The 72089-nt window shown below is 39.8% G+C and overlaps 3 protein-coding genes across 4 annotated transcripts in view; 1 reads left to right on the top strand and 2 right to left on the bottom strand.

Annotated features, from left to right (window-relative positions):
* LOC307157354 (uncharacterized protein) overlaps nucleotides 1-9001 on the bottom strand; it is a 19836-nt gene extending 10835 nt beyond the window's left edge. The window contains exons 1-2 of the mRNA XM_079869244.1: nucleotides 8952-9001; nucleotides 6781-6932 (exon numbers count right to left, since the gene is read on the bottom strand). Coding sequence (XP_079725370.1) covers nucleotides 6781-6865 — 85 coding nt within the window. The 5' untranslated portion in view covers nucleotides 6866-6932; nucleotides 8952-9001. The remainder of the gene's footprint in view (nucleotides 1-6780; nucleotides 6933-8951) is intronic.
* A 32322-nt stretch (nucleotides 9002-41323) lies between these two features.
* Nucleotides 41324-61186, bottom strand: LOC307157366 (uncharacterized protein). 2 transcript variants are annotated; one of them, XM_079869261.1, is made up of 3 exons: nucleotides 61115-61186; nucleotides 49413-49643; nucleotides 41324-45546 (listed from the first exon to the last, which is right to left on the bottom strand). In XM_079869261.1, the coding sequence occupies exons 2-3, from the start codon at nucleotides 49579-49581 to the stop codon at nucleotides 44444-44446; spliced, it is 1272 nt and encodes a 423-aa protein (XP_079725387.1). In that variant the 5' UTR covers nucleotides 49582-49643; nucleotides 61115-61186; the 3' UTR covers nucleotides 41324-44443. The 2 variants fall into 2 exon arrangements, with proteins under 2 accessions (XP_079725387.1, XP_079725388.1); XM_079869262.1 differs by lacking the exon at nucleotides 61115-61186 and adding an exon at nucleotides 53349-53371.
* Nucleotides 61187-71032: 9846 nt separating this feature from the next.
* The window catches only part of LOC307157332 (uncharacterized protein), a 13040-nt gene continuing 11983 nt past the window's right edge, over nucleotides 71033-72089 (top strand). The window contains exons 1-2 of the mRNA XM_079869213.1: nucleotides 71033-71108; nucleotides 71834-72036. Of these exons, the coding sequence (XP_079725339.1) occupies nucleotides 71853-72036 (184 nt within the window). The 5' untranslated portion in view covers nucleotides 71033-71108; nucleotides 71834-71852. The remainder of the gene's footprint in view (nucleotides 71109-71833; nucleotides 72037-72089) is intronic.

The raw sequence follows: 72089 nt of genomic DNA, 5'->3' as shown, positions 1-72089 counted from the left end.
TGACTTTAAAATACAAAATATTATTTGTTTAAACCGGAAATTAAATAAAGTAAATCTGGTTAGCTTTAAGTGAAGCTGGTAATAAATGTACGGCCATGCATTTCACCTTTTTGTTTGGTTTATTCCAACCAAAATTCAACGACTGCCCAACGTTGGAGCTTGACGTCAAACAAACATTGGATTTAGACATCAACCCGACTTTAATTTTCAACCAAAATCCAACGTCGATGTTATAGTCTATATCCTGTGCCTGCTGGGCATCTATTTGACATCAGGATGCCATGATGTTGATGTCATTTTAATGCTATTTTGATATCATTCAATATCAAGCTCCAATATCAGATTAAATTGACCTTTTATAGTATATGCAATTATAGTGTCTGCTGTCATTTTAAACGTGAACTAAATGTAAATATGCTAGGATTTAAATAAATAAAAACACACATGCAAAATACATAGACCCAGGTCTACAACTTTCAAGATCATTCAGGCTAGGTCTTTTAGATGTTGAAAATGAGTCAAATTGATTTACAATGAGTAATAAATATACTTTTTTCAGACATTTCAGACATTGTTTTGACATAAATTTCACATCAATTTGACGTCTTGTTTCCTGACATCAAATCAACATTGATTTAATGTCGATGATATTGACCTGAGATGTAGGGACCAGAAAAAACATGTCAGATTGATACCTTTGTTAGGCATCTTTACAACCACAAGGAAATAATTACAAAATATAATGAAAATATGCATATTCATGCATGTCATACATGGTGGTCAAAATCTTGACTATTTGTTGATGTCAAATTGACGTCAAGGTGCCCGCTGGGTTAGAAGAGGCCACACCCCTGGAAGAGTTGACTCTGACACCAAAAGAAGTAGCAATTTGCATCAACAATCCAATGTGACAAGCGCTTCTTGGTGACTAAGGAACATTTCCCACGTCCCCTAAAGCAAACCAGCAATTGATGAGATTTATCCCACAAGTCTGAGCGGTCAGTGTAAATCCTAGCATCTCTTGCTCCGGCAAGTCAAACAGCAAAAGTGAGAAGAAGTGAGAAGGCTTGAAGAAGACCGAAAGAACTGTCGAAAAAGGCACCTTTGGGGGCAAAAACTAAGCAGGCATCATGAAGGAAGCAATATATTAGGGGTAGCCTCCCAACAGAGGCTCCATTAATGTGGGCATAGCAAGCAGAAATAGCAACAAGATACACCTTAAACATAACGGGATAATCCTAAAGAAAGGCACGCCTGAACTCAAGCACTGAACCAGTCAGGCAGTACACTGGGTCAGCATGGTGTTGCAAGTACCATGACTCAAAGAGATGCCATTTCAGGGCATAAAGTTCGCTAGAGAAGGGAGCTCTAACACTTAAAATGGTCTCAATAACCTCGGTTGAAAAGATATTAGATCCAGGAACCATGCTGTTGCTAATGGCCCGCCAGAAAAGAGCCACTAGCAACAGGTGAACTCCGTCCTAATAAACTCTGGTGGAGCAGAGCGTTCGGGGGAAGGCATAAAGATGCTGCCTTGGCCACATTTGTACCATACCATCCAGCCCTAACGAAGCTGGAGATGTGAGGGCAATCCAGAGGGGTCAGTGGGTTGACTCCTCTGGGGCAAACAGGTCCACTTCCACTCTGCTGTACCTCTGGAAAATTAACTCCACCACCTCAGGGTGGAGTCTCCATTGAGGTGCTTCGCTCTTCTCCCCAAAGGGGGCAAGCCCTAAACACCCTGAGGTCATAACCAGGGTTGCTTTTTCCTACTGCTTAATCCTAGCAGCGATGACAGTCCTCAGATATGTCCTTGTTCTGGGTGGCTGTGTGAAATGCCCAGGGCCCTAGTCTTGATGAGGGGGGACACGGGCAGCCACACTGGACTTTAGCTCCTCCCTCGTTCCCATAGAGAACCTGGGGCCTGGCCAGGCTGGTTCGAAGAAGCCACCAGCTTCTGGCTCCGGAGAGGGAGAAACTGACGGAACGGCACTGATAGCTGTCCCCACCCGCTTAAGAGAAATGTTCATCTATCTTACTCCTTTTCCCTTCTTTTTTCTTATCTGGCCATTCTAAGCTGAGTTTATTTACCGCATGGGTAACCACCTTGAGCAGTTTGAGAACCATCCAATACCCATCCTAAGCTCTTCAGCCAGCCCCATGAACAGAGACTCCATGCAGATGCCTGAGACTCCTATCAGTTGCAAAAAGAGCCAGGCTTGAGCAGAGCTTCCTTGTCGTGAGTAGCGCAGGGTATCGATACAGATGTCCCTATTCAATTCCGATTCACAAGATCTCGATTTGATTTTCGATTCGATTTTCAATTCGATTCAATGAATTAAATTATTTAATTTTCACTATTCCCAACACAAAAGTAAATGTATAAAATAGTTATTGTTTTTGTCCCATGTATCTTTGTATTGTAATTAATAAAGTTGACATCACAGCTAATACTACTAATATAAATTTCAAAGATTATTAAGGACAAGTAAACTCATAAAAAGTAATTTATAAGTCTTATATATTTATATAAGTCTAATAATTTATATCTATAAGTAATTACACAAATAAACACATTAAATATAACAAAGATACAAATTAAATAATCAGTGCTTTAAAGTCAATGCTTTTGCGTTCTCTTTCAAATGTTTTGCATTCCCGAGAAACTTTGCATTTGCTCGCAAAACCTTTGCATGGTCCCAAGAAACTTTGCGTTCGCTCACAAAAGGGGCTCCGTAGCTTCCTTTGTGCACACACAAAACTTTTCACTCCCTGCGTGCGAGTTGTCTTTTGCGTCTTCTTGCACTTGAATGCTTCAGTTGGCAAGGCTTGAAAATGCATGCAAATGATAAACTTTTGTGACCATGCAGCACTGGCCCGATCAGGACAGTGACAATTCCTTCAACTGTCTGGAACGTCTTTCATGCTGAAAGGCGCACCTGCATCCGCCATGTTAAGCACTGAATGAATGACGGTCCCAGCTGTAACATCATGCAAGGTAAATAAAAGGATTACATCTAGTGCAATAGACTAGTAATGAGATTAACGTAAACCAGATATTATGTTCAATGTTTATGGAAACAAATCCCAAAAAAATATCAATTTGTGGATTTTGAGAATAGACATTAAATCAACCACATTTTATAAATGATTTGTTGGAAAAATCTTTTTTTTTTTTTTTGCCCAGCCCTATAACAGATGTTTATTTTGTGTTGTTGATTTGAACTGTTTGTGTCACTCACAAACATTCTAATTTAAATAATCTATTATCATTAGTTTGATTTAAATAATCTATTATGTTGCTGGTTACAATGGTTGTTACAATGATACTGGTTGTATAAATGAATATTTACTACTATTTAGACTATTTAATTTCAGGTATGTTAATGATAATATTTTGCTTGGGAACTTTAGCCTCGTTCAGTCCAAATCCAAATCAATCCGATCATATCGTGTGAACGGCAAACAATCCCATGAAATGCAATTTGTTTTGATCTACATTCATATGTCGTTTGAAATCCTATTCAAATAGCATTTCTGGAAATAAGTTTTAATATGTAGCTTTGTCACGCCACTTAAAATGTAAACATCTCAGACATTATTATAAGAGACATGCTGTAAGTCGCTGAAGAAACTAGTTTATGTTGTTGCAAAGTGCTGGTCGAGCAGAAAATTACAATAGCCTATAAATAGAGACATGTTTTGAGACCAGCGGAGACGACAGCACGGAAAAGTGTAGAAGACGCAGTAGTCCAGCACGCCGGCTACATATTGTCATGTTGTAAATACCGTATTGTTCCAAATTTAAGATGACCCTGATTATAAGTAGGGCTGCAACTAACGATTATTTTGATAATAGATTAATCAGCCGATTATTTTTTACGATTAATCGGTTTATGTACTTATATTTTAGTTTTGCCCATTTTTTCCCAAGTAAATTAGTAAATTATATAAGGGTCTTTATCATTCAACATAGACTTTTTAGAGATTTTAACCATTTTGCATTGTCATATCCTCATCAAAAACATACCTGGAGTTGTTTTATTATGTGTTAGTAATCCTTTGTCGAACTCTGCAATCAAAACACTGACCCATACGTACTCTAGCAAATTTCACAAGGAGATTTCAAATAATGTTTTCACCATGGCAGTCCTTAGGGCTCCTAAAGTAGTTTAACATCCCGAACAAAGCTTATTAAGGAATCTTTCAGAACATATTTTCACGAAGAATAAAAATAAAACAGAATAAAATTGCAGTAAATTGCATTTTATTATTTTTTTCCTGTAAACACACAGCTTATACCTGGGAAACAGCTTTATAGCTTATGCTGTGAAATTGTAACTGTAAACAATCCTTCGAATAAAGTGCCAATGGCATGCAACCTGAATGGAACTCACATTTTAAAGGAAAATTTAAGGTGCTCGTGCAGAGACGTAGTACTCCCGTGCAGGGGCGTAGCAAGCTTTTTTTGCCAGGCCAGTTCAGTAGTGCAGAGTTTACAGGTTACTCTTCTTTTTTGAAGGCTCAAAGTAAAGTGCTCCCACACTTTTGATGACTTCGTTCGATTAGTTTTATCTTCCGCTTTTTTCTTTTTCTTTCTCGAGCTTACTCCACTGCCGCCTGCCTCCGCCATCTCGCTGAATGTTGCAGAGACACTGTGCGGGAAGCACGTGACATAAAACGAGGCCAGCTATTGGCTATTCGCTACTTCTCCTGCTGTACTGGCTGAGTAAAACCTCCGGTGGCTCATTACTGCCACACTTTGGTCACCGCAGATTTAAAATATGCACGAAATGAGCCGCTTATGGCAAATAAAAGTTATTTAGCAACTAATCGATGACTAAATTAGTTGACAACTATTTTAATAATCGATTTTAATCGATTAAATCGATTAGTTGTTTCAGCTCTAGAACGCAGGCCCTCATCTCTATCGAGCAACAACGCTGACGACTGTGCCAGCATGAGAGCATTCGACGGAAACGTGTCAATGAATGAACATGCAAGTACTGTAAAAGTGCAGGAAGGCAGCATCTATTTCGTGCACACAACATGGATGAACTACAACAGATAAACGTGTCAGCTGTGTGGATGCGAACTAATCGTAAATAATTCTTGTTTTTAATTGAAACAGATATGGATTCTTGTTCTCAATATCTTTTAATCTTTACTATTTTCTGTTACTGCCTGAACTTCACATTATTTGTAGCACAGCCATTCATAATCGCAGTAAGATTTGTCCTTAATTGTCACCTTTAATATGTCCCTTTTAATGTGTTTGTTAATTTTAGCAAACAACCACAAAAATTTCAGCTTTCAAATTCTGTTGATTTTATCACAAAATACAAGCAATAAATGTCGTTTTGGCACTCTTTGTGGCCTGACAGATCGTTCAATCTGCATTTCGAGCTAGAAACATAACTATAGTAAGGGGCCTTTTGCTAAATATATGCATCATATCACATAATCCTTAAATTGTTACTTAACCTGGTGTTTACATGAGAAAGAATGGAAGGAGCTAAAAATGAAATTCAACACCGCCCGTATAATTGCATGTGAAGAGCTGCCTTTCACCAAATTAATCTCTCAGATATTACTAATGAAGAAAAATAGATTGGGTGTGTGCAAGACATATAGGACATGTATAATTTCCGCGATCACGGAATCGCAGACGGAATCGCGGAATTGCCAAATTAACGCGGAATCTAGTGTTAATGTGGAATTTCGCAGAAGTTTACATATTTGCAATAAAATTCTGTTTTTGTGTGGGAGAAAAACGTATGTCTGAGGAAAATGTAGACCAGGGGAAGCAAATCTGGGCGACACAATCCCTCCCGTCATTTCAGCTCCCCCTTCAAAAAAAAGAAAGCATGGCGAAGCGGCTCTCCACAGCTCTGCTTTCGTCAGCGAAAAAGTTAAGAAACTCAACGCTAAGCCCTCAGTACCGAGCCGAGCAGTTCCTATGCGACTTTTATGTGTCAGGCGAACTCTTGTTTTGTAAGTTGTCAACATTCTGTTGACTGGAAGCGCAAAAATACATGCACTGACCACCTGTTATCCAAAAGCCATGTGAAGAACAGGAAGTACAATGATAACGCTATTAAGGCCACCACGTCCCTACATACGTGCATTACTGCTGCTGCATTCAACTTGGCTGTTACATGATGACAAAGTCAACTTTAATTTCATAACTCAGGGAGTAGGCCCTACTTGCTGTATTTTGCCTTGTTTTTGATGCACTTTAATGTACAGTATGGAAAAGATGATTCTTTTCAGAATTTTCGGTGGGAAAAAAACAGCATTTGGGAAAAAATTTAAAACGGAATTTGGGAAAAAATAAAACGGATTTTATAGGGCCCTAGACATATGACAAGGTTAATTGCACAAAAAGTAGCATGGAAGTAGAATCTTCTCACGTTCACTTGAAGTAGGGCTGGACGATATATCACATGACATTGTTAGGCGCATCTCGTCAGTAAAGCCGGTTTCTTGATTAGTAGTAAATCGGCATCACCTGCTTTCAGATGGAGCGGCATTTACAACACAGAACCGTAGTTAACTGCGCGATAATTAATGCGATATGGCTCAGCTTGTCAGTTAACTATGTCTGGTCATGTGATCTTAATATGTCTCTCCACATGAGGTGACACACTCCATGTCAAATAAAACCACTAAATAAGGACACTCAATGAGACACTCTTCAAAAATATAATTCATTTCTGTAGAGCTGGACATTTTAATTAGGATCAAATGACCGAGTTCAGCTTTGAGAATGAAACCAACCTGTTTGTTCCTCAGTATCTTCTTGTTTTACTCTGAATGTTTCTTCAATCTTCATGTCTTCACTCTCCTCTTTAATAAACGCCATCTTTATAATAGTGTGTCACATGGATCTCAGTTGCTTCACCAGGAGTTTTTCTGTGTGTTTGGACAATCTGTCATGTTTAAGATGAGAATAATTAACAGAAATAAAAAGAAATTCAAACTAAATCTCTGGGTGCGTCTCAATCAGCTCTAGTTCAGTAGTTCAGTGCACTGGTAAGAGAGTCAGTCAGAGTGAGAGTTAATGGACTTAAATCACCTGATTAGAACTAAAATCTAGTGCTACAAATTAATAATGAATACAAAATATAAAGAGACTTAATAGTTATGATTTATATTTGGTATTTAATAATGTGTATATTAGCCTATAGATTATACCGTCATGAAAACATTTGCAGTTGGTTTGTAAAAATTGTTATTATACATTTGTGTTTTTGACACCGTGGTTCCACTATAGTAATATTTTGGTAATACTACAGTAAAATTACAGTAACTACAACTGTAGTAACCATGTTTTTTTGGTGCAAACCATGCTTCATGTAGCTCAAACGGTTGTATCACCATAGTTGACCCATGGTTTTAAAGGGCCTTGCCTTGTATTACATTTAAATGGTTTTCAACAAACATCTACAAAATAAAAACAGAATGACAAGTTACTATTCTATGATACAGACTTTATTACAGCAGTTTCATCATCTGAAAGAGAGTACTGACTGTAGCATGTGTAAGAACATTTTCTCATGCTACAAAATTATTCAGAACAATGAACTACAATTTTACAAAACAATATTGAAGTACTGCAAATTATGACTTAATTAGGGATGAACTATCCCTTTAAGTTTGCATGTTGGCAGTTGAGAAAATTATAATGATGAAACATTAATATAGCTGGATACATAATTATCAAAATATTTATTAAATTGACCATGCATGTGCCTCCAAAAAAAAGAGGGGTCGGTATAAACCATCTTATTGCTGAGCTTAATAATCATTTGTTTGATTTCAGACAATAGAAGACATTTTGGTTACACTTTATTTTAGTGGTCCCCTTTAGATATTCTTTTGACTAATTTAATTTGCACCAACATGTAAACTAACTCTCATTAGAATATTAGTTGAGTATTAGTAGACTTTTAGGGGTAAGGTTAGTAGAATAAGGGGTTAGAGTTAGTAGAATACATTGACATGCACCTGTAAAGTTACTTATAGTCAGTAGAAGGACTGCTCAACCTTATTGACAGTCATGATTACGCCTCAAAATACAGAATGTGTTCAAAAATATGAAAAGTGCACTTATGTCAAGAAATTATGTTGATTATGACTTTGAGGTGGAGTTCCAAGAGGTGTTCAATATTTTAAATGAGGACTCATGCCTGGAATACCAACTTCCCAGACATCAGAAGTGTGCATACCATCTCAGAAGACAGTCTACTAATACTCTAATAAGAGTTAGTTGAGATATAGTTACAAAGTTAGAGGAATGTCTAAAGGGAAGTTTTTAACTAGTGCAGTATTTTTTTCAATAAAAAACAATTAAATGTATGTATGTATATATATATATATATATATATATATATATATATATATATATATATATATATATATATATATATAAACTGATGTTGTGTCTTTTATGGTTATACTACAAAACCATTGTTAACCATAGTTAAGTTATGCTGTAGTAAACCATGGTTAATTTTGGAGTTACTGTAGTTTATTGCTAATGCAGTAGTAAAACCATTTCTGTATTGTGAATTTACTACAAAATTCATAGTGAAACCATGGCTACTGTACTAAAACATGGTACATTTTCGTAAGGGAATCATTTTGTGAAGCATTTGATTCAGTTGACTCGCAGTTTCAAAAGGTTCAGTTTCTCTCATCATTACTTGCCAGTGACTGAATTCGTGTTTATGATAAACTAATTCACAATATTGGGAGCGAAATGAGACGCACCTTTTCTATTACTCATGTGTGGATGCGCTTTATTAAAAAAATATAACGTTCATTAATGTTAGATAAAGCAGTAAGATGTTACATTCATTAATAATTAATTCAATTACATCACATAAAACACATAGATTAAACGGTTAATATCGATTAAAACACTTTAAACGCTAAAAACCACAAACCTCTGTTCATCCGAATCAAAACTAATGCAGGAGTGCAGCGCAGAAATATGACGTCATATCGACAGTTCAAAATAAAAGTCCTGAAATTTACATCCAAAAACATCCAAATAAAATGTCATTTGAATTCTTGGTGAAATACAACTGTTGTGAAATGATGTGCTAATATATATATATATATATATATATATATATATATATATATATATATATATATATAGAGAGAGAGAGAGAGAGAGAGAGAGAGAATGTATAACAAAAAAACATATTTGTTTCCTAAGCATGATTAATACCTGTAGATTTGTAAAGATCTGATGAACACTGCTGAAACTTGCTTCTAAACTTTAAATCCCAAACTCATCCATGACATTGTGTACACAAATATTCAGAAATGTCAATATTCTATATAAAAAACCTTAAAACAATACTGCCTTACAAAGCAAAAAGGCAGTAACTACGCAGAGTGCAGAACTGAGAAAAATGACTTTAAAGTTATCCTGTCATCCAGCCTAAGTAGTTGTAGGTAGATTATTGGACATGTGGCTGTTTTGTTACTTTATATTAGCTTATTCTTTGTACATATCAATCCTCATATTTAATTTGATATGTTACCCCTATTTTGCAGTTACTGTATTCTTGCTTTGTAAATTTGCTTTGTATTACTTACCAAAAACGTGGCACCATACCAAGGAAAAAGGCAGTAACTACAGATTCTCCAAAAACTAATACCATTTTTCTCCAAAACGCATTTGAGATAAGATGTTCTGTCACATAACAAAGGATGCCTTGAATGTCATGAAAATGATAATAACTCATTTTTGACCAAAAATGCAGTTACTGCCTTTTTGTTTTGTAGGGCAGAATACTACATAAATATTTTTTTATTTAAAGCAAGTTTTTATATTTTAAGTTAATTAAACAAAGTTTTATAAAGCATATAGCCTAATGTGTTTAGGTACAATAATTTAACAGTTCAGTTATTTTCAGTGTTGGGGAAGCTACTCTGAAACTGCAGTTCCCTTATCGAGTCGGTCCCTCGACATTACGTATGGGGAAATCCATTTTCCTCGAAAGCTGAAGCCTGATTTTAATAACTCTTTTGCTTGCAAATAGCCAATGACGCCCGCGCCCTCACCTGATTGGCTGACAGCCTCCAATATAGGTGACATCGGGCGCCAAAAAACCTCAGAATCTTTCTTCTTCACCTGGAGCCTGGTTTCGCCGTGGATTTACGCTAACAGAGTGGACAAAGTGGATTATCCCCTCTCACGTTCCAGCGGATTTTTTGCTTTGATCGAAGAAAATGTCTCTTTACCGCACGTGTGGTGGTCCTATTGACTTCCCGGACGCACACGGGCAGTGTGTGTTGTGTCTGGGTCGAGCCCACGCGGAGGCAGCACTCGAAGGATCAGGTTGTCGAGCCTGTGAGGAACTCCCCATCAAGATCCTTTATTCAAGGCTGGCTGTTACCCACAACGTCTGAGGCTCCTTCAGAAGCCACCCCGACCTCGCTGGACGTGGAGCTCATGGCTATTCTGACGGAGGCAGTAGTGGACTTGGAGCTGGACTGGGCAGCCCCCAAGGAACAGCCGTCTAGGAAGTGGATGGACGGGTCCTTCCTCGGCGCGGGCCGTCAGGCGGACGCCCCTCAGAGACCCGCACCTTTTTTCCCTGAGCTCCACGAGGAGCTCACCGATCATGGCGCTCCCCTCACTCAGCCCGAGCCCATGCACAGGGTACCCAGCTGCTGACAACAGTGGAAGGGGCGGAGAAATTGGGTTACACACGACCACCTCCCGTCGAGGATGCTGTCAAGGCCCACCTGTGTCTTTCTCACGGATGGAAAACTGCCTCATTGCCTTCCAGGCCATGTAGAGCCACTGCCCACATCGCCGAGAAGGCATATATCTCAGCTGGACATGCAGCATCTGCCCTCCACACGATGGCAATCCTGCAAGTCTTCCAAACTCGACTCTTGGGGTCCCTGGACGAGGAAGGCCCGGACCCCGAGTCTCTCAGGAAGCTGCGCACGGGTATCGGCCGTAATATGGGCAGCCTCGTGGTGTTGCACCGTCACCTGTGGCTGACGTTGACGGAGATGCGCGATACTGAGAAGAAACAGCTCCTGGACACATCGGTAAGCCCGTCGGGTCTTTTCGGCGTTGCAGTTGAGGCTTTTTCCGAGAAGTATGCTGAGACTTTGAAACAGTCAAAGATTATGCCGCATCTCCTACCTAAACGGTCTCAAGCCCCCCCTAGAGCGAGGTCTAGATCGTCCTCGGCTCAGCATCCGGCTGGATACGCTAGGCGTGCATCCCCGAGCGCGAGAGAGCAAGAAAAACACGCCGAAAAGGGCGTGTTCCCGCTCAGAGTTCCCTCAGCAACCTACAGTGAAGCCCGAGAATGTTGTTTTCAATGTTGTGCAACTGCTGTGTTTTGTTTCAATAAACATAAAACATTACATGTCTCAGCAAAAAAGAGCTCTTTTCCTCCCTTGACGATTACCTGCGACATAAGCGAAGACTCCTCTGGGAGACGCTTCGCAGAGCGGAAGCCCGGGGCAACCCGAGGATGTGATTTTGTGTGTCCCCATGCAAAGAGCCACCGGCCAATCATATAGCTGTCAATGCATCGCCGGCGGCTGGCGCGCAGCCCCCGCCGAAGCATGCGTTAATGCCCCCTCTATCGAGCCACCTGAGCGCGTGGTTGACGCTCCCAGCGGCGTCAGATTGGGTAATCAACACTGTAAAACGCGGCTATGCGCTTCAGTTTGATCGCAGACCACCCCGCTTCGGCGGCGCGATTATGTCAGAAGTATCAAAACAGAGTGCCCTGCTGATACGGGCAGAAATCTCCTATCTCCTGGCCAAACAAGCAGTAGAGATAGTGCCCGGGGAACATTTTCTATTTCGCTATTTTCTAGTCCCGAAAAAGGATGGAGGTATGCGCCCCATCTTAGACCTGAGATTACTGAACAAAGCGCTCGCGAAACACGCGTTCAAGATGATTACGGTGAAGCAAATCCTTGCACATATTGAGCCCGAGGATTACTTCATCGCAGTAGATCTGAAGGATGCGTACTTTCACATTCAGATAGCCCCGCATCACAGGCGCTTTCTGCGGTTTGCTTTCGAGGGTGTCGCATACCAATTCAAAGTGTTGCCGTTCGGGCTGGCGTATTTACAATGTGCATGGATGCAGCGCTCGCACCCCTGAAGCTCAGTGGGATGCGCATACTGAACTATCTCGACGACTGGCTAGTCATCGCTCAATCGAGAGGCGCTCTCGAGGAACACAGACGCAGTTTAGCTCTGCAGAGCTTCCTCCCGTTCGTGAGGGACCATCATGTTCTCATCAGAACGGACAACATGGCGGTGGTGGCGTACATCAATCACCAGGGAGGGTTGCACTCGCGGTCCCTGCAGGGCTTAGCGACAAGGCAGCTGCTCTTGTGGACGGATCGGATACTTCTTTCGATCCGAGCAGTACACGTACCGGGCAGTTTGAATTGCGGTGCGGACATGCTGTCCAGGGATGGCATTGTACACGGAGAGTGGAGGCTACACCCGCAAACTATAAATATGATCTGGAATCTCTTTGGCAAAGCGGAGATCGATCTCTTTGCTTCAGAGGAGAACACCCACTGCCCGCTGTACTTCTCGCTGACAACAGCTCCCCTGGGAGGGGACGCGCTGTCGAACCGCTGGCCCAAAGTGCGGAAGTATGATTTTCCCCCGGTCAAATTAATGCCGCTAGTGCTGCAAAAGATCAGGGAAGAGAGATGTGCGTTGATTCTGGTAGCGCCCAAGTGGCCGAACCAGCCGTGGTTCCCGGAATTAGTGAACATGTCGCAGCTCCCCCCATGGCGAGTCCCGCCGAGAAGGGATCTTTTATCCCAGAAGGGCACCATATGGCACACCAGCCCAGAGCTGTGGGACCTACATGTGTGGCAGATCAATGCGGAGTATCACAGTGAGTGCTGCAGACGATAGCAGAAGCTAGAGCCCCTTCGACGAGGCGCTTATATGCTCTGAAATGGAAGGTGTTTGCTAACTGGTGTATTGGCAAGCGGGAAGACCCCAAGGGTTGTGATTTTCCATTATTCTGACCTTCCTGCAGGAACGTCTGGACGCTGACAGCTCCCCGTCTACAGCGAAAGTCTACATAGGGAATCGGCGAACATATTGCCGCTTTTCGTGACGCGCTAGATGGCCATTCGGTAGGGAAGCACCCCCTGATAACGAGCTTTCTCCGGGGAGCGAGGCGACTAAATCCTCCCCGCCTTCGCCAGATGCCAGTTTGGGATCTATCGTTAGTGCTCAGTGCACTCTTCGACCCACCCTTCGAGCCAGCCGAATCTAGCAACCTTAAAGTGCTCTCGGTTAAGACGGCACTACTGCTCGCGCTACCCTGCGGGAAACGAGTGGGAGTCTTGCATGCCCTGTCAGTGAACAGTGAATGTATGCAGTTCGGACCGGATGATTGCATGGTCAGACTCATACCCAGACGCGGCTACACACCGAAGGTGCTCTCAACACCGTTCAGAGCCCAGGTGATTACAATTCAAGCATTTTGTCCCACTGAACTAGACAATGCAGTGTCACAGAAGCGCGCTTTGTGCCCTGTGCACGCTACGTGCTTATGTGAACAGGACTGGTCAGTTTCAAACTTCAGAGCAGCTTTTCGTCTGCTATGCGGGCGCCAAGAAAGGCAGCGCGCTGTCAAAGCAGAGGCTATCACACTGGATTGTGGAAGCTGTGCAACTAGCTTATGCTTCCCGAGGAACAGAGTGTCTGATAGGGGTGCGCGCCCACTCCACTAGGAGTTTAGCACTAGTTGCATCATGGGCTTGGGCAAAAGGCATGTCTATTCAAGACTTTTGTCTCGCAGCGGGCTGGTCATCTCACAACACGTTTGCGAGATTTTATAACCTGGACATTCCCTCCTTGGCACCACGTTCTGTCAGTGCAGGAGGAGAGAGCTGAGCGGCCATTGGGTGACTAAGTCGCCTGAGGACACGGCGCGTGTGTCTACCATGGTTTCAACCAAGACGTATGACATGTGACTGCAGTAATAGATGCGGTTGATAATATTCACATTAACTGTTATGTGGCCCCTTTTATTACGCCCGCGTTCATAAGCCGGCAATGTTCTCAAAGCACCAACATGTTTGCTGCATTTTTCCCCCATATCACACCAGTTCAGTGTTGCTTAACTGGGTTCGGGGAGATACTGATGACGTTGACGCCGAGTTGGCTCTGTGCCAGAATACATTGGGTGTTTCAACCAGGTCCGGTACCCTACCTAGAGCTAGCACGCTATCAGTCTGAGTGCTTAGTGCTTGTGCTCTACAGGGGCTCGATCGAGCTGGGCCAACTTCAACATGGCGGGGGTTTTATATGTTCCCCATACGTAATGTCGAGGGACCGACTCGATAAGGGAACGTCTCTGGTTACTCACGTAACCGTAGTTCCCTGAGAGGAGGGAACGAGACATTACGTAGAGTGCCGTGTGAAAAGCCTTCAGCCTCAATAGCTCTTGTTCAGTCGAAAGATTCTGAGGTTTTTTGACGCCCAATGTCACCTATATTGGAGGCTGTCAGCCAATCAGGTGAGGGTGCGGGCGCCATTGGCTATTTGCAAGCAAAAGAGTTATTCAAATCAGGCTTTAGCTTTCGAGGAAAATGGATTTCCCCATACGTAATGTCTCGTTCCCTCCTCTCAGGGAACTACGGTTACATGAGTAACCAGAGACGTTTTACAAGCTACAAGCTACTCATCTGTTAAAGTATTTAAGATACTGTCAAGCTACCCCTCTGAAAAAGTAGTAGGATTTTTTTATATTTTGGGCATATTCGATTAGTGGATAGCTCATTTGCATAATAGATTAGTGTGTAGCTCATTTGCATATTCAAATTCATTTTCAAAGAAACTTGTAATACAAAAATGTTTACTTTTCATGGGTACTTTCATTGTGTAAAGTTTTATTTTGATAGGAGTAAAGGAAAGAAATAGCCCCATTGGGGTGTATTGTTGTCTGGCCTTACTGGCACACATCTTGGATTGATGAGAATTAAACATATTTCCTCTACTAGGATTTCTTAGGACTTTTAGTATGTTGTTCTGGACACCTTATAGAAATGATCTATGCTGAAAAATTTATTTTACAATTAGTTCTATTTTTGGCTCCAAAATGAGTTACTTTGCTTGGACTATAAAGCTAGGTTTATACTCGACGCATCCGCACGAGCGCGAAGGTGTGTGCGGCAAAAATGACGTCATTGCGGTGTGGGCGGTCGTGCGCGTTGGGTGCGCAAGACCCCATTTCGCTTGGCGGTGTGCATGGCTTTTTTTGTAACAGCGCGCGCGGCTCCGCATCTGAAGATGAACGACTTCGAGCCGAATCTGGCCGAGTTCGAACTTTTCACCACACCGGCACCCAGTTTGCACGTCTAAATTAGTTGCTTACATTTAAAAAAATGAGCATACAATAGCATAAAAAGTATTTTTAATGAACATAAAGGTCCATGTTTAATAAAAATGTTCACGAAACTTAATGAAATGTTTAGTGAAATTATAAAATATGTAAGAGATCGTTAATTTAGTTATGTTGTATATACATTCTCATATCCATATATTTTGTTTTATTGTCACAAGTAATAATCTCAGGGTTTACTGGGTTTTGCACGATTCTTTTTGTAGTGTGGTATTGGTGGTGGTGTACTAAAATAAACATTGTCATGTGTGTATAGCTTTCTTCTTCTCACTGCTGATTCCTGATGGTTTAGAGGACAATTACTCGAGTCGCCCCCTATCGTTTCAAAGAATAGTACAACGGCGAGCGCGTCAAGTATAAACGCCTCGTCCGTTTGGGGAGGTGCGCGCGCAGTCTGCGGAGACTGTTGACACATGTATACGACGCAGGGTGTTAACATGTCGTATGAACTACATGAGAACACAGAAATTCATGTGGTGGAAGTCTTGAAAGTCCATGTCGCCTGAATAGCTGTGAAGTCTGTTTCCTGTAGAGTCCATTTCCCACGTATAGTCGCTCTGATGACTCATCCCTCATGAGGCTTGTTCATGGATATCTGAGGTGATGCTTTATACCAGGTTGCCGCTTGTGAAGGCATCCCGGCATATACAGATACCTGTAACAGAAGAAAACAAAGAAATGGCAGACCAGCAGAATTCATGGATGGACTTCATTCTTCCATACGTCTGTTGAACGTATAGTGGTTTTAAGTCTAACTCTTATCAAAGTAAGCTTCTGGTGATTGTATAGTTTTCACATATAACCGTATTACATTAAAAATTGTGATCGTATAGTGTTTTTCCTTAACCTAGTCTTAATTGAGTTGACACATATGAACCAGTAAGGTGGGAATAAACTAATGAGAGGGGGAAACCTATGAGGATGTCTTCACCACAGGGTTGGCCCCCGAGGCCTGTTGCACGTCGGTTCTTCCCTGGGCTCCTAGCTGGTCTGTGTGTCCTATTTTGTCCCTGTAGGTGATTTGCAAACTTTACTGTGCAACATCTCCATCTTCCAATGAAAACATCAGTCATAGCAGACATCATAACCCATAGAGGATGGATAAGTGAATGGCCTGTGCTGTAGCATAACATTCAAGGGTGTGAGTGTATTTAACCAGTGTCCCCCAAAGGAAGGCTGAGACAGTCACTTTCCTTTTGTTCTTTTTTTTTATTATAAAAAAATAAGTCTTTCATCTTTGTTTTAATTGGGGAAATTAAGCACTCACAGCCCAAATGGTTAACACCTCAACAAGCTGCCCCACGAGTTTAATGACGATGGGAGGGGCTGCTTCATAGAAGCAAGCAGACTGAGTAGAAGCTGAGTAACTTTGTAAACTTCTCTAAAGTTATTTTTGTTTTTCCTACACTTTTTTCTCCAATGTCCATGCTTACCACAGTAATAACAACTGCCCTCTCTCGTAGAAAATTTGCGTTTCTGTTGATTCTCTGTGTTGACCTTTAAGGATGCTGCTGCAATTTTTACTCTTGCCTTGACATCAGAGTCTCTTTCCCAAGTAGCTAACCTGTCCAAGTTGTTCTTGCAGGGTTCTATTGGACCATGTGAAGTCTAAGAAAGGCAATGCCTTTCTATGTTCTAACAAAAGACCATCAAACCATGTGCGAACTAGGGGACAATTATCATCTAGCACCTTCTCTGAAGTGTCAGCTATCCCACTGTATGCTGCAGCTGACTGACAAAATCTTTCAGTGTACACACTCACAGTTTCATCCTTCTTCTGTACACAACTAGTGATCTTTGACCAGTCCATGTTTGGTCCAACAATGTTCTTTAACACTCTCAGAACTCCCTCTTTCAATGCACCTTTTCTGGCATGTTGTAAATCAGAATTGTTTACAGCACTTTCAAAATCCTTGAATTCTGACTCAGTCAAGATCTGTGATATTAGCTGGGTGACTTCAGCTAAAGACATATCATAGAGCCGCATCTTTCTGGAGAACTCTCTCCTAAACTCAGAAAAATGTATATGCACTGATGCCAAACTCTCAGCAAGTCTCTCTAGGGCTTCAGGACCTAAAGTTGTATTGACTGCTTGAAACTGCAGTATGGGGGTTGCAGATGGAACTGTATCAACCCTTTTTCCCCTACTCTGAGCCTTTTGTCTTGCTCCACACTCTTCAGCTGCATTTACATCTTTATTCATCAATCCAGCATTGACATTGTCCTCTATTCTATAGAAAGACTGTAAGTCAGAACAAGTTTCATCTGACTGTCAGTCTTCTGAGTCACATTTGGTTGAGGCCTTGTTATGGCCCACCTTTTTCGTGAGACAGGACACTTGAGTGTGCAATTGTTTGTTCTGTTCTTTTAACTTACCAATACACAGAGCTTTTTCTTGTGCAATGGATAAGCTAAATTCTCTGTGGCAGCAGATACTGCCTTTTATGTTTTTGACATTCTTATATTAACACCTTCTTGCAATCTTCAATAGACCATACTTTTTCTGGGTGAATACCAAATTTATTTGTCAAATCCAATCTGACTGACTTAGTCACTATGGAGTCCATGTGCTCTCCTAACAATGACTTGAACTCACTGTCTGTCCATAAAGGGGTAGCTAGTCCACCTTTCTCAGTTGTTGGAACCAGCCTAGCATTCCTTCTAACCATTTTGTGATGTTTTCCTGACACGGTACTTCCCTGACAAAACAGAGGATAAACCAATAACTTCTCTGACAAGGCAAAGGATAGCTAGTTATGAATATTCATCATAATGTATTCAACCTTCCCTGGCAAGCAGAGGAGAACCAATTTGCTAACACACATTTTTAACAGTTGTTAAACTTTCCTGATTAAACAGAGGATGACCCTTCTTCTCAAGCAAAGTAGAGGATAAGCTACTGTTAACACGTTGTAACTGTTGTTAAACTTCCCTGATTGAACAGAGGATTAATCTTCTATGATTACACATAGGATAAATCACCTTTCCTGGTAAAGCAGAGGATAAATATTCCCTAACTTTACAGAGGATAAACCTTCTCTAGCAACGTAGAGGATAACTATTCCGTTAAACAACCTTCCCTGATTAGACAGAGGATAAACCAACTTCCCTGACTATACAGAGGATGAAACACTTCTCTGGCAAAGCAGAGGCTAAACTACTGTTAACACACTGTAGCTGTTGTTCCATGATCTTCCCTAACTTTACAGAGGATAAACCTTCTCTAGCAACGTAGAGGATAACTAGTCTGTTAACCCAAACCCTGCAGCTGTTTGTTAACACTTCTCTGGCGGTGCAGAGGATAACCACATGTACTAGTCTGTAGCGGTTCTTTGGATAGAGTGAAACTCACCAAATCGTGGTTGAGATGTAAAACTTCAGTCTGGAGCGAAGACCAGGAGACTTGGTTGTATCTTCAGCAGGATGCTTTATTGAGAACACAAGCTGTTGGTAGCTGCAGCCATCAAGTCTGACTAAGGCAGTGTACATGTAGTTTATATACATTTAGAGGGCAGTACTTAGAAATGGAGACAAAGCACCTGGGTGACGACCTTAAACAAAGCATGCAAATGAAGTATACAGCAATAGGAACCCGCCCTAGACTCTAGAGGGTAACCAATCCTAATCCAATAACTATTCAAAGACTGGGACAGGGGCTCCAAGAGCTATTAAAGACAAAGGGTGAGAGTCTCAGTAATATGACTCATTTAACTTACAATAGAGAGAACAGGACTGGCAGGAATCTCTTGCTGGAAACTTTGATTAACAGCTGATATCATCATCATAACCTTAAATGCTAAATTCAATGTGCTCTACCTTAGTTTTTCATGTTATGTTATGTAAGGACATAAGATCAGCAGATCTTATACAGATTCTTAAATTTTTAACTCCACACTACTATAAAATTAAGATATTTTTTAAATGTATAGCACAGCTGTTTAATGAGGCAGCAACATATGATAGATAGAACAGAACAAGAAAGGCTATTAAATGGAGTTAACTAGTTAACTAAGGTTCGGGAGCAGCGCCACGCCTCAACCAGTCACCTGACTTCTCAAAATCTTATTATATCGGGCCGCCCCTTACAGTGCTTTTTGGCTTGTTCTCTCAAACCCTCCCTACCCAACCCTCTCTCATCCATTCAACCATCCATATCATCCCCTCTTCTCTTCCCTTCCAGGTTGTATCGGGGGGCCGTAATTACTTGGCCTACATTTAACTGAGATGATGCCCCCACACTGAGTCTCCTGGCCACCAACACCAGACGCCCAGATCAACCTGACTACCATGCCTTTTCCCCTTCCACTTCATCCTTTCCCTATTTATCCCCAACTCTCTTCAATAACAGATCAACCTGACTACCACCCCATTTCCTTTTCTACTGCATATTTTCCCAATTAATCCCCAGCTCTCTTCAATAAATGATGAAGGATGAGATGAGATGAGAAGAGAGTCAGGACCTCAGTTTAATGTCTCATCTGAAGGACGGATCCTTCGGATGAGACGTTAAACCGAGGTCCTGACTCTCTTTGGTCATTATAAATCCCAGGATGTCCTTCGAAAAAGAGTAGGGGTGTAACCCCGGCATCCTGGCCAAATTTGCCCCTTGGCCTCTGTCCATCATGGCCTCCTAATCATTCCCATATACTGATTGGCTTCATCACTGTCTCCTCTCCACCAGTAAGCTGGTGTGTGTCGTCGCATCATCCAGGTGGATGCTGCACATTGGTGGTGGTGGTTGAGGAGATTCCCCCTTCCATGTAAAGCGCTTTGAATACGCAGAAAAGTGCTATATTAATGTAACAAATTATTATTATTATTAAATAATTTCTGTCATTCATGGTTGTGGTGTGGTCCTTGCTAGTGAATAATCTTTCATTGCGAAAAAGTATTATGATATCATGAAAGACTCCAATACAGTGCGGCATCATGCTTATGCACATCCCGTGCGCAGAATGATGCGCTTGATGCAAGTCACAGCGCGGAGCACGTCGAGTCTGCATTGAAAAGTTCAAAGCACAAAGGAAAGACATATTGATGCGTAGTGTATTATACAGTATCTATCCATGCAATAGTTTTTTAAGCCTTTTCTTTTAACAGTTTTAATTTCAGTTACTGTGCACGTGAAGAACAATTATAGTGCTCTCTACTCCTGTGCTGTGATCTAACAGACATCCGGTAGAAAGTGGTTAAGGTAACTTGTTACAGCAATAAAGTCCACCAACATAAAGTCATTTTATGCAAAACCATAGACCGTTAACTACAGATCAAGTATAATAATAGTAACATTGAATCATCTTGGAGAGAGTTTCATCGTGTTGACTGTCGTAACCGAGCGCGACGCGCTGTTTGAATGCTGAATGGAGAATGACTGACAGCCGCAGCAGAGGGAAGAGTTTATGTAAACTTGAATTTAATGACTTAAATATTCATTTCTATCTCATATTATACTATAGAATGGCTTCAGAACACTTATAATATAGTGCACAAAAACTTTATGGTGCTTTATAATGTTTTTGTGCCTTTTGTGGGGCTTAACAATAACACAGAATAGTATACACACAATATCGGATTTGGATTTGGATTAGACGGCCTCGTCTGACCAATACCGATCCGGCCAAGAATGGCAGTATCGGAGCCCTATTACAAATGTGACCTTGGACCACAAAACCAGTCACAAGTAGCACAGGTATATTTGTGGCAATATGGGTCAAAATGTTTCTTTTATGCCAAAAATCATTAGGATGTTAAGTAAAGATCATGTTCCATGAAGATATTTTGTAAATTTCCTACCGTAAATATATAAATTATTTATTTTTGTGAGTGAATGCAGCACAATCATGAACATAATTGGACAAGTTTGAAAGGCGATTTTCCAAATATTGTCATATCCTAACAAACTATACATCAATGGAAAGCTTATTGATTCAGCTTTCAGATGATGTATAAATCTCAATTTAAAAAAATTGACCCATGTGACCCATGTTTTGTGGTCAAGGGTCACAAATAGTGAAAGTTGTGAGCTAATGGTTAGCGAGTCCAACTGGTAACCCAAAGGTTGCTGGTTCAATTCCGTTCCAGCAGGAAATGACTGAGATGCACATAACCCCTATTCTCTTCCCGGGCGCCACAGCATGGCTGCCTAATGCTCTGGGTGTGTCAATGTGTGTGTTCACTACTCCTAATGTGTGTGCACTAACTTGGAGAAGAAATTCTGAGTATGAGTTACCATACTTGGCTGTCACTTTCAAATAATTGTTAAAGCTACACTGTGTAATTTTTTAAGTTGATTCTTTGCAAAAAACACTTTGTTCTTTCAAAATGATATGTACTCATTAATGTGTAATTACTTATACCAACTAATCAAGTATTCTCGTAAGCGTAGAATCTGCCATTTAGAATACATACGAGCGAGTCACTCGAATGGCGGCAGCCATGTTGCACTTCCATCTTTAAAATACATTAGCCAAAGAGGGACATACCTGGAAATTAAAGCTTCGCCTTTCGCGTTTTGACACTCAGTGGCACCGTGACGAATGAGAGGGGGAGATTACTTGCGACTGCCAGCAGATTTGAAATAATACGGCCATCGTAGGAGTTAAAACGCCCTCGCAATGGGAGGGGCTAGAAAGTAATATTCAGTTGGTAGTCATAAACAATTTCACTGCTAGATGGGAGAAAATCCTACACCAGGGTTCACCAATCTCGGTCCTGGAGGGCCGCTGTCCTGCAGAGTTTAGCTCCAACCCCAATTAAACACACCTGAACCAGCTAATCAAGGTCTCATTAGGCATACTAGAAACTTTCAAACAGGTGTGTTGGAGCTAAACTCTGCAGGACAGCGGCCCTCCAGGACCGAGATTGGTGAACCCTGTCCTACACAGTGTAGCTTTAATGAAGAATGTTATAAGTAAAAGATTTGCGGTTTAATACAACAATGCAGTACAAGTATGATTTTAAAGAGTAGCCTATTGTTTTGATTTGTAAGCTAGCTGTTAGATAATAATTATGGATCTTCCCTTTCGAATTAAAGACACAGAGTGTGACGCTGATATCAGGGACCAAGAATGACGCAGACACAGAAGTGTAGTTCACTCAATAAATCTTTATTGAAAGCCTTCAGCTTATACCATGTATGTACGTACGAGAAAAGGTGTGAATGAATCACAACCTTGAGACAGATGAGGATGTGATGGTGTGATAACTACAATTGTTCAGAAGAGACTCCATATATGCTATATCATGCAATGCACTCGTGCACAGTGGAAAAACACAGAGTACAATATGTGCAAACACTTCTATTCTTTTAGCACTATCCAAAGATACACACAACACTCAAATATAGTCTGTCTCAAACTGACTGTCAACGTGCAAAACTGCTACAAATGTAATATCAATGCAAGAACAAAATGTATGCAAAAATAAATTGGATACACAGGAGTAGTCAAATGCATATTAAACTCACAGCACATGCAGTGATGGAGCTTTCGAATCAATAGCTGCTTGCGTGAACACAGTGCCCTTCGCACTCTGAAAACCCACTGCAACCAATTTAGATTTAGATCACAGCCTTTGTTGTGTGATAAGCGCACTAAGCTAGATCACGATTTTGTTTTCTTTTCAATTGACAGATGCTTTGCCAATACAATTGTGCAAAAAACAACGTTATTGATCTTTTAGGGTCATTATAAAACTGGTGGGACAGATTAAACTATGGCAGGTCATCATTGTAATTAAATTAGAAATAGACATTAGATATAGAGGGCAATTTTGACACTCTCGTTTCTCTGAAACGGAACAAAATTGAACCATGAAACTTTGTCACAAGACAGAACAGATTTCACAAAGCCCATTTCAGGCATTAACTCAATTTTGACTAAATGTGTAGTTACTTCACCTTGCCTTTGGATGGCAGAAAAAAACAGGATAATAAGTCATTTGCTATTAGGCAAGGCAAGGCAAGGCAAGTTTATTTATATAGCACATTTCATACATAATGGCAATTCAAAGTGCTTTACATAGAAGAAATTAAAATAATAAAAAGAAATAAGAATAATTAAAACAGTTTAGAAAAAAAAAAAAAAAAAAATACAGTACAGTACAGTCGGACGAACAGTGGCACAGTGCTCATTCATTAAATGCATAGCTAAACAGATGTGTTTTGAGTCTGGATTTGAAAGTGACTACAGTAGGAGCACGTCTGATCTCTGGAAGCTGGTTCCAGCTGCGGCTGGCATAATAGCTAAAAGCGGACTCGCCATGCTTAGAGTGAACCCTTGGTATTTCTAGCTGATATGATCCTAGTGATCTGAGTGATCTGTTGGGTTTATATTCAGTGAGCATATCTGCAATGTATTGAGGTCCTAGGCCATTGAATGATTTATATACCAGTAATAATACTTTAAAATCAATCCTAAATTTTACTGGGAGCCAGTGTAAAGACCTGAGGACTGGTGTGATATGTTCATATTTTCTGGTTCTGCTCAGAATCCTGGCGGCAGCGTTCTGTATGAGCTGCAACTGTCTTATGGTCTTTTTGGGAAGGCCAGTGAGGAGTCCATTACAATAATCCACCCTGCTGGTGATGAAAGCATGCACAAGTTTCTCTAAGTCTTGTCTGGAAACAAAGCATCTAATTCTTGCAATATTTTTCAGATGATAGTATGCTGATTTAGTTATTGCTTTGACATGACTACTGAAACTAAGGTCTGACTCTAGTGTCACACCAAGATTCCTGACTTGATTTTTAGTTGTTTGACCCCTAGAGTGAAGGTATGCGTTCACCTTGAGAACTTCATCTTTGTTTCCAAACGCAATGACTTCAGTTTTGTCTTTGTTTAACTGAAGAAAGTTTTGACACATCCAACTGTTGACTTTGTCAATGCATTGGCACAGGGAGTCAATGGGGCTGTAATTGTTAGGCGATAGGGCTAAGTAGAGCTGTGTGTCGTCTGCATAGCTGTGGTAAGCAATTTGGTTCTTTCTCATTATTTGGCTCATTGGGAGCATATACAGGTTAGAATTTTATTATTCACCTGTATGTGTTTTAAGTCTTCGACTCAGACAGCATTTTAATCTGTTGTTTGCATAAATTACAGTTGATTCATGTGAAATATCAACCCACTCCTGTACTCCTTAAATAATCATCAGTTGATCTCTTCTCAGTGAAATGTAAAACTGCAAGATGCATAATATAGCAACAGATGGCGGCGATGCACAATTTTAGTTTGTGATCGAATAAGACAGTTGCGATGCTTTAATGCATTACAATCTTGTCAAAAAGCAAAACGGAATGTAGCTTTGGTCGCACTACACCGCTACTTGCTGGAAAAAGTAGTTAGCTACTGGAAAAGCAACACTGTTTTTAAAGCAACTGAGCTTCTGACAAGCTACTAAAAAATTTAGTTAAGGTAGTAGCATCTTTACTTGTAGTTAGCTGCCTACTCCCTAACATTGGCTACGTTTACATGCACAACTTTTGTTTTAGTCGGACTGAATTCATTCCGATTGATGAATCTGAATGTAGAGTTTACACGAACACTAAACATGTGATCGAGTTGATGTTCAACTGTTTCATTGCTTCACGAAGCCTCGATCTGCCCATCACTATAACAAACTACTACAACAAAACACTAAAGACTTGAGAGAAACGATATTGAGACAACGTAGTACTCTGTGGTACAACATTTAACAAACTGGCAAACACAAGAGGGAAAGAGCAAACATATAAAGGGAGCTAAGAACATGAGGAACAGGTGAGCACACTCAGACAAACAAGGACTTAACGAGGAGACAGGTGCTAACACTCAAACAAGGACTCAACTAAACAAGGGGGCGTGGTACCGGGAAACAAGGAGGAAGGGACAGAGGAGCACATGGCAAACACAAACAAAGACACAGCCATGTGTTCAAGCACAACATAAACATAGATACATTAAACAGAGACAACACAGACAACGCTGACAGGGCAGAACCCTGACAGAATATACAGAGTTTCCTGATGTTTGCGCATAATAACCATTCTCCTACATTGGTTCTTTATTTGTTTTAAACAGCAAGCTTAATATTTATCCATTTCTGGTCATAATTTGGAGACAATGAGCATATGAACTGTTGTGCCGTGCTGCTTATGTTTATCACGCAGCAAATTTGCCCCTCATCGCACCCAAAACCAGTTGTCTGTGGATGAGAATCCGAAACTGGTGGGACGTTGTCCTGCTCCACTTCACAGACGCTGAGGGAAATGAGAATTTTAGAATGATGGGACACTCATTTATATGACACTTTATTCAGCAGGAAGAACAGCTCGTTCCGCGCGTCATACGTCATTACGCTATTTCAACGTCATTGCACATGCACAGTCCTTTCAGTTTCGGTTTTCAATCCGATTAAGTGTTTACATGTACTCTCGATCAGATTAGAAATGGAATAAACCACCCCTTTCAACCCAATCGAAATTTTATTCTGATCGAGCTCAATGGAACCGATTAAGTCCTTTACATTAAAGGTAAAGCGGTGGTTTAAAATAAACCAGAACTGCACGCATATTTAAATGTAGTAATTTTTGTATGTAATAGTATAATGTAATGTAAACGTTCTTTTTTAATGTTAGAGTCGATAGCTCCATTTTAATATGTATAATTTAGGTAGGTATTTGAATGTCTATAAGTGACATATTGTGGTAGTTTTATTCTATGAGTAGTAGTTTTGTTTTTTTTGTTTTTATTTTTTATTTTGTTTAGAAAAGCCTTTCTAGGGACCTGAGATGCAAATTAGCTTTTGCTATACTCTCTATGTGCAATACATATTTTCCAGTTTTGACTGGGATCATGTTTTTTTGTACTGTCCCTATACAAATAAACTTATAAATAAAAAATAAAATAAGGTGTTTACATGAAGGCTTTTCAGTCCGATTGAGCCATCAATCCGATTACTATAGGATTATTTGGTTGCATATAAACGTAGCCACTGATTATTTTTATACTCAATACATTTAATAATTTGTGTTCACTTTACATAAAAAAACATTATGATGACAAGATTTGAAGTGTTATTTAGTGATGTTACGCCTTGAAGCTTGTGTCGAGAGTGTCAGGTACGTTCCGTCGGAGCTACGTATGAGGCTTGTATGGTTTTAGTTAAGTGACGTTTGAAGCCTCATTTGAGTGCAGTGCTTTCAATCAAAAATTTATTTCTACAGCACATTTAAAAACAACACGAGTTGACCAAAGTGCTTTACAGATTCCACATTTCAGTAGCGTTAAAACAAGCATCAATAGATACAAATCATTCAGTACCACATATAGCTAAGAACGGTTAAAAGCAACAGAGAATAAATATGTCTTCAACATAGACTTAAAACCTTCAATGGAGTCGCAGGACTTGATGTAAACAGGGAGACCATTCCAAAGCCTCGGTGCCACCACCGAGAAGGCTCGATCTCCCTTTGTTTTCAGGCGAGATTTCGGAACCTTTAACAATAAGCTTTGTGATGATCTTAATGGTCTGGTGGTGCAGTGATGCTGTAATAGCTCAGAGATATACACAGGGGCTTGTCCGTGTAAACCTTTAAAAACCATTAAAAGGACCTTATATTGCACCCTAAACTCCACAGGGAGCCAGTGCAAAGAGACCAGTACTGGAGAGATACTGGAATATTTTCTGGTACCAGTCAGCAATCTGGCCGCTGCATTCTGCACTAGCTGCAGACGTGCCATGGACTTTTTGGACACACCCACATACAAGGAATTGCAATAATCTAATCTGGACGAGATAAAAGCATGGATAACAGTTTCCATATCTTTAGTAGACAGAAAGCCTTTCAATCTGGCAATACCTCTTAGCTGAAAAAAGCTACCCTTCACCACCGCATTAATCTGTTTATCAAATTTTAATTCGGCGTCGAAGATCACTCCGAGATTTCTAACTTGAGTCTTAACATTGGAGGCAAGGGTGCCCAGCTCTTCGGAGAGCTGTTTAGCTAACTTCGGTGGGCCGAACACCACCACTTCATATTTTTACTCATTCAACTGAAGGAAACTGTCTGCCATCCACTGCTTTATCTCATCCAGGCATTTGAACAACGCTGATCCGTTTGACTTGTCCTCAGAGTTCAATGGAAAATACAACTGGGTATCATCAGCATAACAATGGTATGCCACTCCATGTTTCTGACAAATTAATCCCAGGGGGAGCATATATAATGAAAACAGGACAGGGCCGAGGCATGAGCCTTGAGGAACCCCACAAACAATGGGGCGAACAGAAGAGATAGAAGTCCCTATTTCCACCGCAATGGTTCTCCCCTGTAGATAGGAGACGAACCAGGATAACACGGATCCCCCAACACCCACTTACTCAATCGTTCAAGAAGAATCCCATGGTCCACTGTATCAAAGGCAGCACTAAGATCCAGTAACACTAGCGCTGTGCAATTACCTGAATCTACCGATAAAAGCAGATCGTTCGACACCTTAAGAAGGGCAGTTTCTGTACTGTGTTGCGATCTAAAACCTGACTGAAACAAATCAAAAATATTATTTTTATTTAAAAATATAGAGAGTTGATTAAGTACCACCTTCTCCAGCATTTTGGATAGGAAAGGTACCTTAGAAATTGGTCTGTAGTTGTTTAACACAGAGGGGTCTAAACTCGTTTTCTGTAAAAGCGGTAGTACAAGAGCGTGCTTAAAATAAGATGGCACTTTCCCCTCCATAATACTCTGATTTACTAAAACTGTTATAGTGGACCCCACCACGTCCCACACCTGAATTAAACAAACGGGGTGGTAGAATATCCAGCAAACAAAAAGCTGGCTTCAGGTGTTGGACAATATCCAGCAAATCAGATGAAGAAACCGGCTCAAATGTGGTCAACTGACCCCCAGCACACGAATCGAGTGGTGGTTCCAGGCTGCTTTGAACTCTGACAGGATTCAAGATTCCGGCTCTAATAGTTGTGATCTTATCCATAAAAAACTGAGCGAACTTTTCACAAGCTCTCCCAGAATGCTCAAAAACAAAGGGGCTGGCAGGACTCATAACAGAATTAATCACACGAAATAAAATTTTTGGGCTATGCTGGTTTTTAGAGATTAAGTCCGAGAAGTGTTTCGCCTTAGCCGCATTTACAAACTGTTGATAAGACAGCATGCGCTCTCTTAAAATCTCGTAAGAGACCTGCAGTTTGTCCTTCAACCATTTCCTCTCTGCCTGCCTACATAATTGCCTCAACAATCGACTCTCGTCATTCAGCCAGGGCTGAGATACAGTTTTTGCTTTTACCTGTCTCCAGGGAGCAATACAATCCAATATATGGTTGCATCCCGTATTAAAGTCTAAGACACGCTCCTCTACACTCTGGTTTAAAAAATTTAGCTTATTTGCTAGCTTGTGGGTATTGTACTGTTCTGAGAACTTAAAAGCTGTCGCAGCATTTATGGCCCGGGCACGGCGGCCCACTATCCCTGGCCCCGCAGGCCGCCTAGCAATAGTGACATTAAACGAGATAACAAAGTGATCTGACAACCCCAAATTCTCTATAGTCAGATCACCCACCGGGACACCCCAGGACAATACCAAATCCAGAGTGTGCCCCTGTTTATGTGTTGCACCAGCCACCGACTGCGTAAGGTTAAAGGAATCCAGCAGTAGCAGGAAATCTTGATCTTGAAGGGCTTCTCAGGGCAACAAATATGAATATTAAAATTGCCTAATATAACAAGGCTTTGAGAAAGGGTTCAAACAAACTCAGAGTAGGTTTAGAGTTGACAAAACCACACAAATCCAACCTGGTTTAGATGAGGTTCAGCAGGCTCACAAAGCTTGGTAAACTTTCTCTGTCAACTCAGGATTTTATCCATATTATATCAATTCATATAGGGCCCTATTTTAACGATCTGAAACGCAAGTGTCAAAGCACAAAGCGCAAGTAACTTTGTGGGCGGGTCTTGGCGCTGTTGCTATTTTCCCGGCGGGATAAATGACTCTTGCGCCAGGCGCAAATCTAAAATGGGCTGGTCTGAAGAGCTTCATTATTCATAGGTGTGGTTTGGGCGTAACGTGAAATAAACCAATCAGAGCGTCATCTCACATTCCCTTTAAGAGCAGGCGCGCTTGTTCTAAAGCGGATTCCTATTATAACGGCGGATTTGCCAGGCGCGCGCGAGCAGCGGTTCACAGCCGAGGAGACCGACGCTCTCGTCAGGGACGTTGGGGATGGAGAAACCCACCCACATTAACTTCGGTTAAAAAGGCGTATGATAATCTGGGTAAATGTGTAAGCTAGATGTATGCTTTTATAATAAATTGTCTATCTATCTATCTATCTATCTATCGTAATAATGTATGATTTGCAAAAATGAAAACTGCTGCTTCTGTGTAGATGAGAGAATCAAAGTGTATGCGCGTTGTGCACACGCTACATTGATTATGGCCAAGCATGCGCCCTTAAAATAGCATATGAATAACATGCGCAACGCGCCACTGACTTTAAACTATTTTTTCCTGGTTAGTGGCGCAACTGTTTTCTAAACCTGCAAAATAGCATGAAGGAACGTTTGCGCCTGAACACGCCTCCTTTTTTGCGCTGAACCGCCCAGGGAGCGCAAGTTCATTCCCTAGTTTAGCGACGTGTTTCTGTGGAGGGAAAAACGGGCTTTGCGCGGGTGCAAAATAGGAATGATACATGCGTCGGTGTACAAAGTCAATTGCGCTGGGTGCAAGATAGGGCCCATAATTACTATATGAATAGGCTATAGTATACAAATTATAAATAGTTGTAATTCACATAATATTAATAAAAAAAAAAAAAAAAAAAAAAAAATCAGCAAAGGATGGGCAATTTTGTGTCTAAAATTCTCTCTCTATAAACTGCATTATAAACTGAGCCCGAAAACTCAGAGTTTGCTCAAACTAAACGGAAACCTACCTGGGTGAAAACAGAAACCGGCTTCATGCAACAGGCCTTTGGAATGTTCGGTTTGCTATTAATAGTTCGCTAATTACACTACAATAGTAGACATGGAGCCAGCTAGAAAGAGGTTTTTTAACTGTTTGGGAGGTTTTTTTTTTATCTCTCCCAATAAGGTATGTGTTTGTAGGTTGAATACCCTGTCATGTCATTAATCCAATTATTGTGTTATTTCATGGTGTCACTTTTTAAAATCTTTTCCATTTGTTTTCTATACAGATTTTTTGTAATACTGTTTTTTGTAATACTAGATTACCATTAGTTTTACTGGTGTCTTTTTATTCCTGGGTAAAATGCTTGTTATGTGAGAAAGAGCTGGGATATAATTACAACACCTCCTCCATGCTGAGGCATTACCGTGCCCTGCATGAGAAGGAGACTAGACCTGGACCTAGACAAGGTAGGGAATGTAGGGAAGGCATTACATATTAGTTTACATAATTATCAGCTGTTACTCGCTGATTAAACAGCTGATTCTAAGATCTAAGCCTTCTACTTCACTTGATCCTTTACTCACTGTCTTGGTTAAGTCCTGCACTCATTCAATTGGCCCTATTATTACACATTTAGTGAGTTCCTCATTATCTACTCCAACTGTTCCTTCATTATTAAAATTGGCTTTCATCACTCCAATAATTAATAATTCTAATTATCTAAATAATTATCAGCCAATTTCTAATCTTCCTTTAAAAAAAAAAAATACTTGAAAGAACAATGGCAACTCAGCTTGAAGCACATTTGCAAAACAATGATCTCTACGAGCACTTTCAGTCGGGCTTTAGATCCAAACAAAGTTACAAATTATCTTCTCTTTTCCAACTTTATTGGCTTCCTGTTCATTATCATATTCATTACAAAATGGAACAAAGGTATTCATAATTCGGCTCCTCTTTATATTTCAGTTCTTCTTCAATTATATATTCCTTCATGTACTTTAATGTTATCTACCTCATAATGACGTCCAGAAAAATCACTCTGAAAAAGACTAACAATTGAATCAGACAATTCACTATCACTTTCCGTTTCATCCTTATCACTTAACTGCTTTCTTTGCATGTCTACCAATCAAAGCTTCACCAGCCTTCTTCCTTTTTAATGGGACTTTAAAATCTGCCTGCCCTTTTTCCGTTCGAGTGTCATCACATAGATTTCTCACAGAAGATTGCAAGTCATTACTGAAAGCAACATTCAGATGCCTATCTATCTCCATAACGGTTGCCCCCGCCTGAACATTAGACACTTCTACACCGATAACTGTGTTTTCAAAAACTAATTCTTTAGCATCAGTTACCGTGATCACATGTAAATCATCATCATTTTTGTCCTTCACTGCTTGTAACCCTGAAACACCCGGAGCCTCGTCTGACGGTCCTGCTTCATTGGGTTCAGCATTAACTACCACCACACTTCCGACAGCGACTATATCACCATCAGCTGACGGATTCACTCGTTCACCCCCAACAATCACACCGGAAGAGAGAGTGAGAGGAAGAGAGAAAGAGATGTAATTAGCAGTTAGTAATTATTTACTTTTTTTTGAGTAACTTACCCAGCACCTTAGAGCACTAATTTACAGAGTGGGAGAAGTTATTACATTTCTTACTAGGTCAGTTACAAAAAGAATACACTGACAATCAAGCCTGTATCATTTTATTAACTCTCTATCATTATATAACTCCAATAGATTATATCTTCGTTAGAAAGTGTGTAGTCTCCTCCTCTCTGTTGCCATCTTGTTACTCATAACTAGATTAGGACACCTCTCCAGCACCTTTAAATAATTTAGTAGCTGATGCCTAGTCTTAACACTTAAGAATAAGTGTGATCCATAAAGGTTCCTAAGTCTAGAAATAAGAATAAAATTACACCATTCATAGAAGACTATCTTCAAACAAACCTTTTACTCCGAGCAGCTTTAAATACAAGTGGACCACATTTTATGAATAAATGCAGATAACGTGTTCAAAAACTTGTTCTTGCCTATTTAGAAAGATAGATAGACAGATAGACAGTTAGACAGTGTTTAGCTAATACACAACCCACAGCTGGAACCAGTTTCCAGATGTCAGCCCAAACATTTACATTAACATTTAGCACATGCTTTTATCCAAAGCGACTTACAAATGAGGAGAGTAATAGTGTAACGCAGCTGACGTCAAGCAGACGAAGACAATGATGTAGCAAACCCAAGTGCAGTTTATTTACAGTGAAAATTTGTGATGGTTTCACATCACTAATTGTGGTGTGAAACAAATGGACTCATACTGAATATAGATTGTGAAATTGACAGCATTTTAATGATTATTAATCTAAAAAAATAAAAGGGAGGACACAACAATATTTTGCACTTGCCAGTTGTTATTTTGCCAGTTTTTCACACAAACATCTTATGCAAAAGATGGGAGCCATAGGATACATTAATTACATAGTTGATGTAATCTCTACGTAATTTTTACATAGACCTTTATCAGAATGCCAATCAGAAGTAGCCTACACAAGTGATATACCATAACAACAATACTTTGCAACAAAAAAAAAAAGTAAACAAAATAAATTCAAATAGATATGCCTAGGCTATAAAACAAACAAACCGATGTAGTGAGGAATCTTTGTCTCCTTTTCCTTTCAGCATGTCAATCTGAGTATCAGGCAGTAAAAGTTAGAGATCTTGAGGCAGGCGCGACGCTAAGTTGTGGCTGGTGCGACGCTTAGGTGGCATGATGCACGCTCTATTATAAACAAAAAGAGCGAAAAAATATAAGATGGCATATAAGAGCAGTATTTTACCGCCTGTTTGCACGTGCATCAAATTGAGTGTCTGGCAGATGTAGGAAACTCAGAATCGAAGACCAGGAGATGTTGGGATCACGTTCAAACAGAAGTTATTCTTTATTGAGCGTGGCTGCAGTTCGTCCTACAATCTAACTAATGTAACGGTAACACTTTACGGTAAGGGTACATGAATTATCATGAATTCATGTATAAATTCATGCATGAAATATGCATTAATTCATGCATTAATATCTCATGAATCATCAGGAACTAACACGAGTTCAACGTTTTTCATTCATGACTTCATGGATGAACAACACCTTAATTAAAACATTAACTAAGATGAGTACATCATCATGAATTATGATTTATTACGCATGATCATGATGTTTTCTTTGTTCACACAAAAAATTGGTCTTTACCACCCACTGTGGATAAAGCTATGGTTATGGTACATGAATCATCATGAATTCATGCATAAAAAAGTATTAATTCATGCATGCAAGACTACTCTTCGAATTATTAAAGGAATGTACAAAAATCCACATTATCTAATGCATGCATACAGGCTAGAACAGTATATCAATTAATGTGAGAACTTTTTTTCTGAATTATGATCTTAGTTATCCAGCATGTTCATGTCTTCTTCATAGCCTGCAGGTAAATGGACAGACCCCAAAATTGGCCAATCACAGCACATAACATACGAATTCTGTTGGCATTCAAATACAGTAGTCATCATTAACTAAGCATTATTTATCAGTGATTTCAACATGTGTGTGGCCCCTCAACTAAAGTGGTGACTTGGTGCTTTGAAACACTGATGAACAATGTGTTTTCATTATGATCTGAGTTATCCAGCATGTTCATGTCTTCTTCATAGCCTGCAGGTAAATGGACAGACCCCCAAATTGGCCAATCACAGCACATAACATACGAATTCTGTTGGCATTCAAATACAGTAGTCATCATTAACTAAGCATTATTTATCAATGACTTCATCATGTGTGTGGCCCCTCAACTAAAGTGGTGACTTTGTGCTTTGAAACACTGATGAACAATGTGGCATAACTGTGAAATGACATGAATATGAGCATGAAAGTTCAAGCCTTTGCAAACAATGTACTGTGGACACAAATGGACTTTGATCTTAACTTGCAACGTGATCTCATGAGAATACATGTGTATTTTTACGTAAAGTGTAGTTCTACCATACGTACATTTATTTATGTTTTATACACACAGAAACGTATAATACTGACAGTGGACAGCACAAAAACGTAATTTATTTACTTATAAACAACTTATACAAACAACGACGTACAAATTTAGGCGTATTCCTATTTAACTTATGCATATTAAAATCGTGGCATTAATATTTTGACACATAATACACTAAAACACAACATAAATTCACAAAAGAAATCAATTTTATTAGCTTAATGTGATCCAAATCTTTAGAATCCATACGTTGTTTGCAAGAAACAGATCCAAATGCAGCCCTTTATCCAGTGATCTTCATCTCCATTTCTCGGCAGAGACCGTCAACGTCATATCCCGGCATCCCGCGCTCGTGGTGAATTCAAATTCAAAAATTGCGCCCGAAGCGTTACGACATGTTTTACGGCAGTGATATCAAACGCTCATTGGCTCTCGCATGCTTCGTCACAGATTGCGACATGCCGTGTTTGTTGTGTACTACATTTGAAATGGAGAAGCGCGCGCGCGCCTTCACAGAGCGAACAGCGAACCGAAACCGGATTAACATTTTCATGGATTAATAACTTAAATTCTGCTCTGTAACGTTACCTCATACATAACTATTATATACTGCCAGAGAGGACTGCGACACATCGTCATGTGAACGACTTTTGGTACCGGTTTTGACATTTTCTCAATAAATAAATGATTGTGATTGCCTGTCTGTTGTTTTAATTTATAATTGTAAGAAATGGTTAGGTTTAGGGGTAGGGGTAGGATTAGTGGCTCAAACTATCTTTTAATGCTACATTGTTAATAAAGCTGCCATTTCCCTACACATCTGTCCATTACGTTTTATCCTTTTAATATTATCTATAAAATGGGTATGTTTAGGTGTGGAGTTAGGGTTAAGGGATCGTACATTTATAATCTATTAAATGGTAAAAGGGAAATTATACAGATATCTTTATGATATGAAATATTCGTAAATAGTTTAACGTACGTTTTTTAGCTGTAAAATCGTAATAATGTTATGTAACTTTACTGCTTTATTCTGAGACCAAACGGTATAAACCAGTTAAATCAACAGCTGGAAAGAGCTGAGAAGGAATTCAGTATACACCATGAACTTTATTTTAAGTGCCTGTATATCTGAAAACTCTTTACAAAACATAAACCATGTTACAATTTCATGATATGGAGGAGTCACATCAGTTGCTTTAAGGTGACTCTTTACCCAAATAGAGATCAAGCTGTTTGTGAAACTTTTTTTTAAACAGCTTTATGGTTTTTAACTGGTTTATACCGTTTAAGAATAAAGCAGTACAGTTAAGATCAAAGTCCATTTGTCCACAGTACATTGTTTGCAAAGACTTGAACTTTCATGTTCATATTCATGTCATTTCACAGTTATGCCACATTGTTCATCAGTGTTTCAAAGCACCAAGTCACCACTTTAGTTGAGGGGCCACACACATGATGAAGTCATTGATAAATAATGCTTAGTTAATGATGACTACTGTATTTGAATGCCAACAGAATTCGTATGTTATGTGCTGTGATTGGCCAATTTGGGGGTCTGTCCATTTACCTGCAGGCTATGAAGAAAACATGAACATGCTGGATAACTCAGATCATAATGAAAACACATTGTTCATCAGTGTTTCAAAGCACCAAGTCACCACTTTAGTTGAGGGGCCACACACATGATGAAATCACTGATAAATAATGCTTAGTTAATGATGACTACTGTATTTGAATGCCAACAGAATTCGTATGTTATGTGCTGTGATTGGCCAATTTTGGGGTCTGTCCATTTACCTGCAGGCTATAAAGAAGACATGAACATGCTGGATAACTCAGATCATAATTTAGAAAAAAAGTTCTCACATTAATTGATATACTGTTCTAGCCTGTATGCATGCATTAGATAATGTGGATTTTTGTACATTCCTTTAATAATTCGAAGAGTAGTCTTGCATGCATGAATTAATACTTTTTTATGCATGAATTCATGATGATTCATGTACCATAACCATAGCTTTATCCACAATGGGTGGTAAAGACCAATTTTTTGTGTGAACAAAGAAAACATCATGATCATGCGTAATAAATCATAATTCATGATGATGTACTCATCTTAGTTAATGTTTTAATTAAGGTGTTGTTCATCCATGAAGTCATGAATGAAAAACGTTGAACTCGTGTTAGTTCCTGATGATTCATGAGATATTAATGCATGAATTAATGCATATTTCATGCATGAATTTATACATGAATTCATGATAATTCATGTACCCTTACCGTAAAGTGTTACCAATGTAACTGTACATGGTATCTTATAGGCATTTCAGTGGGCTGTCCTTAAAGGTGCTGACCTTACACACAGCCTTAGGGATGACCACTAGATATAATCATATAAAGACAATAGAGGCAATTACCCCCAACTGGAGATAATGGTACCCCCCAAATTGTATAAACAACACATGGTCACGAGAACTAACATTCACGCATAGTTCAACTCTCAGTAGGAAGATCAAAGACTAACAAAACCCCTTCAATGGAAACTATATTGAATCTAATCAGTAAATGGATACCATCATGTTCACCTTGAATGCCCAATACAGTGTAGTTCACCTTAGTTTTTCATGTGATGTTATGTAAGGAAGTAGGATCAGCAGATCTTAAACATATTCTTAAATTTGTAATCCTACATAGATTTAAACAGTGAGAGATCTTGAAGCAGGCGTGACGCTAAGTTGTGGCTGGCACGACACTTAGTAGGTGTCAAGACTTGCTTAAAACAGCGGAATTAACTCCAAATTAAAACAGTGGAAAAAATATAAATTAAGGTGACAAATGGGCAGGCTAAATAAGAGTAGAACTGGGATGCATGTCTAACTGTCTATTTGGTCATATGCATCAGTCGGAGTGCCTGGTAGTAGCTGTAAGGCAGATGAAAAGCGTTTCGTTAATGGTGAATATTGACTTATTGTGCATACAGTTCTTGCACCACTAGCTACAGGGGATACGCGCTGCATTTTGTTTAAAAAACACCTTTGTAACAATATTAGCTCAAAGGGGAAATATTAATGATAATCCATAATTACTAATTATGATTAATTATTAATATTTGGGTCAGTTTATTAGATTAACTTTGAGGTAAGCCAATTAATATTATAATCAATTAATCAGTTCCAAAGAACTTGTTGTAGAAATTTTTATATTCTACTCTTTCTTAGACTTTGTGGGAATCTTTTTCTTTTTATTTAACTTGTGTTTCTCTCTCAATGTGAATGTATGTCACCTGGAATGCAACCAAGAAATCAGACAGTAAAACAAGTCTTTAGTGTGAGTAATCTAATCAAGAAAAACAGAGGGGTTAGCAGTAAATAAAGACCTTTGACCTCACGGATGTGAAGACAGTAAAGTCCAAGGGGGTTAGAAGGGCCATATTCTTAAACCAGCTTGATTTGATCATACTGAAGTAGGGGTATAAGAAGACTGTCTGTTTTCTGTGTGATTAGGTTCTTGCTCCTACCACGAGGTAGCTGTCGTGGTATTTTTTTGTGACCAAGCCTCTTAAAGAGAATAAAACTCCTTCTCTTTAATACAATTTGACTTTGAATGTTTCTTATGCCTGATGCTGTTTTGTTAGTTATTGTTTTTACCACAACAAACTCTTCGATTATTCATTTATTCTAAGAAAAGTGTATCTTTCAGGGTCACTGAAAAATAATTATTCCTTATCATGTACAGCAATTAGAGCATGTGACAAGACCATGATCGTAAAAGGGACTTTGTATGCAAACAGAGGATCAGAAATCAAATTCATAATTGTGCACAAGTTTTATTAACTAAATCACAAACATAACTAACACTAAACAAACATACATACATACATTCATACATACATACATACATGCAGGTAAAGGGGTGAGTGATGTGGAACCGGAAACAGGAAATAGAACTATGGAAAAGATCTATTTAACATTGAAAAGAACCATAAGCTTATCTTCAGAACGACCGCCCACACCGCAATGACGTCATTTTTGCCGCACACCTTCACGCTCGTGCGGATGCGGCGAGTATAAACCCAACTTTAGCCGTGACACGTGTCAAAATAATTAAAAGATTTTCAGTTAAGCGTTGTATTGATGCTTGATTCGTCCTATTAAAATCACGTGACTAATGACATTCAAAGCTTCGTTTCACACACACCCACGACTGCTTCGTAATCTGATTCAAAATTTTTATTTTGCCTGAAGAAGACCCATCAGCGTCGAAACGTTGCATTTTTTATTAAATATGGGAGCAAAAAGCAGTGTTGCGGACATCACATTTTTTTCATTTTATTAGTTCCTTTTGTCCTGCACCTGCTAGAAGGTGGGATGTGTACACAATTACTTTTTTGAGTATAAAATATTCCAATTCCACTGTGTCTCCATTTTTTAAAGCAGTGTCACTGTCATTTACATACATATTCCCACTGTTTCAAAGCACTGCACTGGTCCCAGTTCGAAACACTTGTAGTGTTAGGCTACAGATTTACTATAATCGTGTGAAAGTGCGTGCATATGTATGTATGTATGTATGTCTTTTTTGGAAAGTTTTCTTTCATCGAAGTAGAGACCAGGAGACGTTGGGATCACGTTCAAACAAAGTTATTCTTTATTGAGTGCGGCTGCGGTTCGTCCAACATAATCTGACTAAGGGAACTTTACATGGTATCTTATAGGCAATTCAGTGGGCTGTCCTTAAAGGTGCTGAACTTACAGCCTTTAGGGATGACTACTGAATCTAATCATCTAAAGACAATAGAGGCAATTACCCCCAACTGAGATAATGGTACCCCCCAAATTGTATAAACAACACATGGTCACAAGAACTAAGACTTTGTAACATTCACACATAGTTCATCTCTTAGTAGGGAGATTAAAGACTAACAAAACCCCTTCAAAGGAAACTGTTAAATCTAATCAGTAAATGGATGCCCTCATGTTCACCTTGAATGCCCAATACAGTGTAGTTCACCTTAGTTTTTTATGTGATGTTATGTAAGGAAGTAGGATCAGCAGATCTAAAACATATTTGAAATAGATTCTTAAAATTTGTTATTCTACATCTTTGTGTGTATGCACCTGCATTTATCTACTTCCTCTATTCATGAGTTTTATTTGTTTACAGAGGTGTAAAGTCCAGGGGGCTGTTCCATAAAAGCCGCTTAGAAAAGCGGGGATTAAACTCCAAAACCGGACTTGAATGAGCCTAAGAAATGAGTTGGGGCTAAAGTGGTTCCATAAAAGGTAATTGAAGCTCACACAATCTCACTAATTTGATCCAGGTTTATCTAGTCTAGATAATTGCGTGTGCACGCGTTTCTTAAGCAGCCCTAGAGGTCGATCGTGGATCAAATCGATCCACCATCAAACAGCGTATATTTTGTGCTGTTTTATGCGTTTGTGACATGTTTTTTCCCCCCCTTAGTTCAAAACTGACATTTTACAGTTATATTCTCCATCTGTAAATGTTCGAAAGCCATGCAAATGTATCCATTTTGCTGCTAATTTTCATATTGAACGAGCGCTGCTGCGCGCATGCGCGCCAAATAGGAGCGCAATAATTCTGACTAAAATATACATTTTGCTTGGAAAATTAATATGCGATATTTTATAACACTAGAAATATCTTCTAATTATAATAATTTATCTTTAGGATGTTGGATAAGTTGCAGTGAACTTCTAGCGAACAGAAGTAGCCTACTTCAGTGAAGTAGCCTATAATTCAGGGAAGATTTATAGCGCAATTTTCCACCGGACAAATTGCGATTTTTAACTCATGATTTCTGTTCTGTGCGTCTGTGCGCACCAATCTTGCACTTCTATCTACTCCTCAACCAGACCACCTAGAGACTTCGGGTTTTCGGCATTATGTTAAGGAAGGTCTAATCTCGGGAACGCACAAAAAAAATCCAGGAAAAGATTTACTATCTCTTAGTGTTGTGATCCCATGAGGTGAGAAAATTGCGCTAAAACACTCACTGAGTTTTTATTACTTGTTTTTAAGAAACTAAATAGCCTATATAAAGATACAAAATATAGTTTTGGGTATAGGACCTATGCTACTTAATAAAGATGATGTATACTTATTTAGAATGCTGAGAATTACAGCTTTTAATGCAATATTTTTTTGGAGAAAGCAAGAATCCCCAGTTTTAAATGAGTAGATTTAGTTTCTAAAGTACATTATGGAGAGGATAACATTAAATTAAGAGCAAATGTATACATTTTGAAAAGATATGTGCAACTCTAAAATCAAAGAATATTCCATAAAATAAAGGAATATATATAGCCTACATTAACTACATTTTTATATAACCCTCCCTCCCTTTTATTTCTAGTTATTTGTTATTTTATTTATTTACTTATTTAATATTGAATATTTGATATTCAAATAATATTACTTGAATAACTATTAGGAATTATGTGTCATTATAAGAGTTTGATATAAATATGTTAATGTTAAATTTTTATTACTATTTATTTATTGTTTTTTGTCTTTTCCCCCTTAAATCATATGTAAAAGTGTAAAAGTGTCTATGTACTTTTTGGTTATTGTTCTAATCATGTGTGTTTTGAGGCTATGTGTTGGTGGGTATTATCACAAAAGAAAAAAAGTAGAAGGAAAAATAAGGAATATTTATTGGGGGAAAATATTATGTCTTTAAAGGAACTATCAATTTGTATAATTGTGTTAAATGTGTTTGAATTGAAAGACATAATAAAGTACATTATATATATATATATATATATATATATATATATATATATACTAAAATATTTGTTATTTGGACATTAGATGTGCCTTATTTAGAATTTTAAACCTGTGTGTATTTTTATGATAGCAATAACTGTAAAGGGGTAATAACTATTGTAATGGGGTAAATCAAATGTAGGCTAATATACTGTCAATTACTAAGCTCAGATTCATCTTACCAGTTAAAATTTATACTCTGCTTTTGTAATTATTTATTTTTAATTTTGTGATTTTAACTTCTGCTTTACAAAGCTTTTTTTAGATTGTGTTCTAATGTTCTTCTAATCATAAACATGTACTACAGCTGCCAAACAAAACCAGAGAGAAATGTATTCATAAATCTTTAAAACAACCTAATTAAATCTTGGGCACAAAACATTCAGCCAGTAAAAAAACCTGTAGTATATATATATTGTATTTAGGCCTATCTATCTATCTATATATATAGGTCTATATTGTCTAATTTATCATTGTAGCCTTATTTAAGTTGATTTTCTGTATACTGTGTATTTATTTTTGGACTAATAGTGGTTAATAAAGTCCAATAATGGTATGAGAGAGTGTCAGTGGTAATATCATTGTGTTCCTATTGGTCAGTGTTAGAGGATCTGTGTAACAACTGAGGCTTAGCCTGACAGTTAGCCTGCCCTGGACCAGGCTAGTTTCCCAGCATAAGTTGCCAGGGTAACTGAGTTTGAACTATTTTAAGTTTGCTTTATGAAACCGAATCTACCAAAAATAAGCCTGACTAACCGAAATAAGCCTGGCTTATACTCTAATCTTGGTTTATGGAACAGCCCCCAGGTTCAGAAAGTAAAATTCCTCCTCAGTATTTTGCTCCAATCACCTGGATTTGCTAATTAGCAGTTTTTCAGCCAGGAGATAGAACTAATTAGTGAAATCAGCTGGCTGAGTTCATGGGTGGAATAAACATATGGCAGGTTTCAAGTAATGAACCTTTTTCCAATACAATTGTTGAAAGCTTCACTTTGCCATCACTAGTGAAAATCCAAGGACCTGAATAAGATTTTGAACAAAATCCAATACATGAAACAAACCATAAACAGGAACAAAAACTTAACTTGGCAATGAACAAAGACCTGGCACATAGAAACATGAGACTGTAACTTATAAAGATACAAACAACAAAGTAACAGGGCAAACATGAGGGCTTAAATACACAAAGACTAATAACAACAATGAACACCTGTGAACAAAAATCAAGACAATTACCCAATGACAACATAGGACACATGACACACAAGGGGAGCACATGGTAAAACCTGGTTATCTGATGTTCTCTGTGAACATCGTTCTAAACTCAGGGGTGCAGAGAGGAAGTGGCACAAATTGAAAGATCCTACTGACCTTGTTCTTTATCAATCTCTCCTCTCTTCCTTCTCTGCTAATATCTCTACTGCTAAAATGACTTATTATCACAACAAAATTAACAATTCTTCTGACTCTCGCATGCTTTTCAAAACCTTCTCATCTCTTCTCAACCCTCCTCCTCCTACTCCATCAACCCGAACAGCTGATGATTTTTCCACACTCTTCATAAATAAAACGACCACCATCAGTGGCCAATTTACCAATCCACAAACTGACACACATTTTACCAGCCAACACACACACACTCTACCCCCTTCTCTCTGCTTTCAGAGGCAGAAGTCTCCAAACTCCTCCTTTCCAATCGCCCTACTACCTGTCCGTTTGATCCTATTCCCACTAATCTACTTCAAGCCATTTCTTCCTCAGTTATACCTGCACTCACGCACATCATCAACACCTCTCTTCACACTGGTACCTTTCCCACAGCATTTTAGCAGGCTCGGGTCACCCCACTGGTTAAAAAACCCACTCTAAATCCAGCACATCTGGAAAATTACAGACTGGTATCCCTTCTTCCATTCATCGTTAAAACACTTGAACGAGTTGTTTTCAACCAGACCTCTTCCTTTCTTACACAGAACAACCTCCTGGACAACAACCAGTCTGGTTTCAAAAGTGGACACTCAACTGAGACTGCCCTGCTCTCTTTAATTGAAGCTCTGAGACTGGCAAGAGCAGCTTCCAAATCCTCAGTTCTCATCCTGCTGGATCGGTCTGCTGCCTTTGACACAGTTAACCACCAGATCCTTCTGTCAATCCTAAAGACGAAGGGCATCTTAGGAACCGCACTCCAATGGTTCAAGTCTTACCTCTCGGGTAGGTTCTTTAGGGTGTCGTGGAGGGGTGTGGTGTCTAAGACCCAACATCTAGCTACTGGGGTGCCTCAGGGCTCAGTGCTTGGACCACTTCTCTTCTCCATCTACATGACATCACTAGGATCTGTGATTGAAACATGGCTTTTCCTATCACTGCTACGCTGATGACACACAACTCTACCTCTCATTGCAGCCTGACGATCCGACGGTAGCTGCTTGCATCTCAGCCTGCCTGACAGACATTTCTGGCTGGATGAAGGACCACCACCTTCAACTAAACCTTGCAAAGACAGAGCTACTCATGGTCCCGGCCAACCCAACACTTCATCACAACTTCACCATTCAGCTAGGTTCGTCATCCATAACTCCATCAAGGTCAGCCAGGAACCTTGGAGTTGTGATTGATGATCAATTGAACTTCACAGACCACATTGCTAGAACTGCCCGGGCCTGCAGATTTGCCTTGTACAACATTAGGAGGATCAGGCCCTTCCTATCAGAGCATGCTACACAACTCCTTGTCTACTTGTTCTATCCAGACTGGACTATTGTAATGCTCTCCTGGCTGGTCTTCCAGCTTGCTCTGTCAAACCTCTGCAACTGATCCAGAATGCTGCAGCTTGAGTGGTCTTTAACGAGCCGAAGAGTGCACACGTCACTCCTCTCCTCACAAAATTGCACTGGTTGACAGTTGCCACTCGCATCAAATTCAAGTCACTGACGTTTGCCTACAGAACAACCACTGGCTCTGCTCTGGTGAGTTTAAATTATACAATATACTGGTGCTATTTTAAATAGCTGAGCAAGTACAAAATCTTTTCACACAAAGAACACAAATAGGGTCTCACATCTGAATGATTTATTAGGTGTGATGGTAAGTGTGATGACAAAAAATATTTTTTTATACTGATCACAATTAAGTAACCTCCCTCCAGAGTAAATGTGCAGGTGATTTTTGAAAATTCTCATTTTTTTAACCTCGTCACACTGAAGAACACTGACATTTCTTACCAGAAGTATGACACTAATGACGTTTCAGGTCTGTGTGAAATGAAGACACTTGTAAGGCCTCCCTCTAGTGTGAACTCTCATGTGAATCTTTAGGTTTGCTTTGTTTGAGCGAGTCTTTCCACAGTGATGACACATGAAAGGCTTCTCTCCAATGTGAGTTATTACATGATTCTTAAGGTGATTGCTGTCTGTGAAACTCAGTCCACACTGATGACATATAAATCTGTTCTCTCTTGAGTGAATCCTCATGTGGCAATCAAGGTTTACTTTACGTCTGAAGCTCTTTCCACACTGACCACATGTGAATGACTTCTCTCCAGCATGAATTCTTGTGTGAGCATTAAGGGATCCTTGATGTGTAAATCTCTTTCCACACTGAGAGCATACATAAGGCTTCTCTCCAGTGTGAATTCTCATGTGGACTTTAATTGTTGCTTTATGTGAAAAACTCATTCCACACTGTTGACAGGTGAAAGGTTTTTCTCCTGTGTGAACTCTCATGTGTTTTTTAAGGTTTCCTTTTTCAGAGAAACCTTTTCCACACTGTTGGCAGGTGTAAGGCTTTTCTCCAGTGTGAATTCTCATGTGGACTTTTAGGTTTCCAGGTTGACTGAAACTCTTTCCACACTGAGGGCATGTGTAATGGCTCTCTCCAGTGTGAACTCTCATGTGGATTTTAATTGTTGCTTTATGTGTAAAACTTTTTCCACACTGTTGGCAGGTGTAAGGGGTTTCTCCCGTGTGAAGTCTCATGTGGACTTTAAGACTTCCTTTACCAGTGAAACTCTTTCCACACTGAGGGCATGTGTAAGGCTTCTCTCCAGTGTGGATTCGCATGTGATTTTTAAGGTTTTCTTTTTTAGTGAAACCTTTTCCACACTGAGGGCATTTGTAAGGCTTCTCTCCATTGTGAATTCTCATGTGGTCTTTAAGGTTTCCATGTTGACTAAAACTCTTTCCGCACTGAAAGCAGGTGAAATAACTTCTAGTTCCAGTATTTTGACATTTTGTTTGTGAGGACGTCTTTTCAGTCTGTGAGCAATATTGTTCCGCAGTTATGAAATCATGATGTTTCTCTTCCTTTACATCATTCAGGTCTTGACTCTCCTCTTTCAGTGGCATCCAATCTAAAGTAAAAAAAAAAGAAGACAAATATATGTTTATCACCAGTTTAATGGCACAAAGCAACAGACATCAATTTCAATTTTGACATGTTATTGTGTGCTCATTCTCACATTGAAAGTGCTCCTCAGGATGAACGTAAAACCGTTCACTTTACCCTGTGATTAATAGTGAGCAACAAACATCCTGCCTGGCTCCTAAACTAGGATTGTCCAGGACTCTCAGTTTATATATAAATTAAAGGCGTGTTGGTTCAGAAAAAGAGTCTTGTTCCTCAAATAATAGTCTGTTGACTAAAATCAATTGAATGACAACTAGGCTAAAGGTCCATATACTCCAAGTGAAACTGAAGAACAAACTATTGTGACGAATTCAAACAAAATCAGTCCCAAACGAAGTTAGTTTGGATTTAGTTTCAGGAGTTTGAAACAGCTTGCAAGCTCTGGCTGATAAACACCATCAAACTACTATTGGTACTACTATTATGGTTCTCTCTATTAGTGTTACTGTACCTTAGCGCTACATTTGACACTATCGACCACAACGTTATCGAAAATTCTCAAATACTCGAAAATTACGTTGGCATTTGTGTAACTGCATTAGCATGGTTCAAATCATACTTATCTGACCATTACTGATTTGTAGATGTAAATGTAGAAGTTTTGATCACAAGTTCAGTATGTCAGTAAGCTCAGTTGCTGTTCACTCTGTATTAGGGTTGGGCGGTATTATGGTAATATCATATACCGCGGGGTTTTAAAATAGCAACGGTATCAGTTTCAATACCGTCATTACCGGCACTTATATATAATATATAAATATAATTTATTTAATGCCTAAAAATGCTTATGTGTGGTTGTCATCAAGTGACAGTGTGGAGGAGAGAGAGAGAGAGAGAGAGAGAGAGAAGGGAGAGGCGGTAACCGCGAGATAGGGCTGGGCGATAAAACGATAACGATAATTTTATTATTATAATTTCTCTCGATAAAACGATATCAAGAGTTCGATAATGTTTATGCGCCAAAAGCGGAACGAAACTCATTTGAACCGCGTGCCACACGGACCATTAATCCGCTCGGCTCAAAGTCCAAACGGCAGCGCGAGCTCACTAGAGCAGATGCGTTTACTCTGATCGCTCTCGTCACGAGATCCAGTGAGAAGCGCTTGAATTCAGCGAACACAATGTCTCAGTGATTTAAACCAGTTTAAAGGCAGATGAAACAGCGCTGACAAACAGGAGAAACACTGTGCGCAGAAGGCTTTTCCGTCTACAAATTCCCATCATTTACCATGGATTTACTGTAACATTAGCCTAGTAATATTAACTGCACCATGAAATGTGGGACATACATATCGAATTGTATTATATTATTAATGTAGACAATGTATTAAAGGACTGATGGAATATGATTACAGTATTTAATAATGTATCTAGGCTACTGTTTTTCATACAAATACCATAGAAACCATAAAGTTACATTTTGCCATGATAGTGAGGTTATCATGATCTAAATGCATGATACTGGATGACCAATGGTTAAGTTTAATAAAACTCAAACAGTCAGAATATTACATTTTACCAAATAAAAATTAGCACATGCAGAAACTAAGAAATTAATTGTCCAATAAAGATATTTATTTTGTTAAGGAAAAATTTGTTTGAATGTTCTACCTCAGATTTGTGAAATGTTCAACAGTTTGGCAAGTGTTTGTCCTGATATGTTCTGACAATAAAGAGTAGTTTAAAACCACAATTAATGCTCTGGTTTCTACAACTTTCACTTAGGAGCAAAAATCTGCCTTTAAACTTGAAAGAAATAAAGATTTTAGTTTTATCGTGATAATTATCGATATCGACTGATATAAAAAAATTATCGTGAAATTTTTTTTTGGCCATATCGCCCAGCCCTACCGCGAGAGATGGAAACACCTCTAACCTAATGTCGCATCTCCGAAACAACCACCCACTCACTGCTGCGAGGATGCATTTTGCCCCGAGTTCATTAAATAAGCGCATTAGTTCATATTTGTTAAAATATTATAATGTTATTTTTTTCATCTATGTTGATAATGAAAAGTGAACAGCACGAGTAAGATGGGATGCATCGGGAGTCAGACATTTTGACCACTTAATTAAGTTTCGTTTTGTAAAAGGCCTTTCTTTAAAGTGAATTTTGTTTTGTATAAATTGTATCTTAATTTAAAAAAAAATTCATCAACCAATTGCCTGGATTTAAGAAATAAGAATCAAATATAGAAGACAATATAATCATGACGTGATCGTGTGCTGGCGTGCCGCGGTCACTTGCATTGAAATCTCATCATAAATTAACCGAAACTCAGTGTATGCCTCACAGACATGACTGATAGGCCTATATCTAAATTAAGCTTGAAATTTCATTAAACGAAACAATTCAAAACGAAAAGAAATAGGCCACTCACTGATTATTTAATCCATGATGTTCATTTCTCTCTATGCGCGTTCATACGGAGATGGCGATCATCAAATTCATTAAACGAAACTATTCAAAACTAAAAGAAATAGGCTAGCCTACTCTCTGATTATGTAATCCATGATGTGCATTTCTCTCTATCGTTCACTATGGAGATAGCGATCGTCAATTTCTTTAAACGAAACAATTCAAAACGAAAAGAAATATAGGCAGCATACTCTGATTAATCCATGATGTGCATTTCTCTCTATAGGCGCGTTCACTACGGAGATGCCGATCGTCAATTTCTTTAAACAAAACAATTCAAAACGAAAAGAAAAAGGCTAGCCTATACCTTCTGATTATGTAATCCATGATTTGCATTTCTCTCTATATATGCGCGTTCACTAGGAGATGGCGATCGTCAACTTAATCTTTGCAGCAGACGCTGACAGAAAAGTTGTATTAATAAAAATCAATGGACGCGTGTCACCGGATTTACAAATGCACTTCTTGCTTGTTGCATGCACACATTTCAAAATAATGAGATATTATGTTGAAAAAATGTATTAACAATAATAAATCTTTAATAATATTTGATTGAATGTTGAATGTTGTGCTTGTTTAATTTAATAAAATTAATACTTTAATTGTGATAATTAAAATAATTCAATATTATATATTAAGTGTCCCATTTTTGCTCATTTATTAATAGTATTTATATCTAGCACCCCCTCAGCACCTGCGTTAAAAAATTATTTGGCGCCGCCATATTATAACGGCCCACGTATTAAAAATAGTCAAGTCTAAATCGGGCTGGGGCTCATAATTACATTTAATGCCATCAGCCGGGCTCGGACACAACGTGCACGGGTTGGGCTTGATTTTTTTTTTTTTTGCCCGATCTGGTATTCGGTTTCTGAACGGTGTAGGCACAAGCCAACAGTTTGGTGACGCTGTCTGAGCCTTATGTCATAATTTTTAATTAGTCACGGTAATACCGTATACCCCGGTAAAATAGGGAGGAGGTTTGACGGTATCAAAATTTGGATACCGCCTAAGCCTACTCTGTATGCTACCCTTGGGAGATATGAGTAGGAACATTTGCATTAGTTTTCACTGTTATGCCGATGATACTCAGCTCTATATTTTTACAGCCCGACTAAACATACCAATTCACATAACTAACTGAATGCATAGCTGATATAAAAAATTGGAGACGTAATTTTCTAATACTAAATTTGTAAAATTTAATCATGTAATCATGTAATTTGGTCATGTAATCTCAACATGTCTGTCCACTTGAGGCGACCCAAACAATGCCAAAATAAAACTGACACTTTTTTGACATTCTTCAAAAAATTTCATTCATTTCTGTAGAGCTGGGCATTTTAATAAAGATCAAATTGACTGAGTTCAGCTTTGAGAATGAAACCAACCTGTTTGTTCCTCAGTTTCTTCTTGTTTCACTCTAAAAGTTTCTTCAATCTTCATGTCTTCACTCTCCTCTTTAATAAACACCGTCTTTGTTTGTTTCTCATCTTCTTGTTTCACACTGAATGTTTCTTCAATCTTCATTTCTTCACTCTCCTCTTTAATAAACGCCATCTTTATAATAGTGTCTCGTGGATCTCAGCTGCTTCACCAGGAGTTTTTCCTGTGTGTTTGTCCTGTTTAAGATGAGAATAATTAACAGAAAGAAAAATAAATCCAAAATCTCTGGGTGCGCCTCAATCAGCTCTAGTTCAGTAGTCAGTGCACTGGTAAGAGAGTCAGTCAAAAACACTCCAAAACTACCACAACAAAATCATGAGCATAAATTAGAAAGACTCTTCACATTTAGTTGTGATTTATATTTGTAATTTGTTTAGAGTGATAGTTAAATGGTCCAACTCTGGTCCAATATGCTTAAAACAGAAGTTTTTCCTTTGAGTCTTCCATGTAGACGACACCATTGTCAGAACGTTCCCCATTTACACGGATCTGCAAAAACGACTAAAAACTCTGTATTCTGCTGCCTGGCCATTAGATGGCGATGAAACACTATATACTTAAAACGTAATACGCATGTGCATGACATCATTGTTTTCACAGATTCACGTTTGTGTTGTTTACACAGAGACCGTTTTCAAAACTTGCACTTTGAAACCCATTTTCAAAAGTCTGCGTTTTCAGGCACCGAAAATGCTGTTGTCGTGTAAACGAATGGCCAAACACATAAAAAGTTTTTAGTTGAAAACTGTCATGTTGACTTAAGGCGGGCATACACTGTGCGATTTTTGTCCGGTTTTGAGCCAAATTCTGACTCGTACGACTCTTTTTCGGGTCGGACTGATTTTCAGCTTTGTCGTGCGTCGTTTGTTGTGCAGTGTACAGGGGGAAACGAGAGGCAATTAACCTCTCCCGACCGGCAATCAGATGGTCGGATGAATTTCTGGCATGTTAGAAATTTTGGTCGCTCCTCGTGACTATATCGCACAGTTGAAGCAGAGCTATGAACCGATTGCCCTAAACTCAGTGTTTTTTCCCTCACTGTGCCCTCGCGAAAACAGAAGTTTCATCTGCAGCAAAAACAAAACAAAAAATTTAAAAGAGGAAGATCTTTAAGTTCTGTAGTTCAAGCTAACTACAAATTACTGTTGCTTACCTCCAGTTCGTGTTGCAAAATGGATTAACCATTACCCACGTTTTCCGAGCCACCTGCGATGTACACTTTGCCTCTTTTATTAATTTGTTAAACAATGTTTTTGAAATAAAGCTGTTTTTAATTTAATTTTTTTTTATTTATTGCAGTGTTCAGACATATTATAGACTGTTAATAATTAATTATATGCCTATAATTTATTGAAATCGACCTAAATGTTTTTTGACAATTTTCAATAAGGAGAAGTAAGCTTCTATGTAATCTTTTATTATCCTCACAGCGCGTTGGTTATGCGGTGATGCGCTATGAAATTATTGCGTGGCAATTTAATTATAATAGCCTATCAATTTAATAATAAAAGTAGCCTAGGCCTTCCCTACTACTACTACTACTACTAATAATACAATAATACTAATAATAATTTAATACATAAATTGGAAATGTTAAATCATCTTGATATTGATAGCTAATGCTTGTTTTGACAATATCTCTGGATACATGATGTTGTCTATAGACGCAAACCCGGCATGAGGGTTTATCGCGCTGATTCGCGCATATTTCACACGTAAAGTCGCAGCTCGATGATCAGACCGTATAGTGTGAGCACATAAATCCTGAGCTTTGGCTTTACATCGCATGCGATCTACTCGCTCAGTGCGAGTAGGCACCTTGCTGAAATCGCACAGATATCACACAGTGTATGCCCGCCTTTACCCTGAGATGGGAAACTCTGAGTTTTGGGTTTCAGAACAGCTGAATTGAGTTAGTTCAAATAACTCTTTAATAAAGCACATGCAACACTAGGGGAGCGTGGGGCGCAAAAATAACGCGGGGTAAAAAGTAACACGGACATTTTAGATAGTTGCACAGGGTTAACTATGATGTTCTTCCGGGCTTTTCACCACACTGTCGGCAGACGTCTTCCCGCAATTTTTCGAGAAAGTTCGTCAAATATTGGATGAGGACTGTTTTTTATAATAGTAGTTTTTTCGATTTTCAAAGAATGTGTGAAAGTAGGTTAGTCCAATCTTATATTGTTGTGATTACCGTCTTCTTGGCTAAAAGATGTTACCATTTTGAAAGATGTGAAAAACGCATAGTGACTGCTAGCCAGTCCTGAGGTAAACACTACACAGCGGGGTTAGTTGTAACACGGTATTACAACTAAGCCGCACATAATAATCGGCAATGTCGGATTGTATCAAGTACATTTTGCGAATAAATATATTTATATAGCTTATAAATATAAATTATATGTTTGTGTACACATACTCACACACATATATCATTTATATTTATAAGCTATATCTACATACATATGTATATTATACGTATGTATATATAGCTTATAAATATAAATGCAAATGCTGTGTGTGTGTGTGTACACACATATAGCCTATACAATTTATATTTAAATAAATTGAATACATTCCCATTGTATTACAGTAAGTACAGTTTGCACAAACACTTGTTGCATTTCTTTTATTCACAGGGTTAGAATAGAAATAGTAGAAAGTCGACAACTAGGGGACAGACTACTAGGGAAGTTTTTAGTTTGGCAGCCAGGGAGGTGGAGAGAGGCAGGTCCTTGCGGAGCGTGGCATATAGCTATGGCATCTGCCATGTTACTCTACACCGCTTTATAAGACGTAAACACAAACTGCAGGAGCAGGGAGTAAGATCACCACTACCTCCAGTGGGCTACTCTTCACACAAAAAAAGTGTTTACTTCAGAGCAGGAGGAGCAGCTTGTTGCTTATTTGACTCGTGCGGCAGCAATGTGTTATGGGCTGAGCCCCAAGGAGGTAGGCTGGTTGAACTAGGATAAGTTAGGAATAATTGCTCTGTTCTGTTGAATTCTGTTCACATTCAAGTGCCTGTTTCTGTTATAAATGGTAGGTTCGTTTGTTTGAATGCTTAGAATAAATGAATTAATACATAGGCCTACACACTCTCTCTCTCACACACACACATAAATACATACATAGGCTACACACGTGCATACAAGTATGCATATATACTTACACAAATAAGCAATTTTAGGATGCCGTGTGTGATGTATGTAAAAGCAATTCATGTAGTTGACTATTTTTTTTTTTTTTTCCTTTTTTATGTTTGTGTTTTTTAGTTTCGAAAACTTGCATTCGAATGCGCTGTCAAGTTCCACTGCAAATTCATGGAATCCTGGTCAAAAACCCAAATGGCAGGCAAAGACTGGTTTACATCCTTCCTCAAAAGGAACAAGTCTCTTTCAATACAAAAACCACAAGCCACCAGTATGGCGAGAGCAACTAGTTTAAATTCTCACAATGTAGGAATTTTTTTTAACAATTTAGACACTGTATACAATACTCACCATTTCAGGCCAAATGACATATGGAATATGGATGAGACTGGTGTGACCACAGTACAGACCCCAGAAAAAATAATTGCGACAAAAGGAGTGCGCCAGATCGGAGCAATGACATCTGGAGAAAGGGGTACGCTTGTGACTGTGGTAGTGGCCATTAATGCCCTGGGGAATTCGGTGCCTCCGTTTTTTGTTTTTCCCCGTAAACGATATTACTCTCACTTCATCCATGAAGAGCCGCCTGCATCAGCCGGAGCAGCAAATGGGTCTGGTTGGATGCAAGAAGAGGAATTTTTGCAGTTCCTTCACCACTTTGCCAACCATACAAAACCCTCGCTAGAAATGAAGGTACTTCTCTTGCTGGACAATCACGTGTCCCACCTGTCTGTGCCAGCCATGGATTTCTGTAGAGAAAGAGGCATTGTTTTACTTACTTTCCCGCCACACTGCACTCATAAGCTCTATCCCCTGGACAGAACAGTTTTTCAATCTTTCAAATGGAGGGTCAACACGCACCTGGACGCCTGGATGAAAGCTCACCCTGGCAAGAACGCCACAATATACGACCTCCCTGGGATTGTTGCAAAAGCGTTGCCACAGGCAACAACACCTGAGAACATCATGTCGGGTTTCAGGTATCCATCTATTAAATAAAAAATAATAAAATCCTTAATTTCCTTTGGGATGAATAAATTATCTGTCTATCTATCTATCTAGGTGCACTGGTATCTGGCCCTACAGCCCTGATGTGTTTGGAGAAAATGACTTTGCTCCTGCATATGCAACTGACCGACCAGAGCCAACTACCTTGACATCCTCTGCAGATTCCGCCACACTTCTCCACACTCCACCAGGGCTGCTCCTCTCTCCACCAGGGCTCCTCCACACTCCACCAGGGCTGCTCCTCTCTCCACCAGGGCTCCTCCACACTCCACCAGGGCTCCTCCTCTCTCCACCAGGGCTCCTCCACACTCCACCAGGGCTCCTCCTCTCTCCACCAGGGCTCCTCCACACTCCACCAGGGCTCCTCCACACTCCACCAGGGCTCCTCCTCTCTCCACCAGGGCTCCTCCACACTCCACCAGGGCTGCTCCTCTCTCCACCAGGGCTCCTCCACACTCCACCAGGGCTCCTCCACACTCCACCAGGGCTGCTCCTCCACACTCCACCAGGGCTGCTCCTCTCTCCACCAGGGCTGCTCCTCTCTCCACCAGGGCTCCTCCACACTCCACCAAGGCTCCTCCTCTCTCCACCAGGGCTGCTCCTCCACACTCCACCAGGGCTCCTCCACACTCCACCAGGGCTGCTCCTCCACACTCCACCAGGGCTCCTCCACACTCCACCAAGGCTCCTCCTCTCTCCACCAGGGCTGCTCCTCCACACTCCACCAGGGCTCCTCCACACTCCACCAGGGCTGCTCCTCCACACTCCACCAGGGCTCCTCCACACTCCACCAGGGCTGCTCCTCTCTCCACCAGGGCTGCTTAGGGCCCTATAATTTCCGCGATCACGGAATCGCGGACGGAATCGCGGAATTGGCAAATTAACGCGGAATCTAGTGTCAACGCGGAATTTCGCAGAATTTTAGATATTTGGAATAAAATTCTGTTTTTGTGTGGGAGAAAAAAGTATGTCTGAGGAAAATCGCATATTACTGAAAGAACGAACTGAGAGAGAGGCCCGGTCGCTCGCGCGTCTTCAAACTGTCTTGCTCTCTCTCTCTCTCTCACTCCCTCGCGCTTATTAATCTAAATCAATTGAGAATTGACACAATGGTAAAAGATCTGAAGAACGAAGTTTCACGTGGAGTATTCGGATATTTTTTTTTTCCTGAATTAGGCTACCGCTGGGTGTGAATTGTGCAAAAAAAACCTTTTTTACCTTGCCTTCTTCTCTGAAAAGCGTTCCGCCCATTCAGCTGACATAAAAAACACTTTCAATAAACTAAACAAAACCTATCCAATGATGAAATGTTGTCTGTGTTGACAAATCTTGTGCGATGTCCTAACTGCCGGGATAATCACACAACGCGTACAAGTCTGCTAATGATACGTCCGATTCGCGAACTAATGACTCCTTTGAACCGATTCACTTTAATGAATGGTTAAAACAACTGATCTGTCCAACACTGAATCGGTTCTGTGTATAACAAAATCGGTAACACTTTACAATAAGGTTCCATTTATTAAACTCTAGTTAACTAGATCAGTTAACATTAACTATTAATAAACTGCACTTCTACAGCATTTATTAATCTTTATTAATGTTAATTTCACCATTTAGTAGCCTACATTATTTAAATGAAAAGTTGTATTTGTTAACATTAGTTATCTTAATGCACTGTGTGAAGTAACATAATAAAAATGCAGGGTTAGGGTTAACTAAGATTAACAAAGATTAATAAATACAGTAACAAATGTATTGCTCGTGGTTCATGTTAGTTAGCCTAATACATTCAATAAAGTAAACAAACCAAACCACATTTAACACCTCTTAAAACGAGAATTTTGTTTGTTACCTCAATAAATTTAGGGTCATTCTTATTTTATTTGTGTATATTTTAATCATTAACATTAAAAACACTCTTTTTACGACTAAAATAACAGTAAAGGGTAAAAAAAAAAACTGAATTCCCAAAAATTAAAACGGAAAAAACGGAATTTGCAAAAATTAAAACGGAAAAAACGGAATTTGGGAAAAAATAAAACGGAATTTGGGAAAAAATAAAACGGATTTTATAGGGCCCTAGCTGCTCCTCTCTCCACCAGGGCTGCTCCTCCACACTCCACCAGGGCTCCTCCACACTCCACCAGGGCTGCTCCTCTCTCCACCAGGGCTGCTCCTCCACACTCCACCAGGGCTCCTCCACACTCCACCAGGGCTCCTCCACACTCCACCAGGGCTGCTCCTCCACACTCCACCAGGGCTGCTCCTCTCTCCACCAGGGCTGCTCCTCTATCCACCAGGGCTACTCCTCTCTCCACCAGGGCTGCTCCTCTCTCCACCCTCCACCAGGGCTGCTCCTCTCTCCACCAGGTCTCCTCCACACTCCACCAGGGCTCCTCCACACTCCACCAGGGCTGCTCCTCTCTCCACCAGGGCTGCTCCTCCACACTCCACCAGGGCTGCTCCTCTCTCCACCAGGGCTGCTCCTCCACACTCCACCAGGGCTCCTCCACACTCCACCAGGGCTGCTCCTCTCTCCACCAGGGCTGCTCCTCCACACTCCACCAGGGCTCCTCCACACTCCACCAGGGCTCCTCCACACTCCACCAGGGCTGCTCCTCCACACTCCACCAGGGCTGCTCCTCTCTCCACCAGGGCTGCTCCTCTATCCACCAGGGCTACTCCTCTCTCCACCAGGGCTGCTCCTCTCTCCACCCTCCACCAGGGCTGCTCCTCTCTCCACCAGGTCTCCTCCACACTCCACCAGGGCTCCTCCACACTCCACCAGGGCTGCTCCTCTCTCCACCAGGGCTGCTCCTCCACACTCCACCAGGGCTGCTCCTCTCTCCACCAGGGCTGCTCCTCTCTCCACCAGGGCTGCTCCTCTCTCCACCAGGGCTCCTCCACACTCCACCAGGGCTGCTCCTCTCTCCACCAGGGCTGCTCCTCTCTCCACCAGGGCTGCTCCTCTCTCCACCAGGGCTCCTCCACACTCCACCAGGGCTCCTCCTCTCTCCACAAGGGCTGCTCCTCTCTCCACCAGGGCTCCTCCTCTCTCCACCAGGGCTCCTCCTCTCTCCACCAGGGCTGCTCCTCTCTCCACCAGGGCTCCTCCACACTCCACCAGGGCTCCTCCTCTCTCCACAAGGGCTGCTCCTCTCTCCACCAGGGCTGCTCCTCCACACTCCACCAGGGCTCCTCCACACTCCACCAGGGCTCCTCCACACTCCACCAGGGCTGCTCCTCTCTCCACCAGGGCTCCTCCACACTCCACCAGGTCTCCTCCACACTCCACCAGGGCTGCTCCTCTCTCCACCAGGGCTGCTCCTCCACACTCCACCAGGGCTGCTCCTCTCTCCACCAGGGCTCCTCCACACTCCACCAGGGCTCCTCCTCTCTCCACCAGGGCTGCTCCTCTCTCCACCAGGGCTGCTCCTCCACACTCCACCAGGGCTCCTCCACACTCCACCAGGGCTCCTCCACACTCCACCAGGGCTGCTCCTCTCTCCACCAGGGCTCCTCCACACTCCACCAGGTCTCCTCCACACTCCACCAGGGCTGCTCCTCTCTCCACCAGGGCTGCTCCTCCACACTCCACCAGGGCTGCTCCTCTCTCCACCAGGGCTGCTCCTCTCTCCACCAGGGCTGCTCCTCCACACTCCACCAGGGCTCCTCCACACTCCACCAGGGCTCCTCCACACTCCACCAGGTCTCCTCCACACTCCACCAGGTCTGCTCCTCTCTCCACCAGGGCTCCTCCACACTCCACCAGGGCTCCTCCTCTCTTCACCAGGGCTCCTCCACACTCCACCAGGGCTCCTCCTCTCTTCACCAGGGCTCCACCACACTCCACCAGGGCTCCTCCTCTCTTCACCAGGGCTCCACCACACTCCACCAGGGCTCCTCCTCTCTTCACCAGGGCTCCACCACACTCCACCAGGGCTCCTTCAAACTCCACCAGGGCTCCTCTGTGCCTGAATTCAATCCTGCTTTAGTCAGGCCCTTCCCCAAGGCACCTCCAAGAAAAGAAGTTGCCAAGCCCAGAAAGAAGATAATAAGTGCCATCCTCACAGACACTCCAGTCGTTGCAGAAGAAGAGTTTAGAAAGAGCAAAAAGACAGCCCCCAAGAACAGAAGCCTTGGTGTGAAAAAGCAAAGTAAAGCAAGTAACTCAGTCGACTGCCTTGTGTGCGGGGAGGAATTTACATCCTCTGCACCTGGAGAGAAATGGGTTAAATGTGTCTTTTGTGATGGGTGGGCACATGAGTTATGCACAGAGGGAAATTAACATTATGTTTGTCACGTCTGTGATGAAGAGTAAGTTGTATTAAAGGGATAGTTCACTCAAAAATGAAAAGGAGCCCATGATTTACTCACCCTGAAGCCATCCTAGGTGTATATGACATTCTTCTTTCAGACTAATACAATTCGAGTTGTATTTAAAAAATGTCCTGGCTCTTCCAAGCTTTATAATGAGAGTTAATGAGTATATTTTTTTGGAAGTCCATCAGAGCGCATACATCCATGATGGAAAATATACCCATTCACTCCCATTATAAAGCTTGGAAGAGCCAGGACATTTTTTAATATAACTCAGATTATATTCGTCTGAAAGTAGAATGTCATATACACCTAGGATGACTTAAGGGTGAGTTAATCATGGGGAAATTTTCATTTTTGGGTGAACCATCCCTTTAATGAGTAAAGTTTCTAGGCTACACATCGTACAGTGGTATGTTGAAAATGTTTCCACTTACTATGTGATGAATATTTGTTAGATTTATCATTTATTAGCACTGATACAAAATAATCAGTTATTCAGTTCATTCAAATATCAGTTATACAGAAACGGTGTGAAAAGATGCGTTTTTTTTTTTATCTTTACCTTGAAAAGCTTATGCAAATGTTTAAATGTCTTGTGAAAGGAAATGGTTTATGCACATTTTAAAATGTCTTAAGATAAAAAAAGAAAGTTACATGATTTTTAAAATGTTAGCCTATCGGTTCATGAAACTGAGGCCTATATACAGGTCTGTTTTAAAAGTAAAAAAAAAAAAGTTTGACATGATTTGTTGTCTAATCTCCCTTAAATCACACAGTTGAAGAGGTTGAAATGTCTTCATAAATGTTAAGAGTGACATGTTTTTAATTTTTATTTATTAATGTATTTATTAATGTATTTATTTATTTATGTATGTATTTATTTATTTAATGTATTTATCTACTAGGCCTACTGTAATAAGAAAAATAAATTATTATAATTATTGAACCAGTTTATTGTTGAAAATAAATCTGACCTACAATCAAGAGTATTGTTTTAATAGATCAAAAAATTGACATACTGTGCTATGTAGAATAAAACATTTAGTTGAGTACTATTAGGAAATATACTACAATCTAAACTAAACTGAATTTGAATTTATTGTGTGAAATCTGACTCTTCCAGCAACTGTTACAACTAACTCTCTGTCTGTTACAACTAACCCCGCCCACGGGGTAAATTGTAACATTTGACTCTTGGCGCTTTGGCCGATACTGCACAGGAATGGTAGGTCCGACGAACATACAAACAGTGCTCATTTGTAGGAGAGGCTTGCATGTTGTTTTTTTAAAAATATGGTTTGTCTAACCCCATTACTTTGTTCATTATTTGGCCAAATCCAAAAAGTGTTACGTTGTGCCCCGCACTCCCCTACTTGGAAAGCCATGATCAATGGAACGCCGAAATTACGATTCACCACTGCAACAGCACCCGACAAGAAGACGTCTGCATACTTCCGAGTCTATACGCAAGTTTTATTTTTGTTATAATATCAGAGGTAAAAACTGTCTGAAAGGCAAGTTATTGATCTAATATTTATTTTAATGGTATCCCACGGGCGTGCAAAAAGAAAAAAAGAAAAAAAAGAGAGAACTTGGCAGCAACTAAAAATTAAGTATAAAAACAATTCAATCAGATGATGTGAATATGCGTGTCATTAATGCATCCAACCACATTGGAAATCCTAAAGGAATTTCAAAATATTACGTTACTTACCAAGGCTGCAGCAAGATGTTATCAAGTGAACATCATTTATCAGATTCGCCACATTTAAACCGATTTCTACACTGACCTGCAATCCTGTGAACCTCCTCTTTGATGGCACTCACAGGTTTGTGCTCAGGAAACAACATAAAAACTCTCAGAAAGAGCATGAGAGCGAGGCACACTTTCCTTAACGCTCTGAATACAGCGGCCTTAATAATGTGCTCTGCATCCCCGATGTTAGTGTATATAGAAAACTACTATTGTAACAAATGTAACTGAATTAATGCAGCTTCCTCATCTACAGGATCCTGTATAAAAGTCATGCCATTTGTCACTTTGACACAATGAAAATATGAGCAATGAATGAATTATCCTATAAAATACTTTTCTTACTTAGGCTAGTATTTTTGTTGTTTCCAGTCAAAATATCTAAAGATTCTTAAATCAAGATGCATTTTCTGCATAAGAAAAATGACACAAGGTATTTAATCTTGTTTCCTGCATTATTTTTTTAAATTATTGTTTTGCAAATTATCTGCTAATGGGGTAAGAAAAATAATCTTGTTTCCATTTGCATTAAGAATATTTTTCTTACCCCGCTGGCAGATAACTTTACTTGTTTTAAGTAAAATGCACTTAATTTAGGCTAGTTACAGACTCAGAAAAAAAAAAAAACATTTTTGCAGCGTGAATGAATGAATGACATATTTAAACTCCGCTTAAGCTTTAAAAAGGGAAACTCTGGGTTTACCGAAGAAAACCTGCTTCTGACCAGGTTAGGTTCACAGAGTAAATTACCATGGTAACTGATTCTGAGTATAAGTTACCTCTCTTTCAGAAACGGCTTGACTTACTCTGCTTTCTCGGGTTTGACATACCTCCCAGAGTTTCCTTCATTTCAGGGTTCATATACTCTTAATATACTTCCACTTAAAACCCCCTTTCTGAAAGAGGCCTCTGATAAAAATAAATAAATTAAAAAAACACAAAACTAGCGCTAGTACAAATTAATAAAACAAGTTATTCAGACAATTCATATTTAGTTATGAATAATACAAGCTATTTAATGATTTGTAGATTACATTTAATATATTACACTTTCATAAACACATTTGAAGTTCGTTTGTTAAAGTTGTCTTGATACATTTTGACCAGCATGTCTCGTCAGCGTGCGGTGATTCGAGCGATTCGAATCACTGAATCATTTAAGCATTTGGTTCAATTGACTAAAAAAGCTCCGTTTCTCCATCCGAATTCGTGTTAGGCTAATGATGAACTGGAGCGAAATGAGACTCGTGTCTGTTACTCGTATGTTGAAGCGCTTTACTCACAAGAAATACATTCACTAATGTTTGATAAACTATTAGAATGCCACATACAAGTAAAACAGTAAAGTAGTAACATTGAACGGTTTGTATCGATTTAAACACTTTAAATGGTTAAAAGTACAAACCTTTCTTCAGCATAATCACAACAGACGCAGGAGCGTGGCGCAGCCTTATTGCGTCATATCACGAGGCCAAAATAAGAGTCCTGTCCACACGCTAAAATTACATAAATATGTATTTATAATATTCATGTTAGACAACATTGTATAAAAATGCAAATAATGACCAAACCTACAGGCTAAAATTAGTGTTAGATTTCATAGCAAAGTTCACACGAATAGTATTAGGCCCAGTATAGATACACATATAAAAGTCATGTGTTTCTAATATTACATTGTGGACATTTGAATTTGAATCTAAAAATACCGGACAATTGGTATAAAATATCTAAAAATATGATCTTCCAAGAATCAGTTAAAGATAAATAAATGGCAAGTACAAATGTGATTCATTCAGTACCAAAAAACGATTGATAAACAGTCGAATTAAAAGTGAGTATTTTAGTTAGAGATTTTAAATGAAAGTAATAAGCCAAGTCTTTAATGTCATTTGAGTTGCAGCATATGTAGAGAGATTCAAATCGCTCAGACACAATTTACACCTGCTGAACTTCACAGAAAGCTCTGCTATTTATTTATTTTTAAATCACAAATTAAAGTAATTTTACAGCAAATAATTTACTTCCAATTCACTTAAATTTCTGAAAAGAGATTGGGTCTTAATAAATTTGGCTTTATGTACAAAGAATTGTACTATTATTAATCGCTTGAGCGGATGGGATTTTAGGAATGTACAGTGAAGTCACGTAACTGCCAGATTCAAATGGGCTTTCGCGCTTTAACTAGCACTTAGCAAACACGCTCAGTGTTACGCTCAGTGTGAACTCACGCTCACAACTATTCTGTGTTTTCACCTAGAATATTTTAAACTTACGTGTGAAAATGCCTGAGCTGTCGATTTGAAATATTTGCTCCAAAACTGATGTAAGAAGCGTCATCACCGCATGTGATCACTAGTTAAATGAGACTGCATTCATGTGGTGTCAGAATAATCTGAAAAATAATTTCCTGATTGAGAAAATTCACGTGAATGCAGATCGGAACAACAACACGGAAAGTTAAAGAACATGGTGCCTCATCGACACCGTTTGAGAGGGTTTTCTCAAGTCAGGAGAGGTGTCGTATTTTGCCAGAGAAGTCAAACTGGTCATATTTCTGCAAAAGAATAGCTGAAATTTGAAGCTGGTTTGTAGCATACCAAGAATACCAACTTTGCTGTTGTTAGTACTGTAACTGTTATTTTGTGTCTGTTAAATTATTGTAGTTGGGTTAAGTGGCTTAGGTTTTATTATTTGTTGTACATGTTTTGTGTTTTGTATTGACTTAAATATCCTTATATATACTTTAAACTTTTATTATATTCATCAATTTAAAGAATAAAACAAAATTAATAAACAGCCGTTATTTAATGTCATCCACCTTCGTTTTGTGGCTCTCTTTTTTTCCATAAAGTATCAGTTCAGGCACCGGTACCGTTTAAAAGTATCGATTAGACGCTGGTATGTCACTAAATTAAGCAAAACTTTTGTATGGGTCTTTGGGCAGCAGTAAGGGACTAGGTCTCCCCGTCGGGGAATCGAACCCCAGCCTTCCGCGTGACAGGCAGAGATACTGTCCACTATACTAACGAGGAGTTGCACAGACAGGTAGTCGCGACTGGAGCCCGCTGCAAACAGCCTTCCCATTTTCAGGAACGGCCTCATGCGTCATTTTAGGCCATGGCTTCAAAAGGAGCCAGTGCAGCCAAAAAAATCATCTAATACTATTTAAATATGAAGTGTCTGTATAAAATGTGTTATGTTATTAAATTAGAGAGCTTGTTTTCTAATAAAAAGCTTGGTGGGTCAGGTCAATAAGTTCATGCGTTTTTTTTTCAGTGCCGGGTCCAAACAAAGAGAGTTTCAGTTCTGAGAGTTTCACCTACCAGTTGCTAATGTGTTGCGAGCGTTCTTGCTGACATGTCATTGTCAAGTATTCTGGACAAAATTAAATTATAGCCTTAGAAAGTCAGTGGGGTGTGGTAGCCAACATGCACAACGAAAGATTACTAACTACACAGCCTTTACGCCGCCTTCACACTGGCAGTTGAGATCAGCTCCGTAATACACAGTACGCCCCCAGCGGACGTCGTACTACACCGTTGAAAAGCTTCGGAAGCGAGTAGAACAAAAATGGCAGAGAGATTAGAATGGTTGATTTTGTCAGTGTCAGAATGTACAATTCTGTATGATCTCTCTGATGAGGGTTATAGAGACATTAATCGGAAGGCTGCTGCGTGGAGGAAAGTTGCCCAGGACGTTGACATGTCAGGTCGGCTAAATGTGATATAGTGGTATATAGGGCTGCAACAACGAATCGATAAAAACGATTATTAAAAGAGTTGGCAACGAATTTCATTATCGATTCGTTGTGTCGCGCGATTATTACCCCAGTCAATAATTCGCGGAGATGTTGGAGTATAAATAAATAAAAGTTGAGTTGAGCACAGAGCAGAGCTATGAGGCGCCGGACTGGACAAAAGCGAAGCGAACTCTGCACTCGAGCGACACTGCAAGAGAGACTGAGTGTGTCCGAGAGCGCGCGCGAGAGAGACCGAGTGTGTCTGAGCATTAGTAAATTGGTACATAGTAATATATAATTACTATATAAGAGGCATGGAAGTTCGATAAATGGACAACAATATAAATAAAAACAACAATTAAATTCATACCACTGAATTAGCATACTGTGATTTGAATCAGATAGACAGAAGATGAAAACACTTTCTTGTCTGTCCCAAGTACCACTACAAGGGGAATATTTTTTCCACAATTTGCAGCACTGAATTTTTCATTCTTTAGTCTAAATGACTCAGAGAAACTTCACTATATGCTCAGAAAGGATTAGATGCAAAATACCTTACACACCATAGGAGGTGGTCAATCCATTGTATTTGTTTTTGATATTGTATATACATTGTATTTATAATTAATATTAGGGTAGACTAGAGATATTATCTTCTGTTATAATTATTATTAATGCTATTAGTATTACCTATTATCCATGTGCGAGACTTATCTTTTGTGTACATTTGCTTGTCAAACATTTTTGTTAAAGATTATAACATCTTTGACAAAAAACAAAACACAAGTTTGTGAGTGTAGTGTAGAGAACAAGTTCTGACGTTCAAACAAATCCTGTTAAGTTTTCTGATTTTTATTTTTATTTATTTTTTGAACTAGTTCAAAGTTCAGTTCACACAGATTAATTAATTAATTAAAATGTGCTGAACATTGTCTGTGCTTTTCAGTGGAGGATGTAAAAAAAAGTGGAGGGACCTCCATGATGCCTATGTTCGGTATAGGAGGGAAAACCAGTCCAGGCGGGTAAGCAGGAGGGAGTCCAGGCGGGTAAGCAGGGCTGCTGCCTCTCAGAAGAGGCCCTGGCGTTATGCCCAGATTATGTCCTTCCTCCTGCCGTTTATCACACCACGGAGGACAACCTCCAACCTTACTGAGACAGAGAGAGAGACCCAGGAGGGAGAGGTCTCACAGGAGAGAGAGGGAGAGAATCAGGAGAGAGAGAGAATCACAGATACAGATCACACACAGGAGAGCGTGCGCCCACACGAAATAGAGGACACACCAGACCTGTCAGGGGAGTGTAGGCGGCGGGTTGTCTCTGCAAGCCCCTCAGCGTTTGAGCAGATGATTGTGACTGCAATAGAATCTGTCAATCAACCACCAACACAGGAGAAAGACCCAGACCAGGCCTTCTTGGACAGCCTGCTCCCCACCCTAAAAAGGATGTCCATCCAAAAAAACGTTGCTACGAAGCTGAAAATGCACCAGCTGATATATGAAGCTGAATTTGAGTGTAAATATTTTGTTGTGAATGTTCTCCACAATGGCATTGATAATGTGTAACATGCTGCCATCTCACCTTTTCATTTTTATTTGTTTTTTGTTTTACAGAATCTGGTGGAGCTGAACACACACACACACACACACACACAGTTGTATCATTAGTATAATAAAGTTCACTTTAACTATTATTCAGTACTGTGGTTTATTTTTGCAAGAGAGAGAGCTAGAAGAGACTGCGGCACACACACAAAACACTAATAGAAAGTGTATGTAGAAAGTGCACGTAATTACTTGCATACTTTAAACTTATGTTACATACAATTAATGACATGAGTTTTCTACTTGAAATTTTAATTTAGTTAGCAAATTAAATGACACAACACTGACATGGAATTGCAATTTATGACATTGTGGTTGGCCCTTAAAAGGGCCTTTTGGTCATTGTCTGTAATTATGACACAGGATCATGTCGGTGGACACCTCCCGCCTCAGAGGAAAAGTAGGTCGTATAGGCCTCTCTGACACGAACTGCCTCCAGGGTGGAATTATTGGCACCTTGTCTCGATTCTCCTTTAGTCTATAGGGGCGTGTTGGGGCATCACGGCGAAGAAGGTTGTGGAGGACACAGGTTGCCTTCACGCACACCTCCACATTGTGTGGATGCTGCCACATCACTCGATGGTAGATCCTGAGCCTGGCTGCCAGCACACCGAAGGCTTGCTCTACTACCATTCTTGCCTGAGACATGCGGTAGTTGAACATTCGACGGCGTCTGCAGAGGTTCCTTCCAGGATATGGACACATCAGGTGACGGCGCAACGGGAAGGCTTCGTCCCCCACAAAGGTGTGAGGAAGTGGCCCGAGATCCTCTGCTCCAGGGATGATGGCGTCTGGTGGGACTCCCAAGGTGCCTTCCTGGAGAGCGCGACCAAAGGCAGACTCCCTCAGTGTGCCTCCATCACTCCCGCGACCATAGGCACCCACATCAATAATGGGGAAGCAGAGGTTGGCATCGACAACCGCAAGGAGCACGATGGAGAAGGTCTCCTTATAATAAAAAAAAAGGGAGCCTGAATTGGGTGGTGCCACGATCCTCACATGCTTCCCATCAATGGCCCCTACGCAATTGGGGAAGTCACGGTTAACCCAGAACTGCTCTGCAATATCCTGCCAATCACTCTCCTTTGGCACAGGCATGTACACATCCACTAGCTCCTCCCAGATAGCCTTGGCCACCTCCGGCACAATGAGAGACACAGTGCTCCAGCCCACTCGGAAGTGGTAGGAGAGGGAGTGGTAGGAGTCACCAGTCGCCAGGTGTCTGAAAGAACATAATTAAAATATTAATAATAATTATAATATTAACAATAACAATAATAATACATACATTTATTTGGCGGACACCTTTCTAGATACACAAGGACATCTTACATGTTTAAGGGTGAAAAGAAGAAAATGCAATAGGTTTTAGCTTTATAGAAATACAGTTAACAAAATAGACTATAATAATACTGAAATAACCAAATGACTTGATGATGAAAAAGTCAAATTATTTTCCCATTTATACAATTCCATCATGTAATCAGTTCTGTGTGGTTTTAATTGATTAAGTTGGGCAAAAAAAACCAAACAGTTGGTCTTTGTAGGCTACAAAATACTGGGCTATGCATAGAAAAAGAAAAAACGCTGAGACAATACGCCTATTATCTATAATGATGTGATCTATGTGATATGTAATATCAAGGGGATAGAGACAAGACTAGAAACTCACCGGAGACAGATGGCTAGGCGTTCTGCCGGACAAATACATCTCCGAAGCCGGGTGTTGATTCTCTTGATCCGTGGACCAACACGGTGGAGGATTTCGTCAAACTGACAGCGCGACACCCTGAAATACTCCCTGAAATCCTCACCGTTGTTCAGACGCAGCTCACCCACCAGACGGCGAAACTCCCCGTATTGATTCCTCTCCGCCAGGTAGTATTTCACCCACACGGATCTCTTCTTTTTCTGCTTGCGTCTCCAGTATAAGAGCGCAACAGCAAGAGCATTGACCAGCCGACGATTTGCCATCATGGAATTTTCTGGCTGTATGTGAATGAGCGGGGGGCCACAATATTTAATTATACATTTTAATTGTAATAACTGCCCTAATAACGTTAGAAAATCATGAAAATCTGCGAATCTCCATAGGAATTGAATGACTTCCGGTCGTTTCGAAGCCGTATCGGAGCTGATTTCAACTGCCAGTGTGAAGGCGGCGTTAATCATAAATCAAAACATGTAGGAAATCGCTGGAGAATCAATAACTAGAAACATAACTACACACAAATCTGTTTTTCCACTGTCGTGGCAAACCGTCTCCTTGCTCAACTGTTCCATTTCGTATCGATCCAGCCCAGCTGGTACAGATATGGTTTTATTTTCTACTGTGAGGCTGATAACAGCTGCGAATATAATACAAATGCATCAGTCTTTGCCTCTGTAACGCAATAGTTTACAGACAATATGAGATGTAAATAGTGACCGCGTTATGGAGGATGATCAGATATTTCTTTTCATTTTATTATTATTTGCCTTTACATCACTCAAATAGTGCGCTTAGCCAGCTACAAATAAAATGGCATCCAGGCAACAGAATAATGACCGATCCTGAGTGGCGATGTCACTGCACTCATTCTACCAGCATGGTTCCATTCTACCAAAATTTTAGGCAGAACACAGTTTGTAACCGTGCCATACCGTGCTGTACCAGGCTCAAGTGGAAATATAACTGGAACCGTTCTGTACCATTCTTAGAGCTGTTCGGCCCGACGATGGAAGAGTGGCTAAAGTAAAGACGAGAACCGAACAGGAATAACACACAGTGAAAGTAATCAAGGCATCTAACAAGAGGTCAAAAACTTGTGGTGGATATTTTCCCTAAACCTAACTACCTGGGTCTCGTCTCCTGGCGACGTCCCCACTCGGGTAGCATATATCTGAGTCTTGTCTCCTGGCGACGTCCTCACTTGGATATCTTACCTAATCTAACTTGTTCCCTAGATAGACTATTTGGTTATTTCTATTTATTGGGTCTCGTCCCTGACGTCCCCACTCTATAGATCACCTGTTCTAACTTGTTTTCCCTAAACTAGCTTACTTCCTAAACTAGCTTCCTGCGCAGGAATAAATTGACAAACAGACCTGCAAATGTCCTTTAAATGCTTTAATCACGGCCAGGAGATCTTCCCGAGCAGTTCTCAGGGAATCTCTCCCAAGAAGCAAGGCCGGAGGATCTCAGACAAATTCCATTGAGAATCCCACCGTAAAATACATATACAACAATTTTTATAGTATAGAGATATGGCATAAATGTCAGGCTGCATTACATAATTTCCAACAAATTCTAACAGACTGTCTAGTTTCACTTCCCAAAACTTATTTTTACCCATAGACACATACACTCAAAGTCACAAGTTTTTCCCAAAGAGTTTTGACACATTAAAAGCATATGAATGTTATTCCTGCAAGAAAAACAAATGTTAGTTGATTAATTCAAGTTGATTAATTCAAATTCATTCACAAACTCAACCAACTTCCAAGCTCAGCAGTGAGAGTTTGGGGTGTGGCAACTGTAGCAGGCTCACCCAGAGGGTGTTTAGCCCATTGACATAAAAACACAAATCCTCAAGTCAAGTCACTTTTATTTATATAGCGCTTTTTACAATGCAGATTGTTTCAAAGCAGCTTTACAGAGATAACAGGAAATAATGCAACAAAGTTTGTTTCTAGAAGAATATAGTGTCATAGTCCAGCTTAAGTAAGTTCAGTGATGTTTATTTTTTGTTGTAAAAAAGTTATTCATTTAGTTAATTAGTATTAGTTCATTTAGTATTCAAATGGCGGACCAGTTCCATCCAGACTGAGGGACATAATTGCGCCATTTTACAGTTTCTACAGATTAAAGTGAGCAGCGCATCAAAACAACGGAGCGGTTGACACCACAAGCACTTGGGGTTGTTTATGGTAATGATCTTTTGGAGCTATATCTATAATATTTTTATCTAGAGCCAAAAGTGCTTCATTCAAGCCCTTTCCGCTATGCGCGCATTGCTCCTCTCTCTCTCTCCCTCGCTAAAAACATAAAGCGCCACATTGACGACCCAATTATTTTAATAACCACCGTAGTAGAAACACGGTGAGCAGCAAAATATATACTTCCTCTAAAACACTGCAGAAAACGAGAATGCAGCTAACACAATTATTTGTATCTGTCATACAGATGACTCCGACCGTTTAACTAAACCAGGTTTGAGACAAGTTAACGTGTGGCGTCTTTAGACGTTTTTTTTTCTCCATACATTTAGCATTATTAATCAACATATAAAGAGCATTTCATAATAAACAATGTTATAATTTGGAAAATTATTTATAGATGGCAAGAGAAGACAAAAAACTTTGACATTACTAGTTAACTTTGTTTTGAGAGTTTTGATTATTAGATTATGTATATTGTTTGTTTTTAGAAGTTTATTGCTTTTAGCTAAATATAAAAATGGTCTATACTTTTCTTGAGAGGTAAACTTGCGCCCCCTGTATGTTTTCTCCGTCCCAAGGCCTTCTATGTGCCATACACGTAGGTGTTTAAATATAAAATAAAAAATAGCCTGTTAAAACATCTGATCTAACCTTTTCATATTCATATCCAGTTCAGAGAATTATTTACTTTTTTGGTAAAAATTCTTAGACATCCCTGCTTTGGCTCTTTGGACCAAGGATTCTCATCTTTGATGACTATTTTGAGTGCTTAGGATTTTTCTTTTTCTTTTACAAAGTATACTAAGAGCTGCCTCGATAGAAATGTATAACTGCTCCAAAAAAAGTATTGTCCGGACCTCCGGTCATATGTAGTCCGCCTAGACCAAGCACATGCCCCATTTCTCATACTCAAAAGGGCCAGGCACACATAGCTAGCATACACACGTTCCTATGGCTCTTCTGAGAAACAAAAGCTAAATATGTTTTGGCGGTAGATCTGCTGAGGTTGGGGGATTTATGACGTACAGTACACTCGACTTGTATTGTAAATAGCATGTCACTGTTGGGGGGTAATTCATGTACGTTATATTGTACAGCAGCAGCACGTCTTACTTGCTCACAGCAGCGTGTTGTGTTGGCAGTAGCAAGTCTGTACTTGCTCTGCCGCAGCAGCAGCAGCGTAGCAGATCTATATCTATCAAACATACAACTTTGTCATACCCATTACCATGCCAATCACTCTGAGAGTTGTCATGACAGAAATATATTTATCTTCCTATCACCCAGCCCTAATTAGGTTATTTGAATTTAAGTTGGTATTAAAAGTTATAATAAGCAACTTACCTTTCTTTTTTTTCTTTTAACATGTAGGTAGAAATTTTAAGTCGTGCAAGACACATCAGTAAGAGTTGATTTGCAAAATTTGCAATTAGCAAAGTGCTTTTTTTACCGGATGTCTTGCAAATAAATTCTTTATGATTTTCATAAGAAAAACAAATTATTGCTGACTTTGAAGACATCGTCTCCGCCACGCATTGCGATTCAGTGTGTGATGTGTGTTTTGCCTTCAAGCATAAGATGATGCTACTGCTGCCTGTTAATTAATTAAGACATTAATTAATTTCTTATGTTAATTTTATGCTGGTTTTGTTGTTACACATGACGCTGACTCGACTGTACTCTGAATATTTCCTGAGTCCAACCTAGCTAGCTTTCCAATTCATGTGAATATTTAGCTAAGGGATTTGCATGGTTTTATATGTTGGTAAATCACCAACATGCATCATAAATATTTTTAGACCTGGATAAATTTGTTTTGATGTACAAGCCATTAAAAATAAATAAATAAATAATACATGTATTATTTACATTTATCACGATTTCTATTTTAATACTGATATCTGGTATAAATGGTTTCTGCAACCAAAAAATCTCTCACTCTTTCATTAGTTAATATATATATATATAGAGAGAGAGAGAGAGAGAGAGAGAGAGAGAGAGAGAGAGAGAGAGAGAGAGAGAGAGTAGCGAGTGGACAGTCTATGGTGTGAACGCGACTTTTATTTTGGTCTGGAGATATGACGTCACACGGCTGCGCCGCGATCCTGCGTCTGTTGTGATTCGACTGAAGAAAGGTTAGTGGTTTTAAGCATTTAAGTTGTTTAAATCAATGTTAAATGTTTAGTCAAGTTTATAGTTTTTATACATTTTGCACAACGATTATTTATTATTGAATGTAACATTCTAATGCTTGATTTAACATTATTGAGATTTTTTTTGTGAGTAAAGCGCATTCACACATGATTCATGAGTAACAGAAAAGGTGCGTCTCTCCTTATGTAGTGAATGAATACATCATAAACACGAATTCAGTCACTGGCAAGTAGTAATGAAGAAATTGAGCTTTTTGAAACTCCGACTCAACTGAACCAAATTATCGCAAAATTATAAATTGCAAAATTATTCACTGATTCGAATCACCGCGCGCTGTCGAGAGTCGACCCTGTGTTTGACCCTGCTGGTCAAAACCAACCAAACAGTGTAAATGTAACGAGAAAACAAACGCCGTGTGTAATGACAACTTTAACAAACCAACTGCAAATGTTTTTTAATTTAAGTGTAATCTACATTTAAATGGCAAATGTAAATAACACACTATATATTTTGTTCCTTTATTAATTTGCAGGGCTAACTTTGAGTGTTTTTTGTTGTTGTTGTTTGACTAATCAGGCCATTAACCATCACTCTGACTGCTAAACTAGGGAGCTGATTGAGACACACCCAGATATTTAGTTTGGATAAATTTTTCTTTCTGTCAATTGTTCTCATGTTAAACATGACAATATGTCCAAACACACAGAAAAACTCCTGCTGAAGCGATGGCGTTTCAGATGGCGTTTATTAAAGAGGAGAGTGGAGAAATGAAGATTGAAGAAGTGAGCAGTGTGAAACAAGAAGATACCGAGGAACAAAGAAAGATGACGATAATTAAAGAGGAGAGTGAAGAAATGAAGATTGAAGAAACATTCAGTGTGAAACAAGAAGAAACTGAGGAACAAACAGGTTGGTTTCATTCTCAAAGCTGAACTCAGTCATTTGATCTTCATTAAAATGTC

This window comes from Squalius cephalus (assembly GCF_949319135.1).
Source record: "Squalius cephalus genome assembly, chromosome: 4".
NCBI lineage: Eukaryota > Metazoa > Chordata > Actinopteri > Cypriniformes > Leuciscidae > Squalius > Squalius cephalus.
The sequence above is the reverse complement of the archived record's forward strand: the minus strand, read 5'-3'. Positions and strand labels throughout refer to the sequence as shown.

What these genes read in the sequence shown, in the direction of transcription:
- LOC307157366 (XM_079869261.1), bottom strand. Translation starts at nt 49,581, where the DNA reads ATGGCGTTTATTAAAGAGGAGAGTGAAGAAATGAAGATTGAAGAAACA. An exon ending in AGAAACTGAGGAACAAACAG is followed by an intron (nt 45,547 to 49,412) that starts GTTGGTTTCATT and finishes TTTTTACTTTAG; the next exon opens with ATTGGATGCCACTGAAAGAG.